Source organism: Aquarana catesbeiana, linkage group LG02, assembly GCF_042186555.1.
Source record: "Aquarana catesbeiana isolate 2022-GZ linkage group LG02, ASM4218655v1, whole genome shotgun sequence".
Classification (NCBI taxonomy): Eukaryota; Metazoa; Chordata; class Amphibia; order Anura; family Ranidae; genus Aquarana; species Aquarana catesbeiana.
This window is the reverse complement of record NC_133325.1, coordinates 136646103-136700529: the sequence shown is the minus strand read 5'-3', so window position 1 is coordinate 136700529 and position 54427 is coordinate 136646103. Positions and strand designations below refer to the sequence as shown.

General features: G+C 43.0%; 1 protein-coding gene across 2 annotated transcripts; it reads left to right on the top strand.

Annotated features, from left to right (window-relative positions):
- The first annotated feature begins 603 nt into the window (after positions 1-603).
- ACAT1 (acetyl-CoA acetyltransferase 1) lies at positions 604-50528 on the top strand. 2 transcript variants are annotated; one of them, XM_073613501.1, is made up of 12 exons: positions 604-745; positions 10232-10279; positions 10786-10903; positions 12133-12228; positions 18917-19017; positions 20929-21072; positions 32340-32490; positions 37762-37857; positions 38441-38554; positions 40301-40365; positions 43472-43629; positions 49655-50528. In XM_073613501.1, exons 1-12 carry the CDS (start codon positions 716-718, stop codon positions 49773-49775), a joined length of 1242 nt encoding a protein of 413 aa, XP_073469602.1. In that variant the 5' UTR covers positions 604-715; the 3' UTR covers positions 49776-50528. The 2 variants fall into 2 exon arrangements, with proteins under 2 accessions (XP_073469602.1, XP_073469604.1); XM_073613503.1 differs by lacking the exon at positions 10786-10903 and having other exon boundaries at positions 680-745.
- The last annotated feature ends 3899 nt before the right edge of the window (positions 50529-54427 follow it).

The window sequence follows — 54427 nt, the reverse complement described above, 5'->3', positions numbered from 1 at the left end:
AGCATTTTGTTTAGTGAAACAATGTGTATATACGTTCTGTGTGAACTGGGGCAAAAAAAAAACAAAAAACAAATGCTATTAGGCTGTTTCCTGTACTGCTGATTCGATTTAATCCAAAAAATACCGCACTTGGCCACTAGATGGTGTTTAGTGTCATAGGAGATTCTTCTTATAATCAGCGCCATCTAGTGGCCGATTGCATGAACCAAAAAAACACCCCCCTCCATTCAGTATAAGCGTGGCATACAGCGCTCACTCACCAGCTCCTGTGTCTTTAATCAGAGATGCAGTTAGAATGTTGGCATTGAGTCTATACACAGCCTGCCTATGTACACACCATGTCCTGTTTCATACACAAATCAGATTTTTATTTTTTAACCTAAATTAGAAATAACACGGGGATCGCGGCTTCTCCTCATTGCTTTCTCTCTATCACATTCTATCAGTGTACTGTGTAAAAATAAAGCAACCAAAATTGCCAGGATCAAATATGGCCGCTGTACGCGACCAACGTTCTCCATGACTACCACTTCTGTCAGCCAATGATAACCCCCTCCCACTATAAGCCACGCCTTGTGATTCTCAGCCAATACATATTTAGGGGGCACGTCAGTGCGCGACCGGTGATTGGTCAGCGGAGGAGGCGGGGTGTACTATACAGTGTAGAGGTGACTCGCAGAAGTGACAGGAGTCAGGCGGAGTGCGATCTGTGGACATGGCCTTCTGTATCCCGCGCCCGGCGCTGGTGAGTAGCCGGCACCTGTATGGGAGTCTATGGGCGGTGTGCGGGGCTGTGCGCGGTACATACACCATTACCCGGCACAGACCATTGTACAGGGAAGGAGGGGGGTCCTCGCTGTGTACTGATCACAGGATGGAGCCAGGGTCTCCCCCCTTCCCCTCAGACTTGGGTTGTGCGGGTACACTCCAATGTCATTGGCCGCTTCTTCAACCTTCTGCTCGAGGTTTCTTCTATTACTCATCATAGTTTATTCTACAACTTTCTTAGTTTACTACGTGTTTGTTTTTTAATTCTATGCTCCCCATACACTATACAATGTGGTTGTACAATCTTATCTCAGAATAAAATCCCCAAAACAATTACTATATTGCAGCTTCCCAATTCTTTGATGTGATGGTTACGTTGGTTTCCCTTTTTTATAGGCTTTCTTCTAGATTTATCTGGTGATCCAGCCAGCAAGTCTGTTGTCTTTCACAAGATCAATCATAATGTATCAGCTACAGAGATGAGACAAACCATTTACCTCTGTGCTTCCAATCAGGGCCGGTGCTACCACTAGGCAAACTAGTCAGCTGCCTAGGGCACATTGCTGCCTAGGGCACTCGGCCACTGGTGTTCCTATTCTCTTCTCTGCAGCAAGCAACTAAGTCTCTGCATCAGCAGGCAGCCGCCGCTCCGTGTGCGCGTAGTGTCAGAGGTGCAGCAGAGGTCTGTGTGTCCTAATTCCCAAATGAATGGAAGCAAACAGTCATTGATGGGTGCTGCTGGGCTGCATTGATGGGCGCTTCATTAGAAATGTGGGGTATATATGGGCAGGGCAAAGGGGGTGGATTCAGAGGTGGAGTTGCAAAATGAGGTTTTGCCTAGGGTGTCAAAAATCCTTACACCAGCCTTGATGCCATTGATCAGCTTTTATTCATGTGAAACCTTTTATCCTAAAAGGGAATGAAATCTCTTTTTATAAATATAAAAGGCCTTCGCGCTACTAAGATGTGTTAAAAAAAATCTCTTATAAAACTATACAAATTAATAGATAAAAATTGATAAATGACCAAAGTGCATCTCGTGCGGTAAATTGCAATCAAATAAAATGAGGAAAAAAACTGCAGCAGAATCTTCCAGTGTTCACAATCCACTCATAAATACATAGAATCATATAGTGATTCCACGCTGCAGCAATATTGTGCAAAAGGTACTCAATAAATAAAATGAACACTATGTTAATATTGTGCAATTAATTGGAATATTAAAAGTGCAAAAGTAATTAGTCCATATGTTGGTAAATCAATCTAGGGGCATTAGATTCAGAATGACGATGATTTCTTAATTACAAATTCTTTCAATGAATGTCCAAAAACGAAATATGCAAAAATAAGTTTGAATAAATTGCACAGCAGGCAGGAAAGAAGATTATAATCCCATAAATGAGCTCACAGAACCCTCACCTTCATATCTTGATATGTCAGCATAAGATAATAAACAGGGATCTATTCCGTTATTCCAACTTCCACCACCAGGGGGTCCTCCGTTACATTACGTGTAAAAGCTTGGTATCTTGGAGTGTCAGCATAAACCATATACAGGAATCTATTCCGCTGTTTTAACATCCACCACCAGGGGGTCCTGTGTTCCACTAAGTATATAACCTGAATGGATACTCCACATCCTCCATGCCGTGGGGGGGGAGAGAAAAGGGTAAGGATGGGAGTGCTAAAACTCCAATGGTGTAGTATGTTAGCGAAAAAATAAGCTTTATTTACAAGGTAAAGCTGGACTCTTACATTAAAAATTCACAAAACAGGCATAAACAGCTAATATGGCGTCTGGACGCCGTTCTCACATCACTTCCGATATACTTCAACCTCCAGCCACTCCCTACGCGTTACATCATCACGTGACTTCATCAGGGGATCCGGATTGGCTGTGGCAACTTTGTTTATATCCAGTAAATCCGGAAATGGAGTAGTGGCCATTTTATTGTGGTCCGCTGTATTTCACAACTGCGGTTATTTTCTTATAGTTAATATTGTATCTCCACAGCGGCTGTTCAATAAAAAAGAACACCTCCTGCTTATCCTTAGCTTCAGCTAATATATAAGAACTCTGCTCTGCTCATTTTTTATAGAATGGCCACTGTGGAGATACAATATTAACAATATTAAAAAAAAATATTCTAATTAAAAAAAAACTAACCAGTAAAGTTAGCCCATTTTTTTTTCGTCAAAGTTTTGATTACCTGTTTTTGTGTATTTAATATTTAAAATATAGTTTTTTTTTTTTTTTTTTTTTTTTTTTTTTATTTATTTTTAATCTAAATTCTACATACAAGTGAACTGATTGGAGGTTTGTTTTGTTTAATAAATGTAAAACATTTTCCGTATCACTTAAGGTTGCTTGCACACTGGAGCGGGCATGCGTTGATGGTAAAACGCTGCTAGTCTTAGCGGCGCTTTACCGTCATTTTAGCGGCGCTATTCGGCTGCTAGCGGGGCGCTTATAACCCAGCTAGCAGCCGAGGAAGGGGTTAAATGCACCCCTGAAGCGCCGCTGCCGAAACGCTTTTCAGGTGCTTCGGCAGCGGTGCGCATTCATTTCAATGGGCAGGAGTGGTGGTGCAGTGGTATACACCGCTCCAAAGATGCCGTTTGCAGGACTTTTTTTAACATCCTGCCATCGCATCACCTCAGTGTGAAAGCACTCGGGATATCACACTGAGACTGCAGGGGAGCCGTTTTACAGGCGCTATCTTTAGCCCAAAAGCGCCTGAAAAACGCCCCAGTGTGAAAGGGGACTGTTAGATTTTATGAGATGAAGGGGGAAAAAAAGGAAAAAAAAAAATCTGCCTAATATATTGGCCCAAAAAAATCGGCATCACATATCGGCCACCGCGATTTCTAAATATCAGCATCGGCCAGAGAAACCCATATCGGTCGACCTCTGACAACACGCCTGCTTTATGTCCATAGCATTGTGCAGCTGTTTATACTAAAGGTTTGTATGTTCTTTTTATTGAACTCAGGTAATTCATAATCCATGCAATGCACATTAATGCACCTCTCTTGTGAAATGGCCCTGAGGGTTACAACTACTGACAATGTTTTTTGCTTTCTCTGATTTGTTTCTCTATACCAATTATTTTTCACTTCTATTCCAGCCCCCAGCAGCCCTTCAAGGTCAGGAAGCAGGGAACAGATTTCTACTTGGGTCAAAGAAAAACCTAGAAAAATGTTGCAGAAAATTTGACTTTTCTGCTCTAATGAAAACTAAGTAAAACAATCCTGGAGTCAGGCCCTAACAATAAACCCCTATTATGTAACCTAGACCTCAACCTATTTACACCTAGGTGGTCCATTGTTGCGTGTTGCATTAAGGTAGCACTTTTTTTTTATTTTTTATTTTAAAGGGCCTGCCAAGGGACCAAAAATTGCACAAGTTTTTTTTTTTTTTTTTTTCCTACACATTGTATAACACTGCCCAGTCAATTGTGTTTTGCAACACGTGTTGTCTTCACGTGTTGGGACTCTAATGAAAATGCATGCCACCAATGCATGTAGAGTATGTATTGTACTATGTTGGTTTTGGGTCATTGTTAAAGTTATTACTTCAAAGCTACATAGAACAAACTACTATAAATATTCAAATATTGTAAAAGCCCTCTGAAGTCTTTTGGGTACTTGAACAAAAGCCACAAATGTGGGCTAATAAACTCCCTTTGACTGCTGCAGATGTACAGGAACAAGCCATGTTCTTATACAAAATACAAAGACTACAAATTTGAAGTCCTCTTAGAGTATTTGTGTATGCAATATAAGTGTGTGTTTGTTTTTTTTGTTTTTTTATGTAACTAAACAAGTCCCCCTCTTTGCAATGCATACACCCAAAGTCCAGATGGATACCTAAGCAATGTTCTTCTACCCTCCTCATCCAGCACCGAGTCCTTACACTTGTGCTGACAGCTCTGAACTGACAGATACCAGTGCTAAGCTGTTATTGGTGGTATAAGGCTTGTCAGACACTGGACTTCCCAGACACTTGTCTGTTTCCACTAAAGTTGTATAATAGGCAAAATTGTTATATATATGGTTAAAGGAGTTGTAAAGGCAGAAGGTTTTTATCTTAATGCATTATATGCATTAAGATAAAGAAAAAACCTTCTGTGTGTAGCACCCCCCTAATTACCTACCTGAGCTCCTTCTCTCTCCAGCGATGTCCACGATACCCTCAGCCATCCAGTACACTCCTCCTGATTGGCTAACACACCAGCAGCGGCGCTATTGGCTCCTGCGGCTGTCAGTAAGCTGCTGGCGGAGGGACTAGGAGCAGCAAAGAGGGACCTGAGAAGAGGAGGATCCGGACTGCACAGAGGAGGTAAGTATAACATAATGTTTAAAAAAAAAAAAAAAAAAAGCATTTACAATCACTTTAAGATACATATATGGTAGCTGCTTTACCAGAGTAAGGAATTGTAATTTTTGTCCAGGCAGTTCTGGGATTTATAAAGCTCTACTAGGTTGGTGAAGTGCCTTTTTTTTCTTTACTGCAGTTTAGCACATACAGCTTGGTCACCTGGTTGCCCCCCGCCTGTGATATGACAGTAGAGGAGCAGCATATGACTGGGTAAACTCTTGTCAAGAGTGCCCAACTATGCCCACCCTTTTGCTCAGCTCTACTATTCATACAAGCTGTTACTGCAGAGTCTATGAATGCAGGGCGGGTGGATGATTGATAGGCCATCTCCTCCATTTATTATTCAGGATTTATATAGCGCCTACACTTTGCGCAGCACTTTACAACATGAGGGTGGACAGTACATGCATCATATTTTATTAATAAAAGCTGTAGTGCAGACTCTGTAGATGGAGTGGTTGTGGTGTAAAGTGTGGGGTAGTCGGCACTTTTCATGAGAGCCTGTGACAATTCTTTAGTATATTAAAATGGACTAAATTCACCTAGCATTAACATGTTCAGATGCATTTACACGCGTGAAGCATTTTTTCTCCCAAAGCTCAGCTGCTCCTGGACATACTGGCAGTGGGGTTTTTCTGCCTCTAAACACTGCTAAAAGTGTGTGTGTGTGTGTGTGTGTGTGTGTGTGTGTGTGTGTGTGTATACAGAACATATAGGGGAGTTTAGAGGCAAGGAAAAAGTCAGATGTCCCTAGGAGCAGCTGTAAAAACCTCCAGTGTGCATGAGGCCTAAACAATATGTTGACTCTTGCAGGCGCAGACAACAATCCTCATGTCTGTGGGTATGTTGGGACTACAGTGGACACCAATTCTGTATAGTCCATGGGGAAGTGAGTCTTATCAGCCTGGTTAGGTTGTCAGTCAGAAGCTATTCTTTCCATAAGGTGCCATGCACTGATTGCATAGCTCTGATGAAGAAGGGACTCTCCCTTCGAAACGCATTAGCTTATTGTGATGTGTATGCATCGCTTATCCTAAAGTCGCATGCTGGCTGTCGGTACACTTCGTGTTGTGCCTCTTCCACCCATTGCTTGTGAGTTGTTTCTTTTAATTATTTTAATAAACTTTTAAAAAAAAAAGTTAATACACAAGGCTGGTGCGCCCCTGTTTTTCTTTTATTTTGGTTAGGTTGTCAGTCAGAAGCTATTCTTTCCATAAGGTGCTATGCACTGCTGGTTGGGTTGACCATCCTATAGACAGATTTTACTACACATTAATTTTTCTGTGGTCATTTATTTAAGAATGATATACATTTCACTGTCCAAGGCTGCAGTTTTATAAAGCTGTTAAAAATCCAGATGTCCTATCCTTACAATAAGGCAGCCTGGTGACCTTCTGTATGGGTTAAGTATTCAGAACTGCCCCTGTTATTTAAATTCCTGCTTTTATGATTGGCTCACATATGATCCTGTAGGTGACAGGTAAATGTTTGGCATTCCCTGCAGAAGGGGGGTTTCATTTTTGGTGAGATGCTCTCTAAAGCTGCCCATACATTGTACAATTCTTCTTATTCAATTTCCTTTTAGATTTTTCTTCAGTCATGTAGTGCAAGGTACAAACAAGACCCAAGGATAAATCCAAGGAAAAGACCAAGCTTAACTTACCGACCAGCTTGCAGACAACCAATTAGACCTGTCTAACATTATGCGATAAAGGTTTGACCTCATTATTACGTGTTTAGGTTTGACCTCATATTGTATGGTTTTGGTTGATCTAAAGGAAAATTGTACAAGAGAATTGTACAATGTATGGCCATCCTTAAGCTCATCCACATCTCAAGGAATGCAGACACTGGAGCTTTTCTATTTGTCTTTTCTAAGACAGAGAATGCTAATGGGTTTGAGGAAATTGTATGTATAATCAAATCATTTTTTCCAGTTTCGGTTAGGATAGCAAAAAAATTGAACTAGGGTTGTGAATAACCTGTGGCACCTTGTAGTGTGCCATGGCAAACAGTGGGAGAAGCATAAAGCAGCATAGTGCAGGGGTCAGGAGTGATGCAGACTTGACCTGGGACATCAAGAGATGTGCGTCCAATGCTAGCAGTGTCCATGATTTGATTCTTATAGGTCTGTATACCATACAAGAGTGCATTTCTGTGCCCAGGAGTCACAGGTGTTGGTACAGCAATGACAGTCTGCAGCTCTTCACTGGTAACTGCACATATAAGCCATTACAGCATTAAACTGATGAGTGTGTGCCCCTGGACACAGTTTTCTTGGATGTGTGGTTACTAGTGTACAAACGCAGCCTGTCTCTGGTTTTGTACAGGTGACTGTATGCCTCACCTGTGACTCCCGGGTGCAGGAATACGTCTGTTTTACACATTGTACAGTCCTCTGCACCCGTATGAATGAAACCCTTGGAGGGGAGTTCCTTTCACCTTGTGTTGCTTTTCCAGAACAGTAAGTGAAGAGAAATGTTCCTAATGGGACACAGGAAAAAAATAAAATGGTTTTAATCCTTCACTGTTCCTCTGAAAATGTTTTGGCTATACATGGTTTTGAAGGCAGACCCTGCCATGTAGACATCATAGGACATTGTAAAGCAAGCCGCCATTGCTTCAGAACAGAGAAGGTGTTAGCGGCGTGGCTACAGGAAATGGATTTGAAAATGAGATTGTACTCGGATGTCTTCCTGATCTGGTGTACAGTATGTATTTGGTTGAGCCTTTATAGTTTGGGAGTATAGCTTCCAGAGCTCTGACTATATAAATCACATGAAGCCACAGAGGTGACTGCCAAGTCCTCTGCTCTTTGGACTCTTTCCACAATCCGCTTATGTGCCAAGCTATTTCATCTGACTTTAATATCTGTTGTTTCTCGGCTTGGCTTGTGGATGCTTCCAGGCATGCACGGTCCATTGCAGTTATTGGCAGTAAAATAAACAGTAGTCTGGATAAACATGGAGCCCTGTGTACACAATGGAAACCACTTTGAGTTTAATGCAGGGCTGTTAAATATTTAATCATTGTCATATGTTGGAGATGATGGGGACAATGGCAAATGTATTTGTAGTGTGAAAGATCTTTGGAAGGAAGCCCTGATGAACATTTTATGAGATTCCTTATCTACAGTATGACTTTTATATAAACAAAGGACAGATAAGTAGACCTTGTGCAATGATGAAAATCTGATAAAGCTGTGTGTTTTGTCCAGTCAGTGAGGTAGTTCTAGACCAGGCCTCATTACTCAACTGTTGTGTAGTCTGCAGGGATGAACAAGAACAGGACTTGACTATTGTGGGTGGTGCCTGGGCTACAAGACTAGCTGATCCGTACTAGACTAGTAGCTGTAGATGGTAGGATTTGATCCCTTGCGTACAAAAACTTATGTCAGTAGTGACACATTCCCAGTAGTGAGCAAAACCAGTCAGATGGCTGTGGGTGAGGTGTTTTTGCCACTACTTTGGTACACATACAGTATGGGGAAGTGACAGAACCCAGGGGGTGCCGCCCAGGGGCGGATCCAGAGTCTAGTCTCGGGAGGGGCACTGCCAGAAAATACGTTTGTTTTTGTTTTGCGGGCAGTTTATCGGGGAAACAGCTGGTGTTGGCGCTTCAATCATCACGGCACCATGGTTATTATGGTGTCAGGATGATTGAAGCGCATTATTTCTATTCTTGCATTGTAATATAAAATGAAATAGTTCAACTCGCCTAAATGCAGAATCAGTGGGAGCCCTGAGTGTGTCACTTTCCACGTCGCCTGCAACCAAATGCGGATTGTCACTTGCTGCGTCATCTGCCACACGCTGCGAATTGTCACTTGCCACGTCACCTGTCACCAGATGAGGATTGTCACTTGCCCCGTCACCTGCTATACGTTGCGGATTGTCACTTGCCACGTCACCTGCCACATGCTGCGAATTGTCAATTGCCACGTCACCTGCCACCAAATGTGGCTTGTCACTTGCCACGTCACCTGTCACCAGATGCGGATTGTCACCTGCCGTGTCACTTTTCTGCTAAGGTGGTCTCTTGCTATGTCCCAGAGTCAGGGAGCAGAGAGATGATGTAATCTCTGCTGCCCACAGCTGCCTTCACAGTGAGGGTGTAACTGCAGGGATGCAGGGCGGGCGCAGGGTGGTGAGAGGATGTCATCTCTCTGCCCCCCTGCCTGCCGGCTCCCTGATTGGCCAGCAGCCCACTCAGTCACACACCGAGCCGCCCAGCTACCCCCTCTCTCACCCACCCACTCACCGACCGAGCTGCCCACACTGTAACCTGCGGAACCGCCCGCGGCGGAGTCGCCCGCACTATCACCTGCGGAGCCGCCTGCACTGTCACCCGCATTCTCGGAGGGGGCAATTGCTCTGTTGCCCCCCCCCCCCCTTGGATCCGCCCCTGGTGCCGCCGTGGCTGGAGGTGGGACACAAGACCTTGGGTGGTTTCAAGGATGACTACCTTCCCTAGAAGCGTTCTGAAGACTATTGATTGCTGTGGGGGCAATTTAGTTTGTTACACAAAATTTCATTCACGAGGACCCGGTATGTCCATCTTCTGACACATCCAGTGGCTTTTGGTTGCCTTTCTATGTCTGTAGGGTTGTGTTTTGTCAGAAGTACTGTGGGCAGCAATTTAGAGTTCAGTGAAATCGGAGCAAGTAATGTCCATACCGTGGGGGGGGGCGCCTGTACAACTGACAGACTGAAGGTAAGGCTGGAGTTACACTTTAAAAACAAACCAATACAGTGATCTTCATATCACCTGGTTATTTCCACAAGTACAACCATTTTGGTCCCAAATACACCACTTACTAGCACTGGAAAGTGCAAAATCCTGGTGCAGCTCTGCATGGTAGCCAATCGGCGTCTAACTTCAGCTTGTTTAATTAAGCTTTGACAAAAAATGGAAGCTGATTGGTTTCTTTGCAGAGCTGCATCGGATTTTGCGATTTATGGTATCCTTTCAGTTTGCAAGACATGTTGCATTTGAGGTTTTTTTTTTTTTTTTTTTTTTTTTATTTTAAATTTAGATTTGTTAGTATTTATATCCCTTTTTTTAATTTTTTATTTTTTTTAGGCACTAAAATATGCACACAGAGCTTATTCATCACAGCGCTCCCTAAATGTAAGTATTGTGTTGGTGGACTATGGAGAGTTACCAGGTACAATGCACTTAATATATGGACTGACAGAATGTGGTGTTGCCTAAAATCTGTACAAACCTTCAAAATCTATGCGCTCAGAACATTGCACCCTTGATCTGATATATGAAGTTTCCTTACAGCAGCCATATAACATGTGACCATGTACATAAATCTACATATACAGTTCTCAAATACCCCTTCACCATCACACATCCTTCCACACTATTCTCACCTCTCTACAGTCCGCTCCTATAGTTGTTAACCATATAAAACACTGCCTTCAACAGTGGCCATATGCACTTTTTTTTCTAACCACGCATATATTCACACAGGCTTCATTTAACCACCATGAAATGCTTGGTCATAAATTGTTTTTTTTTTGTGTGTATATATATATATATATATATATATATATATATATATATATATATATATATATATATATATATATATATATATATAATAATTTATTTTTTTTAAATTTCAGGAAGTGGTAATTGCCAGTGCGGTGAGGACCCCAATAGGGTCATTCCAAGGCTCCCTGTCATCTCTTCCTGCTACCAAGCTTGGCTCCATAGCTATTAAAGCTGCTGTTGAGAAGGCAGGTTAGTATAATACATACAGTACACAAAATAGGAATCTCATCGTATGGATAATCTAGGGCCACCTCCCTGCAGTAAACACCTGCTTAGGAGGGGAATTCATTGCTAGCAGATGAACATGTATTTTTCTGTACTTGCTGGGTCTTTACAAAGATACATTGGGAAATGGCACATATTGCAGTTATGTACTGCATGGTGGGTATTTTTTTGTTTTTGTTTGCCCTGACATTAGAGCTGCATGGTTCTGGATAAAATGAGAATCATGATAGATATATATATATATATTTTTTTTTTTTTTCTTTGCTTAGAATAAAGCTCACAATTCTAAAGAACTTTTTTATATTAAAGATGTACAATCCCTGAACGTTAGGTTATCAAACAAGATGGCATTAGAATAAGACCTACTCTTTGCATCAATCAAATTGAAGGAAATTTAGTAGAATGTAAAGTGTAAATTTTTTTTTTTTTTTTTTTTTTTTTTTTTTTTACCTCTCCTATACCCTGTGAAGTGAATAGCCTCAGATGATACACAGAGATTAAACAAATATCCCTACATAACTTTTACATGTATATCTGCTGTCTTCAGCTTTCTACATTCTTTGGAAAGTGCAGATTGTCTTAAAAATCTTTTTTCCTCATTTAGCAGTGGAGTCTGGGCTTACACTGTGTGACAGCTGATTAGAGGAAAGGGATATACGCCCCTCCACATAGGCAGAGATAAGGGAGAAACATGCAGAGCTGTAGTCTGAATAGACAAGCTCTCTGCTTCTCTCCATCTAGGGTCCCTCCCCGACACAGATTTTCAGCTGCTGTTATCTCATGTGTCGGCGAGCTTGTCAGAAGTGACTCTGCTGATAAGAGGAACGGAGCATCAAAAAGACACAGCACTTAGAGCTTTGGAGAGAGATAAGCAAATACTACAGATATATGTGCCTAGGTCAGATTTCATAAATTGGGGTTTACAACCACTTTAATTTTTGTTAGGGTTGTGTTTTTTGTTTTTTTTTTTTGTTTTTTTTTTTGTTTTTTTTTTATTTTACGGAGCAGGGAACTGCTCTGCACTTGTTACATGAATTGTGGAAATGCTGGATTAAGATCGTGTGTGGGGGGGGGGTTGAATTGAGATCACAATATTTTATTGATCGTGCAGCTCTACCTGACATACATTATTTAAGGTTGTACTGACGCAACTACACCTACAACTGACACACTAACAATGTCTTCTCTTACAGGTATTTCTGCTGAGGAGGTGAATGAGGTCTACATGGGCAATGTCCTACAGGCCGGACAGGGACAAGCACCCAGCAGACAGGCCACTCTTGGTGCAGGTATTTATTTATTTTTAATACAACTTTATCAAGAGATAAACAGAGTAACCAAATATAATCATTAGACTCCAACTAATTTTTGTTAGCCTGCCAGAAACTGATTTGGGATGGTTTTACATGCTTTTCAGATTTTTATTGTAGCGAATTGATGAATTTGCAGGTTCGCCCTCTAAAAGATTGCTTCATGTCCAACCATGCTGCTGGCATTCAAATGACTGTAAAGCAGTGTTAATTTTGTCGACTAAAACATTAGATTAATACTATTTTAGCAAACTTTAAAATGACTAAGACTAAAACCATTGACTAAAATTAAATTTGACGTCAAAATTAACACTGGTCTGTAGTGCATGTTCAAACCTGAATACCATAAATAACATTTGATCTTTCACTCCAGCAGTATGAGTTTGGAAATTGTAGAGAAATGCCTAAATGCATTACAATTTAACTACACCCATTAGATTTTAATTGACTAAAATACTAAAATGTACTGGAGATTTAGGCTACTAAATACAACTAAAACAATTGCAGAAGACAAAAATGGGATTAAAATGCTATTTTGGTCCTCAGACTAAAACTGAATCAAAATTTGCTGCCGCTTACTTTTTTTTTTTTATGTGCAGAGTGGCCCCAAACCTACTTTTTTGGTGTCCCCCTTCAGCGCTCTTGACTCCTTGTGGCTTTGTGCCTGTGAGAGCTGATACTGAAAGGGTTTTACCTCTGTTAGGCTAAAAAAAAAAAACCTATAGCCTTTAGAACCACTTTCAGTTTTTTATTTAATTTTTTTTTTTTAGAAAATGCTGTATAGCTAAAACTCAGTTTTCCAAACCGTCTTTCAGGACAGCACCCGAGAGATCATGGCTCCTCCTCCCACAGGAAACACCTAATCAATTAAGTCTTTAATTGGAGTCCTCCAGGTTGCTTTGTCAGTTTTTTGTTTCCTCCAGCTGGAGGAACACCTCTGGTGGGAGCCATGATCTCTCAGGGCTTTCCTGGAAGACAGGTTCTCACCTGTTAGGTCTTTTTTGTGCTAGGAGAGTGGACGGTCCTGTGGGCTCCCTCTCCCTCTTCCATGCTCGGGGAGAGCCTGTACGCCTGGGAGTGCTGCTTCCATTTTTTGGCCAGATAGGCGGTTGTCCTTTCCATGCTGGCTGCATTTGGGAACAAGCGGTGGCGGCTGCCATGTTTCTGGTGGCAGAGGAGCGCCTCAGCCACGTCCTGTATGGGAAGAAGCGGCACTTCCGGGTCGGCGTGCGTGTCATTTCCGGCTGCAAAGCGCAGAGGGAGAGGGCAGGGTCACCTGGTGCCTTAATTCTGGTTCCAGGTCAGCGCAGCGGCGTTTTTGAACCTGGAACCGTTCGTTTCACCACGCGTCCGCAGACAGCTATGGATAAGGGGGCAAGCCAAGGCGCCAGCAAGGCTAAGGTAAGGGACTGTGTCCTCTATTACTCTGGGCCGTTTTCTCCTGTGGGGAATTACTCACACTTCCCCCTCCCCCCACCCCCCATCTCCCTGGGAATGTATGTTGCAGTGGCTAGTATTAGTATATCTGCCCAGCAACAGGGGATTTTTAGGTGGTGGTGGTGGCTTGCTTAGTGCACCTGGGTGTCTTATTTGTGCTGTATAGCAGCCTTTTAAGCGTGGTTCCTTGTCTCTTTTCTGTTTGTCCAGGCCAAAGGTTCTGCCCAACCAGTCAAGAAAAGGTGCCCTGTCTGCAAAGAGAAATTAAGCGATGTTTGGAACAAAATGCTTTGTGCAGATTGCATTGCAAATCTAGTCAGAGGAGTCTCCATCCATGTGTGGCGATTTGGTTACAACAATAAAGGATGTGCTCCGGGCCACCTTTTCAAGCTTTTAGGTCAAAGAGAGGAACCAGGTCCCTCAAGGGATCCTTCGGTTCCGCAGCCATCTTCAGAACCCTAAGGCGGCTCTCAAATAATTTTGGGGGGTCCAATATCCCAGGACACTTCCCAAGGGTCCGTTTCCCTCGCTCAAGATGAAACAGATTCTGAGGAGGAGGAAAATGAAACAGATGCCGCTTCTAAGTACAAAATGTCGCTAGAAGAGGTGGGAGGGCTCCTGAAAGTAATCCATGCAACTTTGGGGATAGAGGAAAAGAAGGAACTCTCCCTGCATGACCGCATGTATGCTGGTTTAGGAGATTCAAAAGGCCATTCTTTTCCAGTCCATTCAGTTATCACTGATATGATTAAAAAAGAGTGGCTGGAACCTGAGAAAAAGCCATTCTTTTCCCGGGCTCACAAGAAAAGATTTCCATTTGAGGAAAATCCTGATTCTATATGGAACAAGGTTTCAAAATTGGACTCTGCCTTTTCTCAGGTCTCAGTCTACAGACCTCGCCTTTGAGGATATGGGCACTCTAAAGGAGCCCATGGATAAAAGCATGGACCTGCTTCTTAAAAGAACCTGGCAATCTGTGATGAACAATCTAAAACCGGCAATGGCAACAACCTGTGTTGCAAGGAATTTAGATCACTGGGTTAATCAGCTGAAGGCCAATGTTACAGCGGATTCCTCAAAACAGGAGATTCTAGACACCTTTACAACTCTGTCGGCAGCAATATCCTATATTGCGGATGCGGAGTCTATCCGCATGTCAGCCAGGTCAGCAGCCTTCTAATTCTGCCAGGAGGGCCTTATGGCTGAAGACTTGGCCAGGGGATGCTGCGTCTAAAAATAGACTGTGTGGTATTCCTTTTGCAGGTGATCTGTTATTTGGTTCAGAGCTAGAGTCCATTCTTGACCGTACGGCAGATAAGAAGTCGTTTCCGGTCAAGAAGAAACCGGTGCAAACCCGTAAGCGTTTTTTCGGGCCCCAAAAAGGGCAGCAGGAAAAAACGCAGTGCAAGAAGAAGCCATGGTCTTCTCAGAAGCCCAAAGGTAGGAGTGGAGTGCTCTTCAGTCCTCCTGCGACCTCCGGAAAATCGCAATGACTCCCTCAAGGTTGGGGGAAGACTCCAAGAGTTTCTTCCTCAGTGGAGAGCCATCACTTCAAACCAGTTTATTGTAAATATGCTCTCCCAGGGGTGTGTGATAGAGTTCACAGAAGAACCTCCAAAAAGATTCTTGATGACAAACGTCCCAAGGGATCCGGTCAAGGCTTTCGCCATGAAGTCCCTAATTCAGGAACTGAAAACCCGGAAAGTCATCGTTCCGGTCCCGACAGGGGAGTTCTTCCAGAGTTTCTACTCACATGTATTCCTCGTTCAGAAACCTTCAGGAAAGTTCCGCCTCATCTTGAATCTCAAAATGCTGAACAAATCAGAGTACAGAAGGTTTCGAATGGATTCAATTTTTTCAGTAAGAAACCACCTGTATCAAGGGTGCTACATGGAATCAATAGATTTACAAGATGCCTACCTTCACATTCCTATTGCCGCCAGGTCACAGAAATATCTGAGGTTAGCACTGAAAGAAGGGAAGAAGGTGGTACATCCGCAATTCAGAGCACTCCCGTTTGGTCTGTCATCATCCCCAAGGGTGTTCACGAAAATAATGGCTGAAGCTTTGGCGCCTCTGCGTCTAGAAGGAATCTGTTATTCCTTATCTGGACGATCTGCTGTTTTTCGCTCAGACCAGAGAAGGTCTTCAAGAAAACTTGCTCAGAGCTCGTGTTCACCTAGAGTCCATAGGGTGGATCTTAAACCTTCAGAGATCAAATCTGATTCCCTCACAGGAAGTGTTATTCCTGGGTTTCCGTATCAACTCTTTGGAACAAAAAAATTTTCTTCCAGAGGAAAAGCAGAGAAAGTTGGTACAAGTGGGGTCACTGCTACAGTCCATTCAAATTCTGTCCATCAGGAGGGTCATGTCAGCTTTGGGAACCCTGACCTCTTCCATACCGGCCATCCAGTGGGCAAAGCTCCATTTCAGACCTCTGCAAAGTTTCCTGTTAAAAACCTGTAATCACCTGCAGGACTCACTAGATTCACTAGTAAAGATCCCTACATCGGTGAAAAGGAGTCTTTGGTGGTGGAAGAACCAGACAAGATATTCAGAGGGCCTGTTATGGTCCTTCCCAACCCAGGTGAGGTTAACAACTGATGGCCAGATCCTGGGGTTGGGGGGCTCATATGAACAGTCGGTGGGCTCGTGGTCCACAAAAGATGCACTAAGGTCCTCAAATTGGAGGGAACTAAAAGCTATAGAGATAGCCTTACTGACCTTTGCAAAAGAAGTCCAGGGACAGCATACTCAGATCCTGTCAGACAATGCCACGGCGGTGGCCTACATAAACAGACAGGGGGGAACCAGATGCAGACTTCTGCAAAACCTAGCAAGAAGCATTCTAAGTTGGGCAGAGCTCCATACTCTATCCTTGTCCGCGGTCCACTTAAAGGGGACCCTAAACAGGGTAGCGGACTTCCTCAGCAGGAACCAGGTATTAGAAGCGGTGTGGCAATTGAATCCAGAGGTCTTCCATTTGATCGTGAACAAGTGGGGGCGCCCAAGAGTGGATCTCTTTGCGATAGGGGTGCAACGGATCGTCATCGATCCGTGATCCGATCCGCGGAGGTTGATCCGTACAGGACACCAGCGATCCGAGAGATCGGATGGCAGCAGTGCCAATACTCTGCAATGCTCTGCCATACCCTGCCAATATACCCTGCCAATAGGGAGATTGTGGATATTACAGTGGGGGAGATTTTTTTTGATCCGAACCGTGACTCCTGATCCGAGGAACGATCTGAACCGTGAGTTTTTTTGATCCGTTGCACCCCTACTTTGCAACCCAGGAAAACTTGCAAGTGTCTTGTTTCCTCTCCCTGAACAGGAATGAGGCATCAATGGGAGTGAATGCTCTAGCGCACAATTGGAAATTTCACCTGTTACGCATTCCCCCCTGTTTCAGCTTATCCCTTGGGTCATAGCAAATATCAGGAAGGAGGATACAACGGTGATCCTCATCACCCCCTTCTGGCCCAAAAGGCCTTGGTTTTCATTCCTTCTTCAGATGCAACTAAAACCGTATTGGCACCTTCCATTAAGGAAGGACCTTCTGTTACGAGGTTCTGTGTTTCACCAGGAGGTAGCAAAGCTAAAACTCATGGCTTGGCTACTGAAGAACAGCTCTTGAAGAGAAAAGGTTTCTTGGATAGATTGGTGGCTACCCTCCTATCCAGCAGAAAGAAGGTTACAAGAGCAATGTATTCCAAGGTTTGGAAAGTCTTCAACTCCTGGTGCACAGCATCTGACAGATCACCAAAACAAATTTCCTCTGTTCTGGAATTTCTGCAAGAAGGAGTGGACAAGGGCCTAGCGGTCAGCACCCTCAAGGTTCAAGTTGCTGCGCTGGGGGTATTTCTAGAAAAATCTATTTTCATCGGAACCCTTAGTGATTAGATTCTTCAAAGCTCTCACCCGGTCTAGACCAGTGGTGATCAAAAGCTGTCCAGCATGGGACTTATCATTTGTTCTACAGGCCCTGATCAGGGAACCTTTTGAACCCATTAATTTAGCCTCCCTGAAATTAGTTGCTTTTAAGATGTTTTTTTTAGTGGCTGTTACAACAGCACGAAGAGTCAGTGAGCTGCAAGCCTTATCAATCAGGGAGCTTTTTTTTTTTTTCAGACCGAATTGTTCTGAAGACTGATTCTAATTTTTTACCGAAGGTCGCTTTGGTCCAGAATAGAACGCAGGAGATACTTCCTACCTTTTTGTTCTAATCCATCGGGTAAGAAGGAAGAAGAATTCCATACTCTGGATGTTAAAAGAGCAGTCTTGAGTTTTTTGGAAAACACTAAAGACTTTAGATGTTCAGATGCTCTGTTTTATTTTCTGGTAATCAAAAAGGAAGACAAGCTTCAAGAGGAACCATTGCCAGATGGTTGAGAAAGGCTTCTGAGATAGCCAATTCCCTTACAGGATCAAGAGTCCAGTGAATGTCCGGGCTCATTCTACAAGAGCTTCAGCGGTGAGTTGGGCAGAAAAAGCTGGCGCCACCCCTGAACAAATCTGTAAGGCAGCTACTTGGACAAGTCTGTCGACCTTTGCCCGTCATTCTAGGTTAGACCTCATGACTGCTGGGGACCAGGCTTTTGGAAGAAGTCTTACAGGCTGTTGTCCCACCCTAAAGGGAGTAAGTCTCGATTATCCTCTCGGGTGCTGTCCTGAAAGACGTTTTGGAAAAATGCAAGTTAGACTTACCGGTAACATGTTTTCCAATAGGCTTTCAGGACAGCAGTAACCCGCCCTTTTTTTTTATGCTGTTGCAGTAATACTATGATATAACTGTCGCTTATGTGTTGCAGCTGGGGCTGGAGTTCTCTACAAACAACTGACAAGGCAACGTGGAGGACTCCAATTAAAGACTTAATTGATGATGAGGTGTTTCCTGTGGGAGGAGGAGCCATGATCTCTCGGATGCTGTCCTGAAAGCCTGTTGGAAAACAAGTTACTGGTAAGTCTAACTTGCATTTTTCTTCAGTAACACACTATTGATGCAACATTGACAAGATGGGTCTTGTGCAGTCATTGTAATTGGTAAAGACAATCCACCGGGCCCAAAGCTCCTGCCTCATACTCATGGATGATCTGGTTCTGGAATGGTAATGTGTTTAGCAAGGAAGTAAAGTGTGTTCAACAAAAGGACATTAACAGACTTAAATCCATGATCATGTCCTTGTGTTTTTCTTTCTCCTTTTTTTTTTTTTTTTTTCCTTTTCTCTAGGCTTACAAATCTCTACTCCCACCACGACCATAAACAAAGTCTGTGCCTCGGGAATGAAGTCCATTATGCTAGCAGCACAATCTCTGATGTGTGGACACCAGGTGAGGGATTTGTCCATGTGATCAGTTCTGACAACCGATAGTGTGCAGAAAGCTGCCATCTAATCCAGAAGCATCTTGCACATTGTATACATACTGATTCTAAGGCACGAAGGTGCAAACACGTTTTTACAGATTCCCCTTTTGAGATAGTAAATCCATTCTGAACATGTTTTGGGTGAATGCAGACTGGCTGAGTGTCCCCTGGCTTTTTTATATTGTGGTCAAATTTTGGTAGCAAATTCTCTGAAGTTTATTTAAAACGGTATTAAATCTAAAAACGTAATGTATTAATCTTGGATGTAGTGGCTGTATTCTTTTTAAGGCTTTTTCTTTACACCTGGCGATCCAATCAGTAACTGTTTTTCAGCTTCCTTTTAACAGACCAAGCTGTACAAGACAAGTGGCAGTTAAAGGATTAAGACAAACTATTAACCACTAACAGGGGTGTCCACAATGGTCAGCTTTTATTCACCCCCCCCCCCCCCCCCCCCCATTCAACCGAGCAAGGCTGAACGAAAGACTGACAGCTTAGGAGGAGCTGCTGTAGTAATTATGCAACGTTAGTACAGCGATCTCCTCTGCTGTGCTATTGTGTTCTGACATAGGGAGGCCACTGTCTTTTTATGCAGTGTTTTTTTTTTCCCCCCCGAAGAAGCCATGTATGTGGCAAAACGTGTTTAGTGGGGCCGCACTTGTTTGGTCAACTTACTTGATGTACTGGGCCTCAAGTGCGGCCCCTAACATCACCAAAGGGCAACACGTAATAAGTGAATGCAACATTAAAGAACACTGTCACACACTGGACACGCCACAAGAGATGGTCAGACTACAGATATGCTATAGGACATGGTCAGGCACTGCAAACATGAGACGGGAGACCTTCATATACTGGGGACAGCTAGAGATGACTACTATTGCAGCCCCTTTACAAATTGGTGCTTCTACATTCGTGCTCACTACAGTCCCCTTAAAGAATTACTTGTGCCACATTTGATATTTTGTTTTAAAATGTTAGAAGGGAAAACCTAAAGAGGGATAGGCATCTTTTTACTTGTAAAATAACCAACTAGAAGACATTCTAAAGGGGGGTGTGTGTGTGTGTGTGTGTGTGTGTGTGTGTGTGTGTGTGTGTGTGTGTGTGTGTGTGTTTACCCAAGTCATCTTCAAGGGCCATACAATACGTGCCAAAGGGCCGTGGGTTGGGCAACAGGGCTTTAGAGAATAGATAAGCCCGATGAACTTTTATATTTAATTTATGATGGGAAATGCCCAATAAAGAGGGAAACCTAAGCATAGAATTAGAACACTTGGGAAGGAAAAATGGTGAAGAGATGGTGAGCTGGAAAAAGAGCAATAGACACAAATGTCCGCAAAGTTTGTACAGAAATCCAAAAATAATGCAAAAGAGCAATGATCATTACAGAAAGGAAAAGGCACTGAAGAAAGTTCTGTAAACACACCTAGAAAGAGTAATAATCTTTTGCTCCGCTAACAGTAGCAAGAGGATTTTGGAAGACTATCCAGTATAGAATTGTTGCACATTTATTATAAGGGTCACGAATGGTGCAAAGGCAGAGCAACAATATACAAAAATATTGAAAGTTAAAATAAAGGTTATGTTCAGTTTTTTTTTAATTGCAATATTTAGTAAGCTGATGCGTGGGAGTAGGGAGTGCATCAATCTTTGCAATTTTTTATTTTTTTCTGAATGCTCACAATTATAGGTACAAAGATTTTAAGAAAAGGGCTGTTTAGTGTGAATAAGAACAAAGCCCGGCCATGCTTGCAGATTTTTGGTTCTCATTTCGGTTTTCCATTTTTACTTGTGTGGAAACGTGTGGTTAGAATATGGTGGTTGTGGGCAATATAACCTATGGCCATTTACTAGTCTTATGATTCTTATGTTTTCAGGAAGTCATGGTGGCTGGAGGGATGGAGAGCATGTCTAATGTTCCTTACTGCATGAGCAGAGGAGCAACGCCATATGGAGGAGTGAAATTAGAAGACTTGATAGTGAAAGATGGACTGACGGATGTCTACAATAAATTCCACATGGTATGCTGCAATATTAGATGGTCCACATGAATGAGTCTCCTCTAAAGCAGTTTGGTAATAAAAGGCCGAAAGTTAAAAAATGACTTTAGGATTCCTAGTCCAAAGGCAGCCAATGGGAGCTTTTCCCTCACAAAAAATGGAAAATTGTATACTCATCTTTCTGCAATTTTCTTTTCCTGACGCATCCTCATGGCAGCACACACTGGGTTGTGTTTCCGCCCCCACAACCTGACAGACAGGATTAATTAACTATAAAATTGAAAGAGGGATACCACGTTTCATTCTCTGCATCTATCATCTAAAGAACAGGCGGGATGCTGGGTGCTGCCATGAAGATGCGTCAGGAAGGGAAATTATGGAAAGGTGAGTAAACAATTTTCCATTTATCTGATGCATCATGGCAGCACACACTGGGAAATAACTCGCCAGTTGGGTGGGTGAAAAAAATAATTCCTCATAATGCTGAAGAATTGGCTCTAATGGTTCTCCCAAAGTCTACTGTTGTCAACTGAGCAGAGTTTACTCTATAATGGGATATCTCTAATGTTGGAGCAAGGTTTCCCGACTCTCTCTGCTAAAAGCAGAATGTCGTCTAGATAATGGTGTATCCTTAACCCCTTTTTTCTGAGGAATGTGATTATTGGTAAAGAACTTTGGTAAAGGGTCTGGGGGCAGAAGAGATGCTGAATGGTAGGCACTGGAAGTGATGGTGGTTGACTGAGAAATTTTTGAAAGGCAGGATGTATCGGGATGTGTAGATAAGCGTCCGATTAAATCTACGGATAGCATCCAGTTTTTTAAGTTTATTGCCATCAGTATCGACTGGAGGCTTTCCATCTTGAAGGCTTCAATCTTGATGTTTTTTTTTTTTTTTTTTGAGATTCTTAAAATCCATCACTGGTTGTAGATCTCCTGTTTTTCTTTTCTACTAGGAACAGTGGGGAATAAAATCCCCTTCCCTTTTTGACATGTTGGGACTTCCAGAATCGCTCCCTTTTTGTCTTGGCTCCATTGCATACTTCAGTAGTAATTTTTCTCCTGTCTGAGGAAGATGAGTCTGGTTAGCTGGAAGTGGTTTCTGGGCAGTCTACCTATGAACCTCCATCTGTGACCAAACTTTATTGTGGAAAGAATGCAGGAATCTTCGATATGTTCTGTTCAAACATGTATAAACCTCTTGAGTCAGGCACCCACCTGTACAGGATAGATGGGCGCATCTTCAAAAGGACTTCTGCTGTTCCCCAGTCGGGGTGGTCTTGGATTTTTCTCAAGAGGACTGTATTTCTTCGGTTTCTTTTAAATTCTCTTCCTGGTCTATAGGTCTTTGCCTCCCTGCACCTCTCTAGAAGGTTGCTTCTATAGGAAGGAACCTTATTGTGGTTCCGGTCTTCTGTCTTAGGGAATCAAACCTGACTTGCCTCCTGTTACTTTAGAAATGGCCGAGTCCAATTTGGAACTGAAAAGGTTTGTCTCATCATATGGAATTTTGCACCGGTTCGTCTTTGAAGCATCGGCTACCCAAGGTTTTAGCCATAAGGCCGTTCTTGCCATTACTGAGGCTAACATTGCTTGGGCAGATGACCTGATGTCCACGGAAGCCTCTGCTACAAAATCGCCTGCCAATTTTAGTTCCTGGTGGGAAGTAATGATCTTCTCCTGGTCGGCTCCTTCCCGTAAAGACTTTTTTCTATATTGGCGGTCTGGAAATGGCTCTACCAACCGCTGCCTTGGTAATTGCTGGTCTACAAGCACCACCTGCTGTGGAATATGCTCTTTTTTTTTTTTTTTTTTTTTTTTTAAATCTAGATCAATCTTTCAGTCCAGTATGTCCCAAACAGTAACTGCATCCTCAAATGGTAGGGTGACATGTCTAGCAAGTTGCATTAAAGAGGCATCGGCGACTGGAGTGTAAATCGGAGGTTTAGCCAGGGTTCTTTTTAAGGGGTATAGCTTCGCTAGCCTGTTAAGGCTGGATTTTTTTTTTTAATCAGATCTTTCCTACTTGTCCTTAATAAGATCTTCTAACTCCTCAATGAAAGGATTCTGGTTCAAGTTCGGGAAGTATTTCCAAACCTTCCGGGCTACTTCCTTAGCTTCCTCCCAATCTATAGCCTCCTTAACTGACCTCACAAAAGGTTTGACTAAGGTAAAGTCAAATCCGGCTGACACTTCTGGATCTTCATTTTCGGAAGAAGATTCTTGCTCTATGCTGCCGATGTGCTTGCAACCAGCCTGTCTGTCTCAGGTGCTGATGTCTCCAGTATGGATTCCCGCACTGACTCCCTGATGAGGTCAGTAACCTCTCTGGCGTCTGACTCCTTTTCCTTTGTTGCCTCATTAAAGCATGTACGGCAGGCTAATTTTCTCTGGCTGGAGCACCGCTCACCCAGCAATCATTTGCTGCAGAATGGGTGTGATAACTCGTATTGCGATGGAATGAGGGTGACCACCGGTTGTACTGTTAAAAGCGGAAAATTTGTTATCCGTTTGTTTGCGCAAACTGCTTTAAAAACAAATTTAGAAAAATGTGAATATTTCGAACCATGGAATTGCATGAATTATGATTTGTAATGCTCCTTAAAATAAACTTCTCATAAAAAGGCTCAGAGACCCTTCGCATACTTTCACAATATGTAGTCATCCTGAAACTGATGCTGTGAGGTTCATGAAAGAAATGCCAGCATCTTAGAGCGGTGTTCATGTCCTGCGATCAGAGGTCTCAGGCTCCACTTACTGATGCCCCTGGATAGATCAGGAGTAGTAAAGCACAGCATGTGAATCCTCTGCTGCTTATTCATACTCATCAGGTACAGACCTGTGATGTTAACCCAAGAGATAAAGCAATAATTCTCCCACTCTACAAGACTTTGGTCCAGCCTCACCTGGAGTATGCTGTCCAGTTTTGGGAACCAGTCCTCAGGAAGGATGTAATTTCAATTTACAAATGCCACTCTAGTGACCCCAAAATAGGGATAAAACTTTTCCGCGGAAGGGAGTTCAATAAGACACATGGCCACTCATTAAAATTAGAAGAAAAGAGGTTTAACCTTAAATTGCTTAGCGGCTTCTTTACTGTAAGAATGTGGAAATCCCTTTCACAGGCGGTGGTATCAGCGGGGAGCATCGATGCTTAAAAAAACTATTAGATGAGCACCTGAATGACCACGACGTACAGGGATATACAATGTAATACTGACATATATTTACACACATAGGTTGGACTTGTGTTTTTTTTTTTTTTTTTTTTTTTTTTTTTTTTTTTTTTTTTCCAACCTCACCTACTATGTAACTGGAACTATCCCTCATGGCCTAAAGTCATTAAATGTGGTAGATTACAGATAGTTGTGCTACAGTGTAGACTAGTGATATGAAAGTGATAATATAGGTCTGGTAATAGAAACACTTCTATATCCCAGCCTTTATCCCAGGGACTTTAACTTTGGAGATACTACAGTGCCTTGCAAAAGTATTCAAAATGTTTTTAAAAAAACATTTTTAGTATCAGTTTCAGAGAATTTTAACACTATTTATTTATAAATCCTTTGAGAATTTTTTTTTTTTTTTTTTTTTTTTCCCAAGTAGCCAGCAAGCTTACTTACGGGGTTGCCTTGATTTATCGCGCCCCCCCTCGTTAAACTTCATTTTGTTTTTGAATTTCTCAGTTTGGCCTCACAGATGTCCATAGTGTTTAAGGGCTCCTGCATCTTGGGTGATTTGAACTTTTGGGCGGAGGATCTAAGTGATTCCCCCACCCAATCCCTTATCCAAGAACTGTTACTTTTGGGGTATAGGCAACATGTGACAGCAACTACCCATACTGCTGGTCATGTGTTGGACTGGCTCCTGCTCAGCGGATTGTCGGCAACCTGTGCGCTGCCTAGGGAGTTGACCTGGTCGGACCACAGGTTTATTTCCTTTAGTCTGGCCCTACCAGAAGGGAAACCTCCACATATCCCAGATCGCTCTGGCCCCAAGGTTTTCTCAAGAAATCTATCAAAAGTCTGCCCAGACAGATTTGGAGACCTTGTGGCTACAGGTATTAACCAGACAACCTTTTTCGAGCTGGACGACCCGGTAGAGAAGCGGAGTATTTTCCAGGAGTCAGTTGAAGGGGTCCTTGATGTGTTAGCACCCCGTAGGTTGAGATCTAACCCCCGTCCCCTGGACAAGAGCCCGCAATGGTTTACTGAGGAGCTTGGGCCACTCAAAAAGCAGGTTCGTTCCAGGGAGAGGCGTTGGCGGAAGTTCCTCCCTGGAGGCTGACCAAGAGCTCTCTATAAGAGGGCCATTAGGCTAAAAAAAAAAACTACTTCCGGGAGCGAATTAGAAAGGCAGCCAACAGCACGGCCGAACTTTTCACATTCTCTTCGCAGCTAACTCATCCCGAAGCTACCAGCTCTGCTCCTGAGTCACAGGACTGGTGCCAGGAGCTCGCTGACTTCTTTGTCTCTAAGGTTCAGACCATTAGAGACAACATTTCCAGGCCAGAGTCTGTGCAAGGGGACACTGGCCACATAGAGATGGCCCCTGGATTGACCGGCTTCCAACCGGTTACTGCTACCAGGTGGTTGAGGTAATTGCCTCTTTGAAACCATCTTTCTCTCCTTTTTAGAGGTATGTCCTGCTGGGCTGCTTAAAAAATCTGCTGCCCTTTTGGCCCCCTTAATCGGGGAGGTAATCAGCTGCTGCTTCAGGACAGGTATTGTTCTGGGTGCTCTGAAGCGGGCCGTGGTCTTGGCCCTACCAAAAACTGGGCAACTACAGGCCGATTTTCCATCTTGCCCTTTGTAGCAAAGGTGATGGAGTGCCTGGTAGTTATCCAGCTACAGGCTTACCTTGAGTCTTTCCATCTTTTGGACGAATTCCAGTCCAGGGCATGGAACAGAGACAAGCCTCATCTGTGTTTAGTAGTTCTGGTTCTCTTGGATCTGTCGGCCACGTTTGATACTATAAATCATGGAATTCTACTGGAGCAGATGAGATCTGTTTTGGGTATGAGTGGGCTAGCTTTGGCATGGGTGGCCTCCCCTTTTTTTTTTTTTTTTTTTTTTTTTTTTTTTTTTGAGGGCAGAGTTCAGGGAGTTAAGACTGGCCCCTTCTACTCTAAGTTCACCGCCCTGGATTGTGGAGTGCCACAGGGTTCTGCCTTGTCACCCCTGCTGTTTTTAATATCTATATGAGTCCCCTTGCTGACCTGCTAAAGGCCCACGCTATCCAGTACCATGTTTACGCGGAGGACACCCAGGTTTACCTGAAGATTCCTAGGAACCAGATGGCTGATGCCACCCTTGCCAGTAGTTTGGAGGCCATCTATACATGGATGTCTGCCAACTTCCTGAAACTTAATGGGGGCAAAACTGAGGCGATCATCTTCAGTGATCTGGCCACCCCCTCAGTTATTCCACCTTAGCCTCCCTCATTTGGTCCTGCTCCGGAGGCAGCCCCCCAGGTCCGTGATCTGGGATTTGTCCTAGATTCAGGTTTAACTCTGGCTCCTCGGGTAAAAAAGGTTATCAGTGCATGTCACTGGCAGCTAAAACTCCTGAGGGGGTTGTTTAAATATCTGGATATCTCGGACAGAAAAACTGTCATCTGTGCCACTATAGGTAGCTGCCTAGACTACTGCAACTCTTTATTTGGGACTGCCAAAGATGCTAGTGCAGAAGCTTCAACTTATCTCCACTTGACAACTGGGCACTTAAACCCCCTTCCTAACCAGACCAATTTTCAGCTTTTGGTGCTCTCACATTTTGAATGACAATTACTCAGCATGCAACACTGTATCTTTATGAAATTTTTGTCCTTTTTTTCACACAAATAATGCTTTCTTTTGGTGGTATTTAATCACTGCTGGGTTCTTTATTTTTTGCGCCGTAAAAGAAAAAAGACCGAAAAATCTGTAAAAAAAAATACATTTTTCTTCATTTCTGCAAATTAGTCATTTTTCTTCATATATTTTGGCCAAAATTTATACCGCTACATATCTTTGGTAAAAATAACCCAAATCGGTGGATATTTGGTCTTTTTGAAAGTTATAGAGTCCAAAAGCTATGGTGCGAATATCTGAAAATTGATCACACCTGAAGTACTGACGGCCTATCTCATTTCTTGAGACCCTAACATGCCAGAAAAGTACAAATACCCCCCAAATGACCCCTTTTTGGAAAGAAGACATTCCAAGGTATTTAGAAAGATGCATGGTGAGTTTTTTGAAGTTGTCATTTTTTCCCACAATTCTTTGCAAAATCAAGGTTTTTTTTTTTTTACTTTTTTTTTTTTTTTACTTTTTTTTTTTTTTTCCACAAAATTGTCATATTAGCAGGGTATTTCTCACAGACCGCATATGCATACCACAAATTACACCACAAAACACATTCTGCTATTACTCCCGAGTATGGTGTTACCACATGTGTGAGACTTTTGCACAGCGTGGCCACATACAGAGGCCCAACATGCAGGGGAGCACCTTCAGGCGTTCTGGAGCACCCAGGCCAATTCTGACATTTCTCTCCTACATGTAAAAATCATCATTTATTAGCTAGAAAATTACTTAGAACCCCAAAACATTATATATGTTTTTTTAGCAAAGACCCTAGAGAATACAATGGCGGTCGTTGCAACTTTTTATCTCGCACGGTATTTGCGCAGCAATTTTTTTAACGCTTTTTTTTGGAAAAAAAAACTGTTTTGTGCTTTACAAAAACCAAAACAGTAAAGTTAGCGCAATGTTTTTGCATAATGTGAAAGATGAAGTTACGCGGAGTAAATAGATACCCAACATGTCACCCTTCAAAATTGCACGCGCTTGTGGAATGGCGCCAAACTTTGCTACTCAAAAATCCCCATAGGCGACGCTTTAAAATTTTTTACTGGTTACATGTTTTGAGTTACAGAGGAGGTCTAGGGCCAAAATTATTGCTCTCGCTCTACCGATCGCAGCGATACCTCACATGTGTGGTTTGAACACCGTTTTCATATGTGGGCGGGACTTATGTATGCGTTCGCTTCTGCATGCGAGCACACAGGGACAGGGGCGCTTTAAAAATGTTTTTTTTTTTTTTTTTTTATTGTTCATTTTACTTTATTTTAGTTTGATGCTTTTTTCCAAAAAAAAAAAAATTTTGACCACTTTTATTCCTATTACAAGGAATATAAACATCCTTGTAATAGGAATATGGCATGACAGGTCCTCTTTACAGTGAGATATGGGGTCAATAAGACCCCACATCTCACCTCTAGGCTGGGAAGCCTGATATTAAAAAGATCCTGGCTTCGATCGTAGCGGTGAGTCGGTAGAAGCACCGCAAGGCGGCGGGAAGGGGGGACGTCCCCTCTCGCCTCCCGTAAGAACGATCAAGCAGTGGAACAGCTGCTATGATTGTTCTCATGGTGTAGGGAATCGCCGGCTGAAAAAGCTGATATCTGAATGATGCCTGTAGCTGTAACCATCATTCAGATATCTCCGCACAAAGTCAAGGACGTTGTATGACGGCCGGCGGGCGGGAAGTGGTTAAAACGCTTTGTGTTTAAAAAAAAAAAAAAAAAAAAAAATTGTCCATTTATACAATATTTCTACCACATAACATGTACATACCAAAAATGACACCCCAAAATAGATTCTCCTGCTCCTCCTGAGTACGGCGATACCACATGTGTGAGACTTCCACAGCCTGGCCACATACAGAGGGCGAGTACAGCTGAGCATTGCTCAGTATTGTGGGGGCATTGCAGAGTATTGTGGGGGCATTGCAGAGTATTGCACAGCATTAGTAGTGAGGGATGGCTGAGCATGGATGGATGGATGTCTCTGTGCAGCGCTGTGGGCACTACACATACAGCCCACAGCGCTGCAGACATCCATCCCCCTCCCCGCTCACTGTGTACCGATCGGTACACAGGAGGGGAGGAGAGGAATCGGCGTCATCAGATGACGCCAGTCTGTTTACATGTGATCGCGCCGTCATTTGACGGCGCGATCACATGGTAAACGGCCGCGATCAGCGGCCATTTACCGGGATCCGTGATGCGCCGGGTCCCCTGGACCCGGTGGTCACGGATGTGTTCGGGTGCGCGCCCCAGGGGGCGCGCGAGAGGGGAATTCTGGGAGGACGTCATAGTACGTCCACCCAGAGTTATCCAACCGCCCTGCAGCCGTCATTCGGCTATGGGCCGGTTGGTAACTGGTTAAAATGCTGCGGCTAGGCTGCTTATGGATGTCCTGTTGAGGGATCATATCACCCCTGTCCTCCGCACCTTGCAGTGGCTGCCAGTCCACTGTCGCATCTTATTTAAGGTAGGATGTATTCTGTTTAAGATTATGAGAGGCCTGGCCCCAAGCTATCTCTGCTCTCGTTTCCATAAACGAGCTCTTGTCAGATCACTCAGATCTACCGGCAGAGATCTCCTCTACATCTCGGTGCCTAAGAAGATCTGGCGTGGTGGTCGGCCTTCTCCTACCAGGGTGCCGCACTATGGAATAGCCTCTGTCAAGCTCCAGGAGGCCCCCACTATTCCGGTCTTCCGCGGGTTACTGAAGACTTGGCTTTTCACGCAGGCGTTTCCTGCGTAGTCTCTCTTCTACCCTTCTGCTGCTCTGTGCTGCTTCTGGTCCCTGGGCCCTCTCTTTCCAGGATCTTTGCTATGCGCGCTGGGACCCTTCGGGGTAAGACCGCACTATATTAAGATTCCTCTCAACTCAACAACCTGGAATTGATATGGATTGTTGATTTGCATCATTTAATTTACAGAACATGCCCACAACTTTGAAGATTTTTATTGTGACGCAAACAACAAATAGGACAAAAAACCAAAGTCAATGTGCATAACTATTCACCCCCCTAAAGTCAATACTTTGTAGAGCCACCTTTTGCAGCTATCACAGCTCCAAGTCGCTTTGGATAAGTCTCTGTGCTTGCCACATCTTACCACTGAGATTTTTGCCTATTCCTCCTTGCAAAACTGTTCTAGCTCCTTCAAGTTTGATGGTTTGCGCTTGTGAACAGCAGTCTTTTTTTAAGCTTGACCACAGATTTTCTATTGGATTGAGGTCTGGGCTTTGACTAGGCCATTCCAACACATTTACACGTTTTCCCTTAAACCACTCAAGTGTTGCTTTAGCAGTGTGTTTGGGGTCATTGTCCTGCTGGAAGGTGAACCTCTGTCCTAGCCTCAAATTAGAGTGATACAGGTTTTACTCAAGAATATCCGTGTATTTAGCACCATCCATCTTTCCCTCAACTCTGACCAGTTTCCCAGTCCCGACTGCTGAAACATCCCCACAGCATGATGCTGCCACCACCATGTTTCACTGTGGGGATAGTGTTTTTTGGGTGAGGTGTTGTGTTTGCACCAGATGTAGCATTTTTCTTTGGCCAAAAAGTTCAATTTTAGTCTTATCAGACCAGAGCACCTTCCTCCATACATTTTGGGAGTCTCCCACATGCCTTTTCACAAACTCAGAACATGCCATTTTGTTTTTTGCTGAAAGTAATGGCTTTCTTCTGGCCACTCTGCCATAAAGCCCAACTCTGGAGCGTACGGCTTATTGTCGTCCTGTGTGCAGATACTCCAGTCTCTGCTGTGGAACTCTGCAGCTCCTCCAAGGTTACCTTAGGTCTCTGTGCTGCCTCTCTGATTAATGCCCTCCTTGCCCAGTCCGTGAGTTTTGGTGTGCGGCCGTCTCTTGGCAGGTTTGCTGTTGTGCCATGTTCTTTCCATTTGGTTATGATAGATTTGATGGTGCTCCTAGGGATCATCAAAGATTTGCATGTTTTTTTTTTTATAACCTAACCCTGACTTGTACTTCTCAACACTGTCCCTTACTTGTTTGGAGAATTCCTTGGTCTTAATGGCAGTGTTTGGTTAGTAGGGGTGCGCATCTTCACTGGCCTCACGATTCGATTACGATTATCAAGTCAACGATTCGATTCCGCGATGCATCACGATTACAGCGCAAGTCCGCAAGTGCTCATGGTTTTCTTAAAAAAAAAAAAATTCAAGTAGTCAGGAGAACTCCCTTTTTTTTTTTTTTTTTTTTTTTTATTCTATCTGTTCTTAAGAAAAAGACAGCAGAGGAGCTCCAGGCTCTCTTCCAAAATACTAAAGGAGATGGTCAGAGCCTGCGGACATGCTACAGGAGATGGTCAGAGCCTGCAGACAATAATGCAGAGTTGTGGTATGATGAAGGCACATAGAAGACAATTCTATGATATGGACTTGTGTCACAGCGCCCCCGCTCCCCCTCTGTACTTACATGCTGCTCTGCCGGTGCTGGTGGCAGCCTGTAATGAGCAGGGCGATCTGCCTGCTCACCATCTCCCCCGATCTCCATTCCAGTCGCCGGTGTTCCGCTGGTTGTCACATCTCTCCTGAGGTCAGCAGGGAATTCTCCCGGGAGAGCGCTCCATGCGTAAAGCTGTTACTAGAGTGTGTATATCCCACTCATGTGACTCTTGGCCGCGCCTCCCTCCTCTCACGTCTCTCCTGATGTCAGCCCCGCCCGCCTCTCTTCTGACCTGATAGCTCCAGTCATTGGGCGGGGCTGACATCAGGAGAGACTGAGGGAGGCGCGGCCGAGAGTCACATTAGCGGAATATACACACATTAACAGTTTTACGCACGGAGCTCTCTACCGGGCGGGGCAAGAAATCGATTTTTCGGGTCGCCTGCATCGATGCCGTATCGGGGACATCCGAATCGCGATGCATCGATGCTGCGATTAATTTCAGCAGCCCTATAGGTTAGTGGTGCCCCTTAGGTGTTGCAGCCTCTGGGGCCTTTCAAAAAGGTGTGTGTATATGTAATGACAGATCATGTGACACTTAGATTGCACACAGGTGGACATCATTTCACTAATTATGTGACTTCTGAAGGTAATTGGTTGCACCAGAGCTTTTTATGGGATTAATAACAAAGGGGGTGAATACATACGCACATGCCAATTATCAGTTTTTTTTTTTTTTTAATTTCTGAAATAGTTTTATGTATATATTTTTCCAATTTTACTTCAATTTGGACTATTGTGTTCTGATCCATCACATATAATTCAGATTAAAAAAAACCTTGAACTAAAGACTGTAATGTAACAAAATAGGTAAAAAGCCAAGGGGGTGAATACTTTTGCAAGGCACTGTACATACTTTCTCCAGTAAAGGACTAGCATTGGATACTGTGTTGGAAGTCTGTTTGCAGCCTGTTGTGTGACATATCTAATTATGATAATAGTCAAAGCATCTGTGTATATGGCCATCATGTGTGATTTATTTCAGGGAAATTGTGCAGAAAACACAGCCAAGAAGTTTGCTATCGCAAGGGAAGACCAAGACAACTACGCCATCAGCTCTTACACCAGAAGCAAAGCAGCCTGGGATTCTGGGCTGTTGGTCAGAGAGATCACTCCTGTTACTATTCCACAAAAAGGTAATTCTACAGAATTAGCAGGTAATACAGTGCATTTCATTGGGTTTTGGCACTGATAAAATAAATGGTTTGGTATTGGAAAGCAAGAAATTTTGCATGTGAAATTTACTAATGTCATCTCCTTCTTTTTAAACCCGGCACAATTTGTAGTCTGCAAATTTGTGAAGTAATTTAACTAGACTATCTCTCATGTTATAGGGAACCAGTGGATAAGTTGTAAGCTCTGTATAGAAGATTGGACATGAATACACTTTTTTTTCTGTAAAAGCTGTACCTTCCACATCCCTGCTCAACAAATTAATTTAGTTTGGTGTCCTTCGAAAGGGAAGACTATTGGGCTAAGTTGGGTAGCTACTTGCCAATAATGCTGCTAGGGCTAGATGATGGGATTCATTTACAGGCAGTCCCTGGGTTACAAACAAGATCGGGTCTGTAGGGTTGTTCTTAAGTTGAATCTGTAAGTCGGATCAGGTACATTTTGTAAGTGTAGCTCCAGCCCAAAAAACTATTTTTAGGCTTTTTGGATAGCATAGGGAAAGGTTAACACCCCTGCAATGTTTGTTTTGCTGTCCGTGCCCCTGTTCAGAAGATTTTCACCTCACTTTCTGTCCCTGTGACAATTGGATTTTGAAAATTTTGGGTTGTTGTGGAAACAAGAATTGGTGATAAAGCATCAGTGGAGACACCCCTTTTCCCATAATAACTCTTACAGGAGTGAATTTCCCTTCCTAGGGGTAGATTTCCTCTCACTTCCTGTTGTCTCCTTCCGTTTGTAAGTAGGAGTCGTTTGCAAGTCGGATGTTTGTAACTAGGGGACCCCCTGTATATCCACAGCCCAAACTTTCAGCTTTATTTTCTTTCTGGGGGTTTTTTTACCAAGGTGGGGGGTGTCAGTAAATCGCCCTCTTAGGCAGCTGACACAGGTATTCCCATTGTAAGATTATATATAACCACCTGTTCCAGTGACTGATAACATTTTTGAGTTTTCCATTACTTTTTGCCCAGAGCCATTGTTCACTGGGAAGATTGTAGGCTGAATCCCAGAACACAGAAAGCAATTAAGAACTGACTGGTTCTAACCCTTAATATAAATGAAGAAAAGCACGCACAGCCCTCAAACTCACCCATCAAATACAGTACACAAGAATATACACCATATATACATTAAAAAGTGAAGGTAATCTGTCATTCTCCTCTTTGTATCCTTTACATAGAGATAGATCTCATATTTCTAATCGGTTATTGGTACTACATTTGGGTGATTTATGAAAGCCCTGTGCTTAATCTATATTTGGGTTTAGATGGGATATTCATTAGTGGTGCTGCTGCTATTTACATTAAACAAAAATCCATCTCACACCTTGACTTTTCATGCCTTTATGCCTTTTATGCTGTGATGCTGTGTAAATTCAATGCAAAGAATGGCCAGCTCATGAGGGAACAACAACCTCAAATCTTTACCGAGTTTGAAGAAAAACTATGGTCCTCTTTCTCAAGGTGACATACAAAGTGTGTGTGTGTGTGTGTGTGTGTGTTTACAGTATCTCACAAAAGTGAGTATACCCCTTATAAAATCTGTATACTTTTACAAAAATATAACGGTGTAAATTTGCTGGCCCCTCCAAAATACAGTGATGCCTTGGTTCGCGGACAATTCTGTTCGCGGACAATTCTGTTCGCGAACAGAAGAGTTCACAAAAATTTGCTTCGGTTCACGAACACGAGTCGCAGTCATCTTGCCTGCTCTGACACGTGGTCGCGACTTCCTGTAGACGAGATTGCGGTCACACTGAAAGTGTACTGCGAAGACATGGTATTTAGAAGCTTTTTGATTTGCTTTTTAGCACATACTGTACAGTACATCCCTGTGCACACTTGCTGTAAAGCTTTTTTGTGTGCTTTTAATCACATACTGTACTGTAACAGACATCCAGTATGGCTCCAAAGAAAATTCTGAGAAAGCATGGTGTTAAGAGTGCTGAGCAGTAATACAGGTGACAAGAATGTGCAGAGAGGTGAAGGTGACAAGAACCCGCCTTCCTCCACACCAGAAGTCATCTCAAGCAAGGTTAGTGTTCTCTTCATACTGTACTTTGTTTCATATTTTTGTGGTTCAAAAACCAAAAAAAGTTAAGAACAGATTAACCTGATTTATAACTAAACTCTATGTGAAAATGTGCCTCGGTTCGTGACCAGAGTCGTGGAATGAATTAAGTTTGTGAACCCGAGGTATCACTGTCTCAACACAGAGCCATTCATGTCAAAAGTGAGTACACCCTTAAGTGAAAATGTCCAAAGTGTCAATATTTTTTGTGGACTATTTTCCAGCACTGTCTTAACCCTCTTGGGTATGGAGTTCACCAGAGCTTCACAGATTGCCACTGGAGTCCTCTTCCACTCCTCCATGAGATCAGAGCTGGGTAGAGACCTTGCGCTCCTCCACCCTCCATTTGAGGATGCCCCACAGATGCTCAATAGGGTTTAGGTCTAGAGACATGCTTGTCCAGTCAATCTCCTTTACCCTCAGCTTCTTTAGCAAGGCAGTGGTCATCTTGGAGGTGTGTTTGGGGTCTTGTTGGAATGCGGCCCTGTCTCCGAAGGAAGGGGATCATGCTTTTGTTTCAGTATGTCATAGTACATGTTGGCATTCATGGTTTCCTCCAATGAACTGTAGCTCCCCGGTGCCGGCAGCACTTGTCTAGTCCCAGACCATGACACTCCCACCACCATGCCTGACCGTAGGCAATACACTTGTCTTTGCACTCCTCACCTGTTTGCTTACACACACTTGACACCATCTGAACCAAATAAGTTTCTTTGGCTCATCAGACCACAGGACATGGTTCCCATAATCCATGTCCTTACTCTGCTTGTCTTCAGCAAACTGCAGGCTTTCTTGTGCATCTTTAGAATAGGCTTCCTTCTGGGACGACAGCCATGCAGACCAATTTGATGCAGTGTGCGGCGTATGGTCTGAGCACGGACAGGCTGACCCCCCCCCACCACCACCACCACCCCTTCAACCCCTTCAACCTCTGCAGCAATGCTGGCAGCACTCATACATCCTTCCCAAAGACAACCTCTGGATGTGACGCTGAGCACGTGCACTCAACTTCTTTGGTCAACCACGGCAAGGCCTGTTCTGAGTGGAACCTGTCCTGTTAAACGGCTGTGTGGTATTGGCCACTGTGCTGCAGTTCAGTTTCAGGGACTTGGCAATCTTCTTATAGCCTAGATCATCTTTATGTAGAGCAACAATTCTTTTTTTCAGATCCTCTGAGTTCTTTGCCATGAGGTGCCATGTTGAACTTCCAGTGACCAGTATGAGAGTAAGAGCGATAACACCAAATTTAACACACCTGCTCCCCATTCACAGCTGAGACATTGTAACACTAACGAATCACATGACACCGGGGAGGGAAAATGGCTAATTGGGCCCAATTTGGACATTTTCACTTAGGGGTGTACTCTTTTGTTGCCAGCGGTTTAGACATTAATGGCTGTGTGTTGAGTTATTTTGAGGGGACAGCAAATTTACACTGTTATACAAGCTGTACAATTACTACTCAACACTGAAGAAACACTGTCAGTTTGCTACAATGTAGTCACATTAAAAGATGCAATAAAATGTGAGTGGTGTACTTTGACACAAGATTCTGAATGCTTGGTCCAGTCCTCACACTACATGGTTCCAGGCTATAAATATAAGCAAAAGGGAAAGAAAAATGCCTCCAGCTTCCTCTGTCCCTGTATTGGGATGAAGAGTGGTGAGCTCAGGAAGCAGGCGCTACTCCACATGTACGGCCATTTCCAACTAGAAACCTGATTTTGTGTATTCCACAAAGCAGAAGTGATGTCGTGTTAGAAACTGAACATGATTGATTAGGACGGAATCCTCTTTTAAAGTCCAAAGTGGACTGCAATGTCCAAAAAAGAACCCGTCACATGTTTCGTTTGGAGACATTGGGGTCGATTTTAAAGGCCAATATCCTGCAATAGATGCTATACTTTGCAAAGAAACCTGCTCCAGAGCTTGGTAAATGAGGCAAAGCTCTGCTGACTTCATAGTGCAAGCAAGAATGCTTTTTTTTTTTTTTTTTTTTTTTTTTTCCTTCTCCCCTTGCATGGGGCAGAGTATTCTTTGCGCTGGGGCAAACTCCCTTGCAAAGTGAGCAGCCTATTTGCCTATAGTAAAAAAAAAAGCTGTGTGTATAGGTTTGGTTTGCATGCATATTTGTCACCTTGAGAAAGGGTACCATAGTGTCTCTGAAATGTTGGTGGTTTCATTATTTTGCTGTTGGTAATGTTGAGATCTCAGTACAAAGTTCTTTAACCCTTGGTGGTTTTTGTCCATTTTCAGTTTTTGATATATCTGGTTAGGGCTAATGAGCAGATCTAATTTGAGTTTTTGGGTTCTAACTTCCTACTCATGCAAAAATAAAAGTTTTGGCCTTGGATACATGCGAAAGTTTAACATTGTTAATTGTTTACTAGACAAGATCCATTTTGCCACTTTGTCTGAATTGCCTCTAAGGAATTGGAGGCTGTTGCTGGATACTTTTATATAAATCATTCACCAGTCAGTCCAGCATCCTAGTTGAACATGATCCTCCATTTTGTGGCTACATAGCTACATCAGACTAGCTTTAAAAGGTTTAACGCTACTTTCACACTGGGGTGGGGGGCACAGGCAGTAAAGCGACGCTAGTTTTAACGGCACATTACCTCTGTTATAGCTGCACTTTTAACCCCTGCTAGCGGCCGAGGAAAGGGTGAAAAGTGCCGCTGCCAAAGTGTTTTGCAGGAGCTTCAGCAGTGCTGCCCATTGATTTCAATGGCAGGGACGGTTTAGGAGCGGTGTATACACTGCTCTTGCATCGCCCCAAAGATGCTGCTTGCAGGACTTTTTGGGGTTTTTTTTTTTTTCCCGTTCTGCAAGTGCACCGCCCCAGTGTGAAAGCACTCGGGCTTTCACATTGGGGGAGGCATTAGAGGTGCTTTTCAGGTGCTATTTTTAGCGTTAAAATGCCTGAAAAGTGCCCCAGTGTGAAAGGGGTCTAAATGTAAGGGCAAGTTCATATTCCACATCGGTGTATAATGTAGACAAGGTAAACCTCCTTGGCTGCACTGCTTCGATGTTATCCCTGTAGTACCGATATGGTTTTTTACTTGAATGTGTTTTTCATACAAAATGCATGTAGGGGGGCTTTTATGTTAAATCCCTAAAATTGTGCAGACAAACTGTTTTTTGTATATCTGGATGTTTTGCAGGGAAACCTGATCTTGTTGTACAAGAGGATGAAGAGTACAAAAAAGTAGACTTCAGCAAGTTTCCAAAGCTCAAAACTGTCTTCCAAAAAGACAATGGTGAGTAGATGTATGCCTAAAATGACTCTTCCTTTTGTTACAGAAGGCATGGTCCCAGATTACACCCAAGTAACCCTTTTGATTGCCAACAGGAGTACCTGGTTTACCTTGGTGTGGTTTGGGCCGAAGCTCTGGTCACCCATAAAAGCTGTCATAATTTTTTTTTTTTTTTTTTTGTACAGCAATTCCCTGTTGTACTGTGTGAAATCTTGCGATTCTAAAGCTTTCACAATAGCTCAAACATGAGTCCCTACACAAATGAATGTGGGCATAGTTAGTGCAGTTCTGGTCAGTTGTATTCCACTGAGCAAAAATGTGACAAGAAAAGTAGTACACAATGATATGAGTTGCCTCTTGGCCATGGAGTGGTTCACAAGTGGGTGTGCATTACTTGGTCTCTTGGAAGACAAACCTTTCCTTGTGCATTTTTCTGCAGTTGCCTTTTACCTTCCAGGTTCATATTAGGATGTAATACCATGGAGCCATAGGTTGGCAATTGATTTTGATGAATGGACTTTATGGGGGGGTTGGGGGCACCTTACGTTTTTAAATGTTTTGGCTTTTTCCCTCCCTCTGTTACTAGGCACTGTGACAGCAGCCAATGCCAGCACTCTGAATGATGGGGCAGCAGCTTTGGTTCTCATGACTTCAGAAGCAGCAAAAAGACTCAATGTCACACCTCTGGCACGGATTTTGGGTATGTATATAGTAATCAAGTCTGTGTGTTTTTTTTATTTTTTTTTTATTTTTAAAAAGGCTGTTTGCACCATGGTGGGGTTTTGTCTGACACTCTTAATGTTCCAGGATTATAAAACTAACCTCCCTTTTCAAAGTGCTCCTCCACAGTGGTCTAGTACGCATCACAAAGAAACCAATATCAGTCTTGAACAGTAGACCTGCTCCCTAAAGTGGCAGTGGATTCAACATCCTATAAAGCCTAAATAGGTGGCACCCAAAACAACCTGGTAAAATCAGAACTGAGTGACTACACCGAGATTTGCTTAATTTGTTTTGTAGAGATTTGAAGAAACTTTGAATCCTTTAGCATCTGTTTTTCTGTGTTTTTAGGTGCCATTTATGTAGAGATTTGTATTTTCAGTGCAAACCTATAGTGATGGCAATGTTACTAAGCTACCACTTTGCAATAGAGCAACTATATTTAAAAAAAAAAAAAAAAAAAAATCCACAAACCTTTGTCAGCTCCTCTGCTCAATACTCATACTGTGATACATTATAACATATATGCACTCCGGCAATGGGGTCTTCTGGGGTTCCCTGAAATGTAGGCCTTGTTCACCCTGGCACTTTAGCATTTAGCTTTTCTAAATGCAGGAGACGTTATCTAAGAAGTAAATGCAACTTTTATGCTTCCCAGATCTTTTCCCTGCATTTGGATGTTCTGGCTTTGAAGAAAAAGTCCAGGCAAAACCAAACTAACGCTAAACCTGCTCTGTGCCACATTCTAAGCCTAATCCATCTAACCCTGTAATGCCAAACTCGCTGTACTTGCCTATTCTGCACCTGAGTTGGTCTCCATATGCTGTGTGCAGGAGAGGGCCGACAACTGCTGTGAAATGGGAAGTAACATTACCCATAGACTTTCTATGGGTCTTCCATTGTCTGATGCCTACACAGCAAAGCCACGGCTGATGCTGGGACCGGACTGGATGGCTGCAGGATAGGTAGATACAGTAATTTGTTACTTTACAGGGTTAGATTGGGTTTAGAATGTGGCACAGAGCATGTTTAGCATTAGTAGGACTCCTCTATTAATTCAGGTTTAGTTGAATTTAGATCCTGGATGTGCAGAATTCTATTTTCTCCAAACGCAGTGAAACTCACCACAGGTAAACAGTGAATGACGTGATGTACATGTGAACTCTGCAAAGCTTTTGGCTAGATTAGCCTCATGCACAATGGATGTTTTTGCAGCTGTTTCTAGGAGCGTCTGACTTTTTTAAAAAAAATGTTTTTGTTTTTTGTTATTAAACTCCCTTGAATGTTATCCTAAGTTTTAATGTGCACATAGGCTTTTAGCAGCATTTGGTGGCAGGAACTTTGAGTCAGGGAAAAAACCCAGTGCCAGTATGTCCAGGAGCAGCAGAGCTTTGGCAGAAAAATGCTTTACGCTTTTAAACGCATGGTAATGCTAGGCATGTTTAGTGCTGGAGCGTAGATAAGTTTCAAAGGCCAGAATAAATTCTTATTCTGACCAATAAAAAGAAATAACACCGAAGCGCTTGACACCTGTAAACGTGCCCAAATGCTCTGTAAAAGCGTTAGACACTCTTACAAGTGTCTGGTGGGTTTTCTGCCAAAACACTGCATGTTTGTTAAAGCTAAAGAGACTTGGAGGTAGGTAAGTTATATTTTAAACAACTTAAAACCTATTCAATTTTTTTTTTTTTTATATATATATTTTTTTTTTCCTCCAAATAAACAGCATTTGCAGACTCTGCAGTAGAACCAATCGACTTTCCAATTGCCCCTGCATATGCAATTCCCAAGGTAGGAGACTATTTCATCAAAAGAATATTTTCTATGAAATAATGCATAGACGGTGCCTTGAAAAAAGTATTCATACCACCTTGACATTTTCAACATTGTCATGTTACAACCAAAAATGTAAATGTGTTTTTTAATGGGATTTTATGTGATAGACCAACACAGTGACACATAATTGTGAAGTGGAAGGAAAATGATGGTTTTCAATATTTGCTTACAAATATCTGAAAAGTGTGGCATGCATTTGTATTCAGGCCCCATTTCTCTAATTCCCCTTACTAGAATCTAGTGGAACCAATTGCCTTCAGAAATCACCTATTTAGTAAATAGTCCACCTGTGTAATGTTAATCTCCATATAAATGCAGCTGTTCTGTGAAGCCCTCAGGTTGGTTAGAGAACCTTAGTGAACAAACATAAAGGCCAAGAACACAGCAGACAGGTCAGGGATAAAGTTGTTTAGACGTTTAAGGCAGGGTTAGGTTATTAAAAAAAAATATATATATCTATATATCTATCCCAAGCTTTGAACATCTCATGGAGCACTGTTCAATCCATCATCCAAAAATGGAGAGTATGGCACAACTGTAAACCTACCAAGACATGGTCGTCCACCTAAACTGACAAGCCAGGAGACCATTAATCAGAGAAGCAGCCAAGAGGCCCATGGTAACTCTGCAGGAGCTGCAGAGATCCAAAGCCCAGGTGGGAGAATCTGTCCACAGGACAACTATTAGTCGTGCACTCCACAAATCTGACCTTTATGGAAGAGTGGCAAGAAGAAAGCCATTAGCAGTCTCTTTGCAGTTTGCAAGAAGCCATGTAGGGGACACAGCAAACATGTGGAAGAAGGTGCTCTGGTCAAATGAGACCAAAATGTAACTTTTTTCCCTAAAAGCAAAACGCTATGTGTGGCGGAAAACTAACACTGCACCTCATCCTGAACACACCATCCCCACCATGAAACATGGTGGTGGCAGTATCAAGTTGTGGGGATGCTTCTCTTCAGCAGGGACAGGGAAGCTGGTCAGAGTTGATTGGAAGATGGATGGAGCCAAATACAGGGCAATCTTAGAAGAAAACCTGTTATAGTCTGCAAAAGGATTGAGACTGAGTCTGTGGCAAAGGTTCACCTTCCAGCAGGACAACGACCCTAAACATACAGCCAGAGCTACAATGGAATGGTTTAGATCTGGAAGCATATTCACATGTTAGCATGGCCCAATCAAAGTCCAGACCTAAATCCAATTGAGACTCTGTGGCAAGACTTGAAAATTGCTGTTCAGATGCTCTCATCCAATCTGACAGCTTGAGCTATTTTGCAAAGAATGGGCAAAATGTCACTATCTAGATGTGCAAAGCTGGTAGAGACATCCCCAAAAAGACTTGCAGCTGTAATTGCAGCAAAAGGTGGTTCTACAAAGTATTGACTCAGGGGGGCTGAATACAAATGTATGCTACACTTTTCACATAATTGAAAACAATTTAGCATGTTCCTTCCACTTCACAATTATGTGCCACTTTGTGTTGGTTTGTCACATAAAATCCCAATAAAATACATTTTAATTTTTTTTTGTATCATGACAAAATGTGGAAAATTTCAAGAGGTAGGAATACTTTTTCAAGGCACTGTAAAATGTGGTGGCATGGGGTTTGGATAGTTTTGTGTTCACAAGGGTTAGCGCCAGGCTCTCCGGATTCTGTACACAATTTCAAAATATACTGGTTATTTATGTGAACCCAGTTATTAAAAGGTTTCATGTGCAATATTTCTGTATCTGGACCATTCATTAAAGTAATAGCTGGTGCTCACGCTATGAAGGTTCTTCTACAGGCACCTGCTGTTAGAGGGTGTTTGTCTCCCAATTGTGCTCCTGAATTAACCCCTTGTTAAATGGACTTCTGATGGACACTATTAGGGGAGATTTATTAAAACTGGTGCAGCTGTGCACAGTAGCCAATCGGCTTCAAGGTTTTATTGGCAAAGCTAAATTGAACAAGCTGAAGTTAGAAGCTGGTTACTATGCACAGCTGCACTGTAGTGGAAGGAGGTGCCGCTAATCCTCTGCTACTGGTCACACGTTCAAAATGGGGGGAACTTTTTAAATTGTCATACAAATATATATTTGAAATCTTTTTTTTGGCAATAACATAACATAACACCCCTCCAGCCTGTGTCTTTTATATATATATTGGAGGCTTCACTGCCCTCTTATTCTATGTATGTAATGTCCTGCTCCAATTGTGTTTAGCTGGTAAGTGGCCCTGAAGGAGGGTGGGAGTGGGCTGTCATTTACCACTGTTATACACCCACATGTATGACTCTATAGTCTCATGGGTTGCACAGATGTGATGGGAAGGAAATGCTCAGGGTAGAAACGCACTGAAACCAGAGCATGGACAGAGCTGCCAACACTGCTCCACAAAATCGCCAACTGCAGCAGGGACATGGACAGAAGGGGAAGCTAGAGAACAGCTGGATTAACCAGGTTTTTTTTTTTTGCAGAATACAGAAAACAAATTCCAAAGAACCCCCCCCCCCCCCCCCAACCATTGCAGAGGAAAATTACATTTAAAAAAAAAATTAAAAATGTGACTTTACAATCACTTTAATCTTTACATAATGTAAATTTTATTAACTTTTCAAGTGTGTGTATTACCATTACCATTTTCTTTTAATATACTATACTGCTTCCAATGTTTGATTAGAATGGAAGGGAGGGATTATGTGCAGCTGATGCGTTTGCAACCAAACTGAACCTGTCTTTGCCTTAGTGCTTCTGTTGGGTTCCCATGAGTAATGCAGAAGCATATTTTTGACAATGATATATATGAAGGCAATTAGATATATGTAGGTGTAACTCCTGATATCAACAAAGCTTCCTATATGTAGAGTTGTTTTTTACATTACCATGTACAGCTTCCTAAATTCTGCTATGCAGCGAAGACCATTATTTCTAAGCATGCCCATTTGTTGAAGTTTGTGGGGGGTTCAGTGCATTTTTTTTTTTCCCCCCCCCCCCCTTTCTCTCTCCCTTGTTTACAAAAATAAGCCCCCTAATCTGTTCTTATTCTCGATCATACTCCCTATGCTTTTGTGTGTGCATTCAGGTTCTAACCGCGGCTGGAGTAAAGAAAAAGGATGTTGCAATGTGGGAAATCAATGAAGCATTCAGTGTCGTCGTGTTGGCCAATATCAAAATGTTAGATATTGACCCTGCTAAAGTAAATGTCAATGGAGGAGCAGTCTCTCTTGGGCATCCCATCGGGTAGGGGAACCTTTTTGTTTTGTTTAGCCATGTTCAGATGTGAGGATGCACCCACCTTCTTTTCCTGGTTGGACAACAGGAAGTTGTGTGTTTCATAGTTTTGTGCAAGAATCCTAAATATTTACAGATTTTGGGAGCCAGGATTTTTCTCTAAGCCTGTGCAGTTTCAATTTACCACCATTTTATGTAATTTTCTCTACACTGAACGTTGCTGTCTGATGTTTAAAATGTAGCCTTTGCTTAAACCCCAAACTCCAGCCATAGAATGCATGAAGGTAAAAAAAACCTTGAGCCTTTAGAACCACTTTAACCAAAGTTCTCTAAAGTAGACATGTGACTAAACAATCATGTTGAATGGGAATCAATTCAATCTTAAACCAATTAAGAGTATCTGTATTGCTAGAGCAGTAAATGTGGAACTCCCTTTTACAGTTGGTGGTGTCAGCAGGGAGTGGAGATAAATGAAAAAAAATGCGTTTCTCAGCAGAAGCAATGTACAGGGATATGGAAAGTGGTAACGACCGGCTCCCACTCACACTAAATACAAGGTTTCCTTTGATTGCCCAAAGTGGAGATCCTCTGCCTGTTTCTCTACCTTGGCCAATGGCCTTGCAGTGGTAAAAATGACAAGGCTTCTCCTGAATGGTGGAGCTGCACTAAGACTGCTTGAGCTACAGTGGGGATGGAAAGTATTCAGACCCCCTTTAAATTTTTCACTCTTTGTTATATTGCAGCCATTTCTTAAAATCATTTTAAGATCATTTTTTTCCTCATTAATGTACACACAGCACCCCATATTGACAGAAAAACACAATTGTTGACATTTTTGCAGATTTATTAAGGAAAAACTGAAATCACATGGTCCTAAGTTTTCAGACCCTTTGCTGTGACACTCTCTCAAATATTTAACTCAGGTGCTGTCCATTTCTTCTGATCATCCTTGAGGCCGGGTTCACACTGGTGCGACACGACAGCCGTCCTACTTTGGATCCGACTTTGCCCTGCGACTTGAAGCCAACATACATCCGAATTTCAATGAACAGGGATCCGACTTGGATCCCCGCCAATACCAGGCACTGTGTTTTGGTATGAATCTTGAGGGGGGAACTCCATGCCAAATTTTAAATTAAAAAACGGCATAGTTTCCCCCTCCAAGAGCATACCAGGCCTTTCGGTCTGGTATGGATTTTAAGGGGATGCTGAAAAATGGCGTGGGGGTCCCCCAAAATCCATACCAGACCCTTATCCAAGCACACAGCTGGTCAGGAAAAAAGGTGGGGACGAGCGAGCGCCCTCCCCCCCCCCCCCGAACCATACCAGGCCGCATGCCCTCAACATGGGGGGGGGGGTGGGTGCTTTGGAGCGGGCAAGGGCCTCTTCCCAACAACCCTGGCTGTTGGTTGTTGGGGTCTGCGGGGGGCTTATCAGAATCTGGGAATCCCCTTTAATAAGGGGGCCCCAAGATCCCAGCCCCCCGCCCTATGTGAGTATGGGGTACATCGTACCCCTACCCGTTCACCTGGGTGAAAAAAAGTCAATAAAATAAACACTAGACAGGTTTTGAAAGTAATTTATTAGGCAGCTTCGGGGGTCTCTTCCGACTTCTCTGCGCTCTCCAGCCTCTTCTCCTACTCTCCAGTGCCTTCTGCCGGGCTCCTCTGCTATCTTTTGCTGGCTCTTTTGCTAGCGGTGGCCCGGTCTTCTCCGTCTTGACACAACGCTCTCTCCCGCTGTAATGCAGTGTGCGCAACGACTTATATAGGCATGGGCCGTGGTCACCAGGTGATGTGACCCTGCCCCTTATGACGTCACTGTCCCGTCATAAGTGGCGGGGTCACCGGATGACATCACCCGGTGACCACACCCCATGCCTATATAAGTCGTTGCGCACATGGCATTACAGCGGGAGAGAGCATCGTGTCAACATCAGAGAAAGACCAGAGGGAAGAAGGCGACGGAGAAGACCGGGCCAACGCTAGCAAAAGAGCAGAGGAGCACGGAGAAGTCGGAAGAAGACCCCCCGGAGCTGCTCAATAAATTACTTTAAAAACCTGTCTAGAGTGTGGTTTTTGTGCCCCTTTTTTTTTTTTTTTTTTTTTTTTTTTCTTCTCCCCCTAGTTGAATGGGTAGGGGTACTCATTCACATAGGGCGAGGGGCTGGGATCTGGGGGCCCCCTTATTAAACGGGGCTCCCGGATTCCGATATCCCCCCCCCCCCCACAGACCCCGACAACCAAAGGCCATTGTCCTCATCAACATTGGGGACAAGGTTCTTTGGGGTGGGGGGGTGCAGGGCGCCCGCCCCCCATGTTGAGGGCATGCGGCCTGGTATGGTTCAGGAGGGGGGCTCACGCTCGTCCCCACCCCTTTTTCCTGACCGGCCGGCGTGCTCGGATAAGGGTCTGGTATGGATTTTGGGGGACCCCACGCTGTTTTTTCGGCGTGGGGGTTCCCCTTACAAGCCATATCAGACCGAAGGGCCTGGTATGCTCTTGGAGGGGGAGCCCATGCCGGTTTTTTTATTTAAAATTTGGCGTGGAGTTCCCCCTCAAGATCATCAGAGCACAAGTCACATCATGCGAGACGGCGATCCGACTTCAATGATGGTCAATGGGCTGAAGTAGGATCAGAGTCGGACCAAAGTAGTACAGGGAGCATTTCCAAAGTCGGACCGACTTGTGTCGGACCAGTTAAGAGGGCTCCCATAGCGAAACATTGATTTTCACATGTCATGCGACATGAGCTCCCAATGTCGGAGCGTTTGTCGCACCAGTGTGAACCTGGCCTGAGATGGTTCTACACCTTCATTTGACAGACAGAATTGTGGCAAGGCACAGATCTGGCCAAGGTCACAAAAAAAATTCTGCTGCACTTAAGGTTCCTAAGAGCACAGTGGCCTCCATAATCCTTAAATGGAAGACGTTTAGGACGACCAGAACCCTTCCTAGATAAAATAAGAAAAAAATGCAAACCTGGAGCTGCACCAGAAAAACACCAATATCTGTGTAAAAAAACTACAATAAACAAAAATAAGTGCGCTTACAATTAGGAGTTCCAGTGTTTATTTAAAATGAATATAAATAAATTTGAATGTCCTGAGATGAATACACTCAAATATGCAAAAATAAAGAAAACGATAAATCATAAACAAATGTAGTACTCAATGCATGATCAAATAAGTGAAACACCAAAGTTAATAATAATGAACATAAGTGAAGCCATATATATTTGTGAGTGAAATCCGTTTCTGTTTACATGACCCACACTCTGTACTATCCTCCGATTTGCTTGCAATAAGTCTTCCTGGAAGGATGGTGATGATATGCCCATTGATGTAAAAGATAAGTTGAGTGGGTGTGTCGTCCCCCCCTCCCCCCTTTCAGGCATACGATTTGGACCACTCTCGCTTGGATACGCTCTACTCATCTGCGTCGGACGCCACCACCTAACTGTCCCTGCAGAGGGCCATATCTGCATGTGTGTGAGACCTCGCTAACAGGGAGGTCCACCACTTCGGGTAAGGGTCCACCTTTAATGTCCTCTGGATTTACTGCTTCTATGAGACACATTTCCACACCTTTTTCTCCTCCTTCCACCTATATGCGCTGTGGTTTGATGGACTCCAGAACCCTTCTTAGAGCTGGCCGCCCGGCCAATCTGAGTTATGAGGGGAGAAGAGCCTTGGTGAGAGAGGTAAAAAAGAACCCTACCGCGATGGGTAGAAATTGAACACCATCTAGCCCCAACACCCGACCTCACGGTGCTCCTCACTGGGAGATGCTTGGGTTCCATGGGACATAAGCAACCTTCCTCTACAAATTTCGCTAAAAGCTTGGAGATTCCTTCTTAACCAACACCACAGAGATAGTTGAGCAATAAATTACCCCTTCCCTCTGAACATACTAGAAGCTAAAATCCCACTACTATCCCTGAAACACCTTCTAAGTCATGGGATTACAACTGTCCAAGATCTAATAATACACAACTTGCCCAAATTAGTGGAGAGTATAATGACAGAATATAATTTAATAAGTCATACGCTTTTTACTTGTATCAGAATTACTCACTTTCTCTATGCACACCCCATTCCCAACATTCAAGTACTGTTTAAGATATGGGCTCACCTCACCCTTGCTATACAGGCTATCCACAAATCGACACATTGTGTAGGACACTGGGAAATGATGATCAAAATATACAATAGTTGGCAATAAACCCCATGCAGACTAGCAAAAATGTTCCCAAACACCTCTCCCCTTTGTTGGCGCAATTGTGGACACAAAGGCCACCTCATACATGCGTTCTGGGAATGCCCAAGCCTAACTAGCTTCTGGAACCAAGTAGTCCGATTTAATATCCCAAATTGCAGGCATATATACCCATTCTAACCCGGCGCTGACAAAGATCACTGTGGCTGAGCTCCAGAGATGCAGTCGGGAGATGGGAGAAAGTTAACCATCACTGCAGCCCTCCACCAGTCGGGGCTTTATGGCAGAGTGGCCCGACGGAAGCCTCTCCTCAGTGCTAGACACATGAAAGCCCGCATGGAGTTTGCTAAAAAAAAAAAAAAAAACACCTGAAGGACTCCAATATGGTGAGAAATAGGATTCTCTGGTCTGAGACCAAGATAGAACTTCTTGGCCTTAATTGTAAGCGGTATGTGTGGAGAAAACCAGGCACTGCTCATCACCTGTCCAATACAGTCCCAACAGTGAAGCATGGTGGTGGCAGCATCATGCTATGGGGGTGTTTTTCAGCTGCAGGGACAGGACGACTGGTTGCAATCGAGGGAAAGATGAATGTGGCCAAGTACAGGGATATCCTGGAGGAAAACCTTCTCCAGAGTGCTCAGGACCTCAGACTGGGCCGAAGGTTTACCTTCTAACAAGACAGTAACCCTAAGCACAAAGCTAAAATAATGAAGGAGTGGCTTCACAACAACTCTGTGACTGTTTTTGAATGGCCCAGCCAGAGCCCTGACTTAAACCCAATTGAACATCTCTGGAGAGTCCTAAAAAATGGCTGTCCACCAACGTTTACCATCCAACCTGACAGAACTGGAGAGGTTCTGCAAGGAGCAATGGCAGAGGATCCCCAAATCCAGGTGTGAAAAACTTGTTGCATCTTTCCCAAAAAAACTCATGGCTGTATTAGATCAAAAGGGTGCTTCTACTAAATACTGAGCAAAGGGTCTGAATACTTAGGACCATGTGATATTTCAGTTTTTCTGTTGTAATAAATCAGCAAAAATGTCAACAATTCTGTGTTTTTCTGTCAATATGGGGTGCTGTGTGTACATTAATGAGGAAAAAATGAACTTAAATGATTTTAGCAAATGGCTGCAATATAACAAAGAGTGAAAAATTTAAGGGGGTCTGAATACTTTCCATCCCCACTGTATATCTGGCTGTAGAGGGGATCTTGAAATGCTGTTGAAACGCAGCTCTGCTTACAGCATGTAGCTGATGCTACTACAGCAGCCCAGCTGTTCTGTAATGGAAATCATTTGTTTGGGCCAGCTAGGACCAAACTATTTAAAGCAATAGTTACATAGTAGGTGAGGTTGAAAAAAGACACAAGTCCATTAAGTCCATCCTATGTCAGTATTACATTGTATATTCCTGTATGTTGTGGTCCTTCAGGTGCTTATCTAATAGTTTCTTGAAATTATTGATGCTCCCCGCTGAGACCACCGCCTGTGAAAGGGAATTCCACATCCTTGCCGCTCTTGCAGTAAAGAACCCTCTATGTAGTTTAAGGTTAAACCTCTTTTCTTCTAACTTTAATGAGTGGCCATGTTTCTTGTTAAACTCCCTTCTGCGAAAATGCTATCCCTATTGTGGGGTCACCAGTTTGGTATTTTATAAATTGAAATCCTATCTCCTCTCAAGCGTCTCTTCTCCAGAGAGAATAACCTGGAGTTCTCCTTTTTACCATCAAAAGCTAAAGTCTGGTTGTTTGAAGTTGATTGTGCATTGTGCTGTTTTTTACTGTAACAAATATATTTTGTATATGTTCTTTGCAGGATGTCTGGGACCAGAATTGTTGGACACATGGCTCATGCTTTGAAGAAGGGAGAGTTTGGTGTTGCTGGAATCTGTAATGGTGGTGGAGGAGCCTCTGCCATTCTCATTGAGAAACTGTAACAGCAGAACAATGAACCATACTTCGCACAATTTATAATCTGGCTTAATCTGTTACATCCATCTCCACTCCGAAAGTTGAAGCTTTTCTTGTGATTCAACAGCCTATTTCTCATTGGGTAAAGAACACAGTAAACCTTACCTGGTCCACCGGAAGGGAGTTCAAGTCTGAACCTTTAACGATTGCAACACTGTTGCTGTAATTGCTTTATTACATTTCAGCAGAAATAAAGAACACTCTACACTGGTAAACCATAAACGATCCCACCAATACACCTTAAAGCTGAAGTTTGGTGAAAATAAATGTTTAGACAAAATACAGCATCTATATAAACCTGTGGTGAAGTATAACTGTCCTGTCAGCTGGTCACTATAGAAATTCTCCCTTCACTGATGCAGCACTGGAAGGTCACAGCTGTGAAGGGTGGGGGATTTCTGCAGGAACCATTGGCCTGCAGGACAGGGGATATACACCTCCAATACAGGTACTTTTTTTTTCCCTCCAAACTTCAGCTTTTTCTGCATAAAAACCTTATAAAGGTTGGTGTAGGGGTTGCTGGGCATACAGCAAAGTTAAGTCCTTGGACTGAATGTACATCCCTCCCCCCCCTTCCACAATGGACCCAAAAATGGCCAATTTGTACACTTGATGTGCTTCTCAAGTTTAACTAGTTTTCCAGCAGTACCGTAAATGGTTGCTTGCTGTGGTGAGAACATCAAGTGGTAAACTGTGAACAAATAAACAGCCTTTTTCTACGATTGTGCAGGATCTTCTCTTTAATACAACCATAAACTTGACTTTCATATCTAAAGTTGGTGTTGGTTGTATTTATTTACCTGTAAATTAAAGCAATTTTGGTCTTTAGTGGAACTGAGCTCTCAAAAATAGGTTGAAGGATGACCAAGATTTAATTGGTAGGTGTGTGTGTTAGCATGCTTTTTAGATATGTAACATGTATATTTTACTGGATTAGTGCCAGTAGTTGGGCAGTGCTTTACAAGGGAGACAGTGCAGTTACAATATAGTTCAATACCCGAGGATTAGGAGGACCCTGCTTATGGAGCTTACAACCTAAAAAGTCCAATCTACTATGCCTGGTTGAAGTCTGTGTTTGGTGGGGGCTAATTTATAACAGAAGCCGAGCTTCAGGCTGTTTTCTCTGTGCCCTCCTGTGAAACTGGAAATCAAAAGCATCTGTGGGCAGGATGTGCCTGGTTGGAGCCCGGGCTGAGGCAGTTTATTATAGAAGAGAATCTGTTGGAGCCTCAAGCAGCACCCACAGTTTGGCATTGGTTCACAAGGTATCCTCTGCCTGCATGGATGATTTCTTGGTACTCCAGTTTGCAGTGTCTCCTCACAATAAAGTGAAAGCAGGCTCAAGCTGTCCTGCAAGGACATCAATCAGCATCTTTGGTTGTTGGGATGATGCCAGCTAGAAGGTTGTAATGGCGCACAATGAAAACATGTGGCTTTGTGTAACTGAAACACAGGCTTGAACCACCTGTTTTGTATATAATTTTTTTTTTTAGCAGTTTGTAGGCATTTTGCCAAGACACCCTGGTTGAAAGGCTGCTCTAAAGCATACATTTATGAGCACTACTCCTTCACACTTAGTATTGCAGGGAGCACTGTAATTCATTATGTAGTGAGCATTGGGATACAGGGCATCCAGAAAGTGTTCACAGCCCTTCACTTTTTCCACATTTTGTTAGGTTACACAGCCTTATTCCAAAATGGATTAAATGCATTATTTTCCTCAAAATTCTACAAATACCCCATAATGACAACGTGAAAGGTTTGTTTGAAATCTTTGCAAATTTATTAATTACAAAAATCCCATGTACAGAAGTATTCACAGCCTTCGCTCAATACTTTGTTGAAGCACCTTTGGCACTAATTACAGCCTTAAGTCTTTTTGAGTATGATGCTACAAGCATGGCATACCTATTTTTGGGCACTTTCTCCCATTTTTCTTTGCAGGAACTCTCAAGCTCCATCAGGTTAGATGGGAAGCCATTTTCAGATCTCTCCAGAGATGTTCAATTAGGTTCAAGTCTGGGTCACTCAAGGACATTCAGAGTTGTCCTGTAGCTACTCCTTTTTTTTCTTGGCTGTGTGCTTCGGGTCGTTGTCCTGGTGGAAGATGAACCTTCACCCCAGTCTGAGGTCCAGAGCGCACTGGAGCAGGTTTTTAAGGAGGTCTCATGACATTGCTGCATTCATCTTCTTCTTGATTCTGACTAGTCTCCCAGTTCCTGCTGCTGAAAAACATCCCCACAGTATGAAGCTGTCACCACCATGCTTCACTGTGAGGATGGTATTGGCCAGGTGATGAGCGGTGCCTGGTTTCCTTCAGACTAAAGGTTTCTTTAGACCAGAGATCGTTGTTTCTCATGGTCTGAGTCCTTCACGTCCCTCTTGACAAACTCCAGGCAGGCTGTCGTGGCTTCTGTCTGGCCACTCTGCAGCAATCAGGCCTATATGGTTGATCTTCTGGAAGATTTTCCTCTTCACCAAAAACCGCTGGAGCTCAGTCAAGGTGACCAATAAACCAAATGGTCATTTTGACAAAGGCCCTTCCCCCGATCGCACAGTTTGGGCCCGTGGCCTGCTCTAGGAACAGTCCTGGTGGATCTAAAACTTTTAATTTATGGATGATGGAGGCCATTGTGCTCATTGGGACCTTCCATGCTGCAGAACTTTTTCTGTACCCTTCCCCAGATCTGTGCATCAATACAATCCTGTCTGAGGTCTACAGACAATTCCTTGGACTTCATGGCTCGATTTGTGTTCTGACATGCATGCACTAACTGTGGGACCTCATATAGACAGGTGTGTGCCTTTCCAAACCCTTCCCAATCAACTGAATTTACCACAGGTGAAATCCAAGTTCTAGAAACATCAAGGATGATCAGTGGAAACGGGATGCACCTAAGCTCAATTTTGAATGTCATGGCAAAGGCTGTGAAGTCTTATATACATGGGTTGGGTTTTTTTTTTTTTTTAAATTTGTAAAGATTTCAAACTTCTTTCAGTTTGTTATGGGGTATTGTTTTGTAGAATTTTGAGGAAAATGAATTTAATCCATTTTGGAATAATGCTCTAACAAACAAAATGTGTAAAAAGTGAAGTGCTATGAATACCTTCTGGATGCACTGTATTGAGTTTCACTGGCAGTATGTACATTTTGTAATTAGCTTTATCATTGCCTTCTTGAAATGATTTTTTTTTTTTTTTGATCTAAGGGGGAAATGGGATCATTTCAGTGCATTGTACACAAATTCATTTTAACAGTGGATTATTCTAGGTCAATGTAATTGTGCCCTATTATCACATACCTGAAAGCTTTGCAAGGCGATTGTATTAAGCTTGCTGTACATTGTATTTAAAAAGGAAAAAAAAAAAACCCCAAATGTACAAGGCCTAACCACTTTGTCATGATCAGAGTGGAGCTGGACAGGGATGTTCTTGCTTCTGGAATGTTCCCAAGTATGGCATGAATTTTATAACACATTAGACCATCCTGTGCCAAGTCATCTTTACCTTTTTTTTTTTTTTATAGAAATTGGCAAATCATTTTAAGAAATGTTGCTAGCTTTTTGGTATTTGCTATTTTGCTGATAGGTCTGTGAAAGATGCAGCAAGGGTGGCAGTGCCCAAGGACCTTTTGGGCTCTGATTAATCCTAAAAATTGCTGTTTTGCAATAATCTCTTATCTAGCAACATGTAAAAAAAAGGTATAAATCAGAGGTTATCAAACATGGGCTAAGTTTTACCCCTTCCTTACACAGCATACAGGAAAGTTAATTTGGAGCTGGTATAGCTTATTTAATGAGAAGCAGGAATGGCGGTACAATATTCAGTTGCTGATGAAAGGAAGGGGATGGTTTAGCATTAAACATAATATATTAACTATATAGAGAGTCTGGTGCCCTATTAGAATTGCATTGCAAAACAAGACTGGGGTCCAGTGTAAGGTCACCTTACAGATTTTCAGTAAAGGTGAACTTACACTTTAAGCAGGAAGGAAGTTTTTGGCCTCAACATCACCTTGTCCCTCTGTAAGACCAGGAAGGGTTCTTTACAAGATAAGGCTGCCAGCTCAGAAACTTATTGCACAGGTGATGACAACAAACCTTGAGTGGACAGGGGATTGATTTAAAGACAGGAATACACATGGGGAGCCACCCTGTATAACAACAAATGTGATATTTATAAAAAAGAGAACCCAACGGTATCTAAACCACTTCGATACTAGGCATGTTCACCCCCTTACTGCCCAGTCCAATGTTCAGCTTTTAGCACTGGTGCATTTTGCATGACAATTGTGTGGTCATGCAACACTGTATCCAAGAACATTTCCCTCCCCCCCCAAAATAGCTTTCTTATGGTGGTATTGGATCACCACTGGGATTTTTATTTTTTGCGCTCCATATAAAAAAAAAACTAATTATGAAAAAAAATTTTTTTGTTTGTTACAAAACTTTGTAAATAAGGAAGCGTTCTCTTTATGGGCACATATTGGCTCCAGTGGGCATCCAATGATAATGTGCTGATTATTAGCACAGACCCCCCCTGGCAGGAGAGCAGCCTATCTACTCTCCTCTACTTGCATCTGTCAGTGCTAGTAGAGGAAAAGCCAATAAATGGCTCT

What these genes read in the sequence shown, in the direction of transcription:
- ACAT1 (XM_073613501.1), top strand. Translation starts at nt 716, where the DNA reads ATGGCCTTCTGTATCCCGCGCCCGGCGCTG. An exon ending in TCTACAATAAATTCCACATG is followed by an intron (nt 21,073 to 32,339) that starts GTATGCTGCAAT and finishes GATTTATTTCAG; the next exon opens with GGAAATTGTGCAGAAAACAC. An exon ending in ACCTCTGGCACGGATTTTGG is followed by an intron (nt 38,555 to 40,300) that starts GTATGTATATAG and finishes CCAAATAAACAG; the next exon opens with CATTTGCAGACTCTGCAGTA.